Source organism: Rutidosis leptorrhynchoides, chromosome 8, assembly GCF_046630445.1.
Source record: "Rutidosis leptorrhynchoides isolate AG116_Rl617_1_P2 chromosome 8, CSIRO_AGI_Rlap_v1, whole genome shotgun sequence".
Taxonomy (NCBI): domain Eukaryota; kingdom Viridiplantae; phylum Streptophyta; class Magnoliopsida; order Asterales; family Asteraceae; genus Rutidosis; species Rutidosis leptorrhynchoides.
The window spans coordinates 258,683,578-258,739,795 of record NC_092340.1 but is presented as its reverse complement, the minus strand read 5'-3'; the positions used below and the strand labels follow the sequence as shown (position 1 = coordinate 258,739,795).

Below are 56,218 nucleotides of genomic sequence, written 5' to 3'. Positions count from 1 at the left end.
AATAATAATAATAATAATAATAATAATAATAATAATAATAATAATAATAATAATAATAATAATAATAATAATAATAATTTTAATAATTTTAATAATAATAATAATAATAATAATAACAATAATACAATAACAATAATAATTGTAATAACAATAATAATAATAATAATAATAATAATAATATTTATAATGCTTTAAAAAAAATGGAAGACTACCTTAGAAGCTTTTTATAAAAAGAATGCCCCAAACGGGACTCGAATCCGAGACCTCTCGCTTACCCATAACACCACTAACCACTCCACCCCTTTCTGTCTTTCTAGTGTAATATGAAACTTATACATATTTAACACATCATCTGTTTCGTCATCATAATATCAATCGTAGTAGTAGCCCAACAGAAATACATCGGCCCAACAGCAAGTAATCGGCCCAACATGTTTAATACTTTCATGGCCCGAAATAAACTGGTCCAATATGGAACACAGCCCAACGTTAAATTATATGGAACCCATTTAGCAAAAAATCAATTTGTGCAGCCTGTTTGAATTGCACAAGATGCTCGACCGAATGAGTTTTCTACAGCGACTGTTTATTATTTAACTTTATCTTCTTATCATGTATCACTTATCATCGTTAAACATCATTATCATCAACAAACATCGATCATCATCATCTTTCTCATCATCGAATCGACATCATCGTAATCATTTTCAACAACGAGAACCATCAATCGTAACCATCATCATTATGATATCGTCACAGAAACATATTCATCATCATCATTCACACCGCCACTGTTCATCGTCATCTTCACCCGTCATCATCAATGATCTCGCTCATCATCATCTTTTCAACTGAATCGTAAGCAGGAACAAGTGGGTTTCTAGTTACTGGGTTTGGGGTTTCTTGTATGTTAAACGTAGATAGAACAGAAACACAAGGTTGCTGTAACTTCATATTTGTCGATGGTTAGGATGGTGGGTATATATGATTCTTGTTTGTTAACAGTGAAAACAAGATATACGCGAGTTGTAAATGGAAGGGAGAGAGGAGAGAGAGAGTGATGATTATCAATGGTGATTTACGGTGGTGAGGTTGTGGCGACTTGAAATAGAAACGTCATTATAGCAGCGGCAATTGGCTACAAATTGAGTAACACAAACAATTGGTTTTTCCAAGGTGGTGATTTGAAAGATGGCATGGTAGTGATGGGAAGGAGAAGAAGAGAGGGAGAGAGTGACGGTTGTAGGGTGAGGGTGCCCGACGGTTGGTGATTGGTGGTTCAAGGTGGTGGTGAATGGTGACTTGAGGTGGTGGGTTATGGATTCACTAGTCTCATGTGTGAGGTCTTAAACAAAAGAAAGAAATAATAGCCGATGGATAAATGGGTCAAGCAACAATGAGGTAGTGAAGTGGTGGTTTCCGTGAGGTGTGATCATCAAGCAATATCAAGAAATAAATGTGGTTGGGAGATTGGAGTAAAACACCAACATCAATCACTTGCAATATGGAGAAGAAAGGAGTTGTGGGTTTGTGGGTGTTGTAGTCTCTGCATAAGTATATGTAGATATATAACATAGATGATAGAGGATAGATAGATGGTAGAATATAATACTGTAATAATAATCTTATATTAATTAAATATAACTAAAGAAAGAAAGAAAACGTGTGGATATCATACAAGCAACCACAACTTTGTAATTATATATCGACAGTTTTCACGGACTGCTATATCGTGCAAAATCAGTGGCAGATAAAAGTGTTTAGAAAAATCTCATATTTTTAAATTAACTATATTTATTTATTTTGGTCATTATGGTATAAAATTCGATCATTAACTATTAAATAAAAATTACATTAATTATTCACTCCCAACCCCAAGTAAAATATAAAAAGTTTTAAAATTCAACAAATAGTTCCTAAATACATTTTTAATAAGCCTAAAATTTATATTACTCATTTTTGGATCACCGTTTATTTTAGAATCATATAAGTTTGAATTTTTTTTACTTAATATCAATCTGAACATCAAACGAGTATTACAACCGTTTACTAATCAGGCTCGAAATCATTCATTTTCAATATACTATATATATATATATATATAAATACATTTTAGTATTAGGTTTTATTACATAAATAAATATTTTAAATATATATAAATAAATTTTAAAATATAATCTTATATATTTACGAGTAGTATATATATATATATATACATACATACATACATATATATACCTATATATATTTACATATAATAATATTTCTCATTACATCTTATATTATTTTATTTTGCATATTTATTAAATCGTATTTTATTTCAAATTATATTTAAATTTTAAAATATATATATGTATTTATATATATATATATATATATATATATATATATATATATATATATATATATATATATATATATCTATCTATTTACAAATAGTTGTTCGTGAATCATCGGGAATGGTCGAAGGTCAATTGAATATATGAAACAGTTCAAAATTTTTGAGACTCAACCTAACAGACTTTGCTTATTGTGTCGGAATTATATAAAGATTAAGTTTAAATTTGATCGGAAATTTTCGGGTCGTCACACAAACTCAGTTTTGTCATAATCTTTTATTTGTAATCAACACATTTGCTAAAGTCGTATTGGTTGGTCAACATGTCATTGATGACAATAACCCACTTGATCACAAAGCACATTAATATTCATATTTAAGCTTATTTGTGAATTAATTAAGTGTGTTTATGATGTCTTAACAATTTAAACAAGTAATATCAATTAAGCATGTTACAAGACATCAAGTTAATTAAGTCTAAATCATTCTTAAACTTGTTTCTAGACTTAAGCAAATTCTATGTGTGTTAATGATTTTTCATCCTTAGTAATTTTCATCCTTTTAAGATCACTAGATTATGACACTTTAATTGTTATCCAAGTAGCATATATTGAAGTAGTTCAAATACAAGTTTATGGTTTTCCAACTTGTAACACATAGCAAGATAAGTACATACATATATATTAGATAACTACTAGCAAGTTGGCATTTAGTACATAGTCAAATAATACTCGTGTATTAATAGCAAGTAGTCAATGTAATGACTAGCAAGAGATCAATAATTAATCTAGGATTAAACATATAGTGATGACATAGCATTGTACCAAGGCTATGTAAGTTTTACTTGCAAGGTGGCATTTGAAAGATTAATGTATAAGTATACATTAATGTCCAACACATGTACAAGGAAGGAGCAACTCTTGGTTGGAACTTGAGGACCATCCTAAGCATGTCTAAATACATTTTAGGAGTACATGTTTTCCTGTAACACTTATGTGTTATCCTTAATCAAGGTTAAATCGTCATTAAGGTGTCATTAGGTGTGATTAATCAAAATTAGCGTTCTAGTGATCAAAACCCTTTTGGATATGAATTAGGAAGCTATTCTAAGCATGTTTAAACAAGTTTCATAAATTATAGAAGCCCCGACGTGGTCAAACTAAATTTGTAGAAAATTCGGACAGAACCTTTTGTGGTCGACCCACGGTAGACCGTGGAGTCGACCGTGCACTCCTGGTTTCACAAACCAGGATGCAGGGTTCTGCGGTCTACCGTGGACCGAACCATGAAGTTTATGCTTTCATTCTAAGCTTTGTTTGGTTTTGGTATTTTGCTAGAGTAAGTATGGATTAGTGAACTTGTATATTTATGTCAAGATGTCTACCATCACCTCTAGTTATGTGCATGTGGCATCATCAAAACACTTATTGTTATGAGTTAAGATTAATATAATCGTTAAGTATAAATCCACATTCTCCCCTTATTGATGATGACAAACACATAAGTGATGGTGGATATTTATATATAAATACGTACAAGTGTTAACATCACTTATTCAACTTTCTCCCCCTTTTGTCGAAGAAAAAAAGTTAGCTCCCCTTGAAACTAAGCTTGCCTTAAGACAAATGCTCCCCCTTGAACCGTACATGATGGAAAAATAACAACCACAACACATAAACATCACACACACAAATTTTATTCATTCTTAAGATGAGTACACGATAGAAACATGCATAGTATCTCACATGAGATTAGCATGAAGATTTCATGAAAGCAAGATGATAACAAGGAATCATGATTATTCAAGCATCTTTTGATACACACAATGTGCTTCATTAGCATGATTCTAGGTTGTCAGAGATATTGCATTGTGTGGGTCACTAGGAGCAATACATGGAGAGGAAGAATAGTTGGCAAGTCAATTGAGATGCTTGAAGATGTGTGTAAGACGAGCACCATAGGGAAGTGATTGTGTCAGATCTTGATTTAGATCATTCATTCGGGAAGCCATTGGGAAGGCAATGTTGACCGGTATTGACTGCTTCAGGCACCACATTAGTCCTAGTTCAGTCACTGATAAATGGTCATCATCTTCTTGGTAGAATAAGATGTTGCAGCGAATGATTGTCTTTTAAGTCTCATATTCAATTCGAATGTCACCGTCAAGAAGGCCCTATTGACAAAGTGTACTTAGTTTGAGATTTGGATTGAGAAAGAGAGAATTAAGTGCCCTTTGTGGAATGAAGCGAGGTAGGAGTTGTGTACGATTTTGAGTAGTATAGAATTCAGCTCTTTTGGATGGCACTTTGAGAATTTTCCCGAATTGTTTGAGTGTCATGAGATATTCTTGGTCAACCATTTTTAATTTCACTTTGCGATTAGAGGTGACTTCAAAATTTGAGTAGAATTCTTTGACAAGTGAGGAAAAGACATGAGTCTCAAGCATGAGAAATGACTCCCATCCTACTTTGTCAAACTCCTTTTGAAGAGTTGGATAGTCATAGAAGAATACTTCACATTCTTCTTGTATGTGTCTTGAGTCATTATGGAATGTTTTCTTCATGTCATTTGATGTTTTGTTGAAAACTCTAGACACTTTCAGATTTGAATGATGCTTAAAGTTAGAGAATATGAATGGTTTAGAGGAGCTCATTGCTTTAGGGTGCAAGATGTTCCATAGTAACCTTTCTTTAATAAGAGTTTAAGAAGATAGAGTTTTGAATGACTTTTCATCACTTTGGGTAATTGATTCATTCAAGAATTTCCAATCATAATTGATTATGATTGATTTAGCCATTGGATGCATAGAAATGACATTAATTTGTAGTTGTTCCATATTTAATGAGAGCAACCAGTTAGTCAGATAGTCCGCGACTGACTCTACGGTCGACCGTGGATCGACCGTGCTTGGTCTATTGCAATTATTAAGTTAATGTTATGACATGCATACAAGTCAACATTCAATACAAATTACCAATAAACTAAAACATGTTTTTGACACAAATCAACCCTCTGAATCACTTTCTTAATCAACATTTCCACTTGACCCACATGAAAGTGACCTCAACACTCCCTTCAACAACTTCTTCATTTCGGACTGTTTCTTCGTGTTCTTGATCTGATTTCTGTAAATGTGATCAAGCTTTCCATCAATGTCCAAGGTGTTAATGGAGTCAGTTATACCTTCTTCATCACTATCCGAGATTTTAATCGCCTTTTTACTTGGCTCACTCGGCCCTGCTTCTTCACCGGTTTTCCTCTTTTTGGAAGATGGTGTTTTCGAGATTCCTTGCTTCTTAATGGGATCGAGAGTGAGTAATTCCAAAGTTCTGGAACAGTTTGTAGAGGTGCATTCCATAAGGAAGTGCTCGAGTCGTTTCGGTGAGAAGATTACTCATTCTTGAAGCCATGAGAAAAGCAATGTTGACGGGTTTCTTCTTTTCCAAACACCATATTAATGCAAGCTGAGTGGCATGAATGTTGGTGTGGTTTCCAGCTTTACAATAGACATTGTAACTGATCACAAGACTCCATAGATTGTACTTGGAAAGTAGATGTCTTCCCAACACACCCTTTTCAAGTATTTCTTCACATGAGCTTGACCGCGGACCGAACCGTGAAGCTTATGCTTTCATTCTAAGCTTTGTTTGGTTTTGGTATTTTGCTAGAGTAAGTGTGGATTAGTGAACTTGTATATTTATATCAAGATGTCTACCATCACCTCTAGTTATGTGCATGTGTCATCATCAAAACACGTATTGTTATGGGTTAAGATTAATATAATCGTTAAGTATAAACCCACATTCTCCCCCAACACTGAACTTACAAAAGTATCCAAGGGTTCGTGTCCCAAATATAGATTTAGTGTGAATGACAAAGTTTTGCTTCTGTAGCCTAGAAGAAAGTCGTGAATTTAATCTTTTTCACAATACTCTTGCAACACGTAAATTCTTCATTAAACAAGGCATTGTTTCTAACTAGCAATATACTTCATATCGTAGCCGGTCGATTAACCTCAAAAACCTTAACGCGTGAATTCTCAAACCCGAACTCCATTCCTCTATGAACGATGCTACCGAATAAGGGATAAACCATTAATTATGGTATTAATTATGGGACAATATACATTAAAAGTGGAACTCCCTCTTTGCACTTAGCGTTTTCAGATTGTAGAGCATTAACATTTACGATGAGCACTTTTAGATTAGTAGGAAGTACTCGTCTATGGTGGCTATCTACGCTTGTCCAAAGTACTCATCAAGCAATTTGAAAAAGTAATCATTCCATATTGATAGCAACCGGCCCAACCTACTAATAACACCAAATTGAACTCCTCGAAACACATTATGCTTTCAAACTTCGATCATTGCTTGAGCCCGAACTACAGAAACTTGCGTTTCTTGAATTGCCATTATGATGATTTCTCGTCTTGGGCTTCATGGGATCTTTCTTCCATGAAACGAATGTAAAGAATACATGTAGGCCCTGACCATCCATTGATCATTTATGTGATTTTATTCCAGAGAACACAATTTAAATTTTCCAATTGTGGAGCGTATGAAATGTCCCGTTCTTATTGATTAAAAACGTTTCATATTAATTGATTTCGTTGCGAGGTTTTGACCTCTATATGAGACGTTTTTCAAAGACAGCATTCATTTTAAAACAAACCATAACCTTTATTTCATCAATAAAGGTTTAAAAAGCTTTACATAGATTATCAAATAATGATAATCTAAAATATCCTGTTTACACACGACCATTACATAATGGTTTACAATACAAATATGTTACAACAAAATAAGTTTCTTGAATGCAGTTTTTACACAATATCATACAAGCATGGACTCCAAATCTCGTCCTTATTTAAGTATGTGACAGCGGAAGCTCTTAATAATCACCTGAGAATAAACATGCTTAAAACGTCAACAAAAATGTTGGTGAGTTATAGGTTTAACCTATATATATCAAATCGTAACAATAGACCACAAGATTTCATATTTCAATACACATCCCATACATAGAGATAAAAATTATTCATATGGTGAACACCTGGTAACCGACATTAACAAGATGCATATATAAGAATATCCCCATCATTCCGGGACACCCTTCGGATATGATATAAATTTCGAAGTACTAAAGCATCCGGTACTTTGGATGGGGTTTGTTAGGCCCAATAGATCTATCTTTAGGATTCGCGTCAATTAGGGTGTCTGTTCCCTAATTCTTAGATTACCAGACTTAATAAAAAGGGGCATATTCGATTTCGATAATTCAACCATAGAATGTAGTTTCACGTACTTATGTCTATTTTGTAAATCATTTATAAAACCTGCATGTATTCTCATCCCAAAAATATTAGATTTTAAAAGTGGGACTATAACTCACTTTCACAGATTTTTACTTCGTCGGGAAGTAAGACTTGGCCACTGGTTGATTCACGAACCTATAACAATATATACATATATATCAAAGTATGTTCAAAATATATTTACAACACTTTTAATATATTTTGATGTTTTAAGTTTATTAAGTCAGCTGTCCTCGTTAATAACCTACAACTAGTTGTCCACAGTTAGCTGTACAGAAATAAATCGATAAATATTATCTTGAATCAATCCACGACCCAGTGTATACGTATCTCAGTATTGATCACAACTCAAACTATATATATTTTGGAATCAACCTCAACCCTGTATAGCTAACTCCAACATTCACATATAGAGTGTCTATGGCTGTTCCGAAATATATATAGATGTGTCGACATGATAGGTCGAAACATTGTATACGTGTCTATGGTATCTCAAGATTACATAATATACAATACAAGTTGATTAAGTTATGGTTGGAATAGATTTGTTACCAATTTTCACGTAGCTAAAATGAGAAAAATTATCCAATCTTGTTTTACCCATAACTTCTTCATTTTAAATCCGTTTTGAGTGAATCAAATTGCTATGGTTTCATATTGAACTCTATTTTATGAATCTAAACAGAAAAAGTATAGGTTTATAGTGGGAAAAATAAGTTACAAGTCGTTTTTGTAAAGGTAGTCATTTCAGTCGAAAGAACGACGTCTAGATGACCATTTTAGAAAACATACTTCCACTTTGAGTTTAACCATAATTTTTGGATATAGTTTCATGTTCATAATAAAAATCATTTTCTCAGAATAACAACTTTTAAATCAAAGTTTATCATAGTTTTTAATTAACTAACCCAAAACAGCCCGCGGTGTTACTACGACGGCGTAAATCCGGTTTTACGGTGTTTTTCGTGTTTCCAGGTTTTAAATCATTAAGTTAGCATATCATATAGATATAGAACATGTGTTTAGTTAATTTTAAAAGTCAAGTTAGAAGGATTAACTTTTGTTTGCGAACAAGTTTAGAATTAACTAAACTATGTTCTAGTGATTACGAGTTTAAACCTTCGAATAAGATAGTTTTATATATATGAATCGAATGATGTTATGAACATCATTACTACCTCAAGTTTAGTAGGTAAACCTACTGAAAGTGATAAGAAATGATCTAGCTTCAAAGGATCTTGGATGGCTTGAAAGTTCTTGAAGTAGGATCATGACACAAAAACAAGTTCAAGTAAGATTTTTACTCGAATTAAGATAGTTTATAGTTATAGAAATTGAATCAAAGTTTGAATATGCATATTACCTTGAATAAGAAAGATAACCTACTGTATATAAAAAAAGTTTCTTGATCTTAGATTATTACTTGGAATGGATTAGAAAGCTTGGAAGTAAATTAGTAAACTTGAAGGGATTTTTGAAGTGTTCTTGAAGTGTTCTTCCTATGATGATTATAGCTTGATTCTTGAAGTGATTTTTGATGAAGATGATGATTAACTACTGGAAAAATACGTTCATAATAGTGTGTGTGTGTGTTGAGAGAGAATTAGAAAGAGAATTGGAAGTGAAATGGAGTGAATGATGAGTGGTAATTGGTGAGTGGTGAGTGGGATTAAAAGGAGTTCTAGTTAGTTGACTAGCTCATGGTAGAAGTTAAACTTGATTAGTCATACATGACATAATCAAGAGTGGAATCTCATGCTAGTTCCTATTGGTATATACCCATAGTAAGTACGTTTTGAAGCTGTGTATAATACGGGTAAGAATACGACTAGAATTCTTGATGAAAGAAAAGAATGGGAAAGTAACTGTAACCATTTTCGTTAAGTATGAGTGTTTTGATATATGTCTTGAAGTCTTCCAAAAGTATTTTAATACATCTAAATACACTACATGTATATACATTTTAACTGAGTCGTTAAGTCATCGTTAGTCGTTACATGTAAGTGTTGTTTTGAAACCTTTAAGTTAACGATCTCAATTAATGTTGTTAACCCATTGTTTATTATATCTAATGAGATGTTAAATTATTATATTATCATGATATTATGATATATTAATATATCTTAATATGATATATATACATTTAAATGTCGTTACAACGATAATCGTTAGATATATGTCTCGTTTCGAAATCCTTAAGTTAGTAGTCTTGTTTATATGTATATAACTCATTGTTAATATACTTATGGAGATACTTACTTATCATAATCTCATGTTAACCATATGTATATCCATATATATATCGTCATGTCGTTTTTACAAGTTTTAACGTTCGTGAATCGCCGGTCAACTTGGGTGGTCAATTGTCTATATGAAACATATTTCAATTAATCAAGTCTTAACAAGTTTGATTGCTTAACATGTTGGAAACATTTAATCATGTAAATATCAATCTCAATTAATATATATAAACATGGAAAAGTTCGGGTCACTACAGCGTAGACATTTATTAATAGTACTTTTACATTGGTTGGTATATATTCTACAGTGGTAGCAATCCATTGTTAGCCAAAATTGACATCGGTAAGCATGAATCTGACGCCGTTCATTACAACCGCGGCCTCTCGTATTTCATGAAGCTGACACAATCTTACTTTTTAGGAGTAGGATTGTGTGGTTCACCTTATTGCCTCATTCCATTTATGAACTCGTCATAATTTTTCATTTGAACATATTGCTTACTCGTGTTCACTAATTGGCCAATTGGCTTTGATTTCTTTCGAGAAGTTATTACATCTTTTAAACCCATTTGAATCGTCATCTTCAGACTCCACTTACGAAGAGGATTCAAAAGGCTCTTTATTAAGATTTTCATAGTTTGCTTTTAAATTCTTTTTCTTTGCACTTTTCGACAAGTTTGGTTTGGGAGCAGTTAACTTTGGACCCGCCTCATATAATTTAAGTTCTTTGACTTTTCGAAAATTGTTTAAAAATGTTGAACATGGAGCCCAACGCTGTTTAGTAGGACATGGGAGAGTTGAAGGAGAAAAGGTGACAGGAGACGGGGTGGAGGTGTTATTTTTGTTTTGAAATTGACAAAAGGTAAAGTAGAATATACATCTTGTGGGGTTTGAACATTTGTGAGAGATGTTGACTTTGTACTTGCAACATGCTTGTTTAACAGTACATCAGAAAAAAAAAGGTTTCAACTTGTCCCCTTTAGTTGAAAAAATTTGATTTGGATTATTTAGTACACTATTAGTTAGTATTTGAAGAACACTGTTATACATATCAGAGTAAAACGCTTCTTCGTCCAACGTACACCCTGGGTGCCACCCCATCCTTATCACTAATTCCAAAGTTATCTTTTTCAAAATATGAATTATCCCTACCCGACATATTATTCTCAACGACCTCATGAGTCAAATTATTTTTCGATAGGTTGCCGGAAATATCTCTATTCACATAAAATCTTTCAACCTCGGAATTATCTCCATTCAGAGTTAGGATGAAAGTTAAAATTTGGAATAAAGGATTTGAAGATTATTTTTGGCTACAATTTTTCTTGTCATTTCATTCTCGTCATTTCATTTACCGCCAACATATTTCTTTCCTTTCGTGAAAGTGGAATGTGACGATTGAATGTGGCAGTGAAATGTCAAATGTGACATATGACGGTGGAAATGCCACATAAATAGATAAATAAATATAAATATATAAATACGATGTCAAACATATAATGACTAAAACGTGACACATAAATGTCATACCCACAATACACACAATGACACAAGCCAGCCGTAAATCGATATTAACTAAATATTTAACAATAGTATAAAAATAATATACGTAAATAATAATTTAACATTAATTAATTCAACACACATTAAAACTAGGTTTTATGCACACAAATAGGTTAACTGATGAATCTGAATACTTGCGAAATTACGATCGTATGTATTGGTTTTATTACTTGAAAAGATAATTAAGTCAATTCGTAGCTTAAGAGTTGATATATTTGTTTAATCAATCACTTAATCTAATCTGAACCGTTGAATCCTGTTGAGAATTCATTTTAATGGTCAGATTTTAAAACGATGACATAATAATATTACATTTACAGTTTAAATTTTAAGTTTTTGTATAAAACGTACTCCTATTATTTTCCCCTAACCCTGTCCTCCCCAAACAAATAACTTCCACATGAACGCAGAATGAACAAGAATTAAAGTAACAGATTTGTATTATCTCTTTCTCTCTCATCACCAATTTCCCAATTCCGATCACAACCCTAACCCTAACCCTAACCCTAACTCTGCTATTCAGATCTCTCAATTTCAATTCACAATCAATTGAAAAAAATGGATACATCCGCCTGTATAAAAGAGGTAAACAGATCGGCATTGGTGGCGTTTGCTCCCGACGCGCCGTTAATTGCTTCCGGAACTATGGCCGGTGCTGTTGACATGTCGTTCAGCTCATCTGCAAATCTCGAAATCTTTCAACTTGATTTCCAATCTGACGATCGTAACCTTCCGTTAGTCGGTGCAATACCAAGCTCCGAACCGTTTAATCGGTTATCATGGGGGAAATCTCCTATATCTGGTTCTGAAGAATTTTCACTCGGTCTTGTTGCTGGTGGTCTTGTGGATGGTAATATTGGTATCTGGAATCCACGGTTACTTATTAGGTAAATTCAGTTAATTCATTCATTTTTGGATACTCTCAATTCCTATTCCTATATATTTAATTTGTATATTCGTCTGTATCTATATATTTGATCTGTTAGATTTGTTAAGTAATTATGTACTGTAATTTGCAATGTGACATCTTATGAAAAGATAATGTAGTAGCTTAACTGGATCTGTATTAAAAGAGTATTTTTTTATTTTTTTATTTCATATGAACTTTAAAGACACAGAGTTGCACAGTAGTTACTACGATGTTTGTTTTCGAATGATATTTGCATTGATTCGCTATAAGCTGCAAAAATGTACATTTCTATGCTTGAATTAAAAGACAGGAAGTAGTTTCTTTCGTTTTTTTTTAATGAAAATGGAGATAACATGTTTGGATAGTATAGCATTCCTATTTTACGTGTGAGAAGATAGCAAGTATATAGGAAATTCAATACATCGTTTTCTTTGATTAAGGTTCATGAATGATGTCTGTTAGATATTGGTAGTGTCACTAATAAGATAAGAACTTTCCTCTATAAAAAGAAAATTAAAGTGCCAAAATCTAATCTTCCTTGCCATGCAATGTATTTTCTAGTTGGTAGTTGGAAATAATTCATTTGGTGACTCTACTGGAGATATTTTTTTTTCTGTTGCTTGTGCTTTGTAGCTGTTTTTTCGTAATTAACTCACAAACAAATCATGACAGTGATACTAAGGCATGAAGCTTTTTTTGTTAATTTACGAAAGCCTTATATGCTATTAATCTTTACTGACTACAGTTCAGAAGAAAATGAGGGCGCTCTTATTCAACAATTGTCAAGACACAGAGGGCCTGTAAGTTTACAATTTCTGTTTTTTTTATTGCATGTAAGATGATCCCTCGTGTATGTACACTGCATCAGTTCTCTCTTTTTCCTTTCAGGTTCGTGGTCTTGAGTTCAGTAGTTTGTCACCCAATCATCTTGCTTCTGGTGCAGAAGAAGGGGAAATATGTATATGGGATATTTCTAATCCAGCAGAACCTACACATTTTCCTCCTCTTAAGGTATGAAAATTTTGATAAAATCGATCTGCATTCACATAACTACTTTAAAAGTTTTGGTTAATAGAACCATCCCATAGCAGTAGTTTATTGGTGTTGCCTAACCTGCACTCTTATAGTAAAGAAGAAGAATATGTGTAATATTTTTGTGTCTCTTGTAGTAAATAGGATCATCCTAACTACTACCGTCACTTTATTTATCTGACTGAACTATTTCCATGGACAACATATAATATGTGAGCCTGTTCCTTAATTTTTATATGGGTATGTATAGTCAGTGGTCAACTCCTTACGTGCTTCTTAGGTTGTTTCAGGTTCTGGGCTCAGTTATGGTGTAGTTTGTAGTCAGTTAATCTGTTGGATGGTTTATATGTCGGTTGGTCATAACTGTCAGATGTATGCGCTTTTTGTGCTCAACCCCTTCTGTAGTTATATATTTGTATACATGATCATATTTTATGAGGGTGGGACTTCTTTCCAAATGGTTCTCATCCCTATTGTATACACTGATACTAAAGTATATCGGCAGATATTACAACAAGGACTGTTCCCATTAATGACTGTTTTTGTAGCCTTAATAGTGATTTTAGTTGATACTGAATCTGTATGAAGTACAACATGATGGCAAGATAGTAGGAGCATAATTACTTTAATAATTACTTACACTTGCTCAGTTATTGTCATTTGTCAGTTTCAACTTAATTATCTTATCATGTTACGGGACTAACAACAGATATCATGAGGAAATGGGTTTTAACGTGTAGTATCTTATTTATGCAACATATTAATATTAATCCACATAATAAGTACAATCACACACATATATACATGGTTTCTTGAATCCAGAATATTTTGGTTGGCGGGCTCCTCACATACCATTAGGCCAAAGGCCTTTGTAAACACACAATCAAACATCAAAAAGGAACCTTAAAATATATAGAGGAGTTTGTCTAATGGGAGCTAATGGTTAAATGTCATTTATACTCTAAATATCGGCTGTTTGAGGCTATTTTTAGTATTATTATACGTGAGTCTACAGCTTTTCTCTCCTGTCTAGGTTGCTACTTTCACATAATTTTTTTAATGAAGTTGCGAGTTCGTGAGTACTAAATTGTGTGTTGAAGACTAATTAAGAAGTTATGTTTTTAGTGGATGCTCATTTACTGGACCTCTTATCCTTCGAGTGGTTTTGTTGATTTGCCCAAATTTATATGTTTCTTGTGTGTTTACTTATATTTACCTCACATGTTTCACATCATACTTTAATCTTTTTATAAAAACCTCTGTATGCAGGGAAGTGCATCAGCCAAACAGGGCGAAATATCATTTTTGTCGTGGAACAAGAAAGTTCAACCTATCTTGGCATCCACTTCCTTTAATGGGGCAACTGGTATGGATAAAAACCACTATGTTTTGTTAAGCCAATTTATGTTTTGGGAGATTTATGTTCTATGTTTTGTGATCTCAGTGGTCTGGGACCTTAGGAAGCAAAAACCAATTATAAGGTAAGCATATGGAATCAGATGCAACTTTGGTATAAATTAATATGCTTTTTTGGTTTTTTTTTTTTTTATGAATTCATATACAATAACACATGAACTTTCAATTTACAGTTTTTCAGATTCAGTTAGAAGACGATGCTCTGTTTTACAGTGGCACCCTGATTTTGCCACTCAGCTGGTTGTTGCTTCAGATGATGATACTTCACCTTCTTTGAGGGTACTAAATTTGGTTTATATTTTTTACTGAATCTACATGTAGAATGTGCGTTTTATATAATTTGCTATTGCTTTGGCATCCAGATATGGGATATGCGGAACACAATGTCACCATTGCGTGAGTTGGTAGGTCACAGTAAAGGTATGATGGTTCTCAAATATCAAGCATTTGACAAGGTTACATGAATACTTAACCTCTTGTCAACAATTGAATGTGTACAAATAACTTATTCCTTGTGTTCTTTTATAATAGCACGATTTAGGAAACACTACCAATCATTTATACATATGTTAAAGCCCCTTCGCGTCAAATTTGTAGACCAAAGAGTGTGATTGGCTTTATAGTACTTTTTTTTTTTACTTAGTTTTCTATGGGGCCAGATTTCTGAACTTCGAGGAATTGTAATTCCTTCTAGGATGGTATTTTGTAATAATGATGGACATGAAACTTTTACCATTTGACCATGTTTGAACTTGAGCATAATTGTCAAGATTAGTGTCTGTTTATTCGTATATGAACTATTCTACCAAGAGAACACGATTAATTACAGTTTGCAGCACTAAAAATATTACATCAAGTGAGAATGAATTTCCTAGATTACTGTTTGATTTGGGTCTACTCAGGTCTGGCATGTTTTTTAACAAAATTTTCTGTGTTTTAGTTAGATATTTCTGACCAATGTATAACATAATACAGGATCTTGTAGATGTCCAAATTTTTATATTTTGTTTTTTTTTATCATTTTTGAAGGTATGTGTTTGTATACAAAGAATCAAAGCTAATATGCACAATAAGCTATTATCAAAGCTAATATGCACAATAAGCTATTCTTTTTTATACTGACATGTTTAAACAAAAAAAATTCTGTTATGAGTTGAATCAAAATGTGATAAGTTATGATTTAGCCTGACTAAATGCCTGCTTCTCTCATATGGGAAAAGAACAAAAATCAATTACCTTACTAGCCTAAATAATGGGAAATCATCTCTTACATTCTCTATCTGCTAAGATATAGTCCTCACGTGGCTATTTTGCATTATTATTGCAGGATACGTGTGCGTGTGTGTGGAATGATTTAAGTTTGCAGTTATGTAACATTTTCTAAAAAAGTTACTTCTAACTTCTCTTACTATTTACAACTGTACCAGGTGTGGTTGCGATGTCGTGGTGTCCGAGTGATAGCTCCTATTTACTTACCTGTGCCAAAGATAACCGCACTATTTGCTGGGACACTAATTCTGGCGAGGTCTGTAAATCTTTCTTTAAGCTGTTTCAGACTGATAATTTTACATAATGAACATCTAATTGTAGCTCCTGATTCTTTGAGTATATAAGCTCTGTTTCTTATTTTTTTAATTTTTTTTCAGATTGTCTCTGAACTTCCAGCTGGAACCAATTGGAATTTTGATGTGCATTGGTATCCCAAGATACCAGGAGTCATATCAGCATCTTCATTTGATGGAAAAATCGGCATTTATAATATTGAGGTTGACACTGTTTTATCCACCTCGTTTTTTATTCAATACATTTTTACTTTCTACTCCTAATTCAAACAAACATATTAGCGTATATATACTATGGCAATAAGTTCACACTTGTTTTTTGTATAGGCATGTGCTCGACATGGTGCTGGTGAGAATTATTATGGCGCAGGTATTGCTTCTCTTCATCGTAGGATGATACTCTATATAATGTAAAATGTATTGATGCTCTTAAACTTTTATGTATTTAATTATTTCTATAGTATTACTAATTACCAATTTTAGATAATTTAGATCATAAAATAATGATTGATGAGAGCAGAAAACTCCATATATCAGTTTTTTCTTATGTATAACTCGGCACCAATGTTTACATATGGTCCTTGTTGTGCAGCACCTTTAAAAGCGCCAAAATGGTACCAACGTAAAGCTGGAGTTTCGTTTGGTTTTGGTGGCAAGCTTGTTTCGTTTCACTCAAATGGTTCATCTGGACCTTCAGAGGTATTTATAGTGTGTGCTTATGCTGTCTTTTCCTTCAAATAAGCTTATTATCTCACTTTATTTCCCTGTTTTTCAGGTTAATGTGCATGACTTGGTTACTGAGCACAACTTAGTGAGTACTTCATCTGAATTTGAAGCTGCAATGCGGAGTGGAGATAAATCTACTTTAAGGGTTCTATGTGACCAAAAATCTCAACAGTCTGAGTATGTTTTCTTAACTAGAATCACTTACATATCCTTTCCTAGCGAGGTGGCAATTTCGAACCATTTGCTTATGAATGGGTTGATTTGGACTGTGTTACATTTCACATGGGATTCAATAAAACAGATTGTGCTGAAAGAAGAACAAGTAAAATAGGTCAAAATGTCAAATAGGTTATGAGTTGACAGTGACCCAATGTTTATTGTAATGCATACGACCTCCTAAACCGTTATACTCATAATTAGGATAGTGTTGTAATAATAGTGATTGTGATCACAGTTAACACATTATCCATGTATATACAATTGACAATGGACAAAAAATGTTTCTAGGCAAATCTAGTGGCCATTTTGACCCGCATAAAAATTTGCCACGCCTTTCAAACGTTTCTTGACCCATTCAGTTTGTACTCAACCCGCCCACCTTATTCTGAATAGATATGAATTTTGTTGCAGATCTGAGGAAGAAAGAGAAACATGGGGATTCTTGAAGGTGATGTTTGAAGATGATGGAACTGCAAGGACAAAGCTATTGAACCACCTTGGCTTCAGTTTACCTGCAGAAGAAGTGAGTGATAGTGTTCAAGATCTATCTCAGAACATTAATTCCCTCAAATTTGAAGAACATGAAACAGTGAAAGAAGGATTTGTGGGTGACAACCAATTGTTTGATAATGGGGAGGATTTCTTTAACAATCTTCCAAGTCCTAAATGTGAGACACCCGTCTCAACACCTGGAAAGAACACTGAACAATCTGCTCCATTTGTTGAAGAACCAACAAAAGAAGGTGATTTACAAGGTGACGTTACGTTTAATGATGCTGTACAATGTGCTTTGGTAGTTGGAGATTACAAGGGTGCTGTTGCACAGTGCATAGCTGCAGATAAGATGGCAGATGCTTTAGTTATTGCACAAGTTGGTGGTTCATCCTTGTGGGAGACCACACGTGATCAATACCTTAAGAAGAACCGTACTCCCTATTTGAAGGTAACTGTCTTTTATCTCGCCATCTGTTTGCTATCAACTAAATTTACCTTCTTTTTTGTTAATTTCTCCCCGGTTTAATATAGTATCTATACGTTGTCTTTGAGTGAAGGTTGTTGCTGCAATGGTAAATAACGACCTTGTTAGTCTAGTGAATACTCGGCCCCTGAAATCCTGGAAGGAAACTCTTGCTCTCCTATGCACTGTAAGTTTCCTAAAGTATATAAACCTACATCTTATGAGATACAACATCAACTCAACTAATTTTGAATGTTGGAAAAGATTTTTTTCTGGTGATTATGCACTGTTGAGTATTCTAACCTCACGAATTGATTATGCGTGTTCCTTAACAGTTTGCGCAAAGGGAAGAGTGGACTTTACTTTGTGATACCCTTGCATCTAGGCTTGTAGCTGCTGGTAATACATTAGCTGCAACTCTTTGTTACATTTGCGCTGGAAACATTGATAAAACGGTTGAAATTTGGTCCAAGAATGTAACCACTGAGCACAAGGGAGAGTCCTACGTTAACCTTCTTCAGGTAAGCTACAAGTTCAGGAAATAGGACCATTTCATTTGGTTTGTTTTCTGGTTGTTGGGCAATCTTTGTTGTTGATAGGTGTTTGGTTTACAATTTTACTTCATGAAAAACGTTTTATTGCATGTTATCAGAAAATCTATAATCGAAGGTTTTTCTTGCATTAGGATTTAATGGAGAAGACTGTGGTTCTTGCTTTAGCCACTGGACAAAAGAGATTCAGTGCTTCTTTATGCAAACTTGTTGAAAGGTATGCTGAGATATTAGCAAGTCAAGGACTACTAACAACGGCTATGGAATATCTGAAGCTAATGGGCACCGAGGATTTGTCTCCTGAACTTGTCATCTTAAGAGATCGAATAGCCTTCTCATATGAACCAGGTCTGTATTGTCCTAGATTACTTGATCACTTTTATTATAATATTTACTTTGAACAATGCTCTTATGTTCTTCATGCTTCTGTAAATTCGTTGTCTGTTTGCTTATACAGAGACAGAGGCAACAGGTTCTGCAAATTTTGCTCACCCTCAACCACAGATGAGTGCTGTATATGGTGCAAACCAGCAAACAAACTCTGTTGTAGACTCTACTAGAAATTATTATCAGGTTTCTTTACTGGGCCTACTTTAATTCACACACCTTAATCAACCTATATATACAAAACGCTAGGGTATTTTTTTTTAAAAAAAATTTGTTGATGAGTTTTTGAATATGGTTTCTTTGTAGGCTGAGAGTTCTTATCAACGTGAAAGTTATCAACAACCACCTGCTCCTTTATACAATACTCAATATCAACAACAGCCACAACCTTCTATGTTTGTTCCATCTGCTGCACCTCAAATTCCACAGGTACGTACATAACTAAATTTCAAAGTTATTGATTTTTTACACTTCTTGCAATAACTATTAATGATTTTGTTTGCATTTCATGTGCTATTTTAGGCGGGATTTAATCCACCTCCAGTTACAACTCAACCTGCACCAAGAGCTTTTGTTCCATCAACCCCTCCGATCATGAGAAATGCAGACCAATATCAGCAGCCTCCCACATTGGGTTCACAGTTATATCCTGTGCGTGCATATAATTTTCTTTTATTCTTTTATTAAACTCTTAACAATCCTAACTGTTAAAAAAATCTAACGATGCATTATCAGTCTCAGGGTAATGCAAATCCTAGTTACCAACCTGGACCACCTGGACCTGTTTCGCTTGGCCCGGTTCCATCTCCAATGGTTCCAACGACTGGGCCAAGGATATCACAGGGTGTGACCCCACCAGTGAGGGGATTCATGCCATCAAACGATACAACAGGATTAATAAGAACTTCATCAGCTCAAATGCAACCGGCTACTCCTCCAGCTCCCGTTGCACCTCCTGCAGCTCCTCCAGCTGTACAAACTGCTGATGTGTCAACTGTGCCAGGTCATCTCATAATTTTGTTGAAAGTTACAAATTTTTTGACATGAAATGTGGTAAAACGAACCTAACATGATCTTTAACATTATGTATTCAGCCCAGCAAAGGCCAGTTATTGGAACCTTGACCAGACTTTATAACGAGACATCAGAAGCATTAGGAGGCTCGAATGCTCCTCCAGCAAAGAAGCGGGAAATAGATGATAATTCAAAGAAAATTGGTGCATTGTTTGCCAAATTAAATAGTGGTGATATATCTAAAAATGCTTCTGAAAAACTTGTGCAACTCTGTCAGTCTTTGGATCGTGGTGACTTTGCTACCGCCCTTAAAATCCAGGTATCATTTTACACTATCAAAACTCGAATCAACCCTTTTGTGGATAAAATAGAGGACGAATTCAATTAAAAAAAGAGATGTTAGACAATTTTGATTTTAAAATCCAGGTATCATTTTACAGACCAAGTTGAGTTATTAAAATTGGTACTATTTTTCTGTAATAGGTTGATCTTACCACAAGTGACTGGGATGAGTGCAGCTTCTGGTTAGCAACTTTGAAGAGAATGATCAAAATTAGGCAGACTGTCAGATAAACCATGGTTTTTTTGTACACAAGAAATTGGTCATACAACTGTCTTAAAGAGTTTAGTACTTGTCACTTCATTTTACAAACCTGAGGATATCGCTTGGTTTCATTATTATTTTTCGTACTTGTTTGAATTTTTTTATAAAGCAGTTAGGTCCCAAGATGTTTGATTGATTTATATGGTGTTTTGGTTATCTTGTTGGTGTATGGAGGCTAGAATTGGTTTTCCTGATTAATAGATGACATAATTTTTGTCAATACTGACTTTATTTTTATTTTTCTTTCATTGTCAGTTGCATACTTAGTACCACACCCTCCTCTGTACACTTGATTTTACAAATGTTTCATAAAGCCGATGTGAAGGTTAGATGTTAGGTTCACCTGGTTCAAACATCTGATGATAGATAATGTGCTGTTTTATTAACAAAATAAATGCATTTTTAATTGCTTTGCAAATATTAAAAAGTTCAGGACTAAACCCTCTTTTCATTAGGCATAACTTTGCCAGCTGCTGACATTTGTAAATTCATTTCACATTTAATTATGTTAGTTTCAATCAACATATCAACAATAAAAACTGTATGATCATCAACAATTTTGTATTCAAATCTCAAATGCATAAATCAATAATAATGCCTAGTCCATTTATAACTATTTTATGTAATTTTGTGTATATGTGCAGTCTCCGGAACTTCGAGTTAGACATTATCGATTAATATTTAAATTATATGCCTCGTTTGTTTTTGAACGGTGTTAAGGTCATAACCAATTGCAAAACAAATTGCATTATGAAATCCTCAATTCAGACTCGAACTCGAGACCTTCAGACACCCAAGAAAGGTCGGTAACCTCGTTTGTTTTTAATCTGATTCCCAATGGATGAACGAGAAATTGTAGAGACAGATTCACTTTAGCATTACGTTATTACTTCATCTTGAAACATTCTTATGTGATGACTGAAGAACTCAACTTTTTCTTGACACCACGCTATTAGTACATTTTTATTTATTATACACACAAAATAATAATAGAAAAAAAAACAACAAATATGATCTTAATCTCGACCAAATACCAACTAATAGTCTCCTCATTTTTTTTTTTTTTTCCCTCTGTTGATAGCATCATCAAAACAGAGAACTAAACTTTGACAGATATGGACCACATGAATCATGGACTTAAATGATGATGTTTTACATGGCGCTTGAATATGTCTTCTTAGCAAGCCACTTCTGTAATAGAACCATAGCTTCTTTCGGCTTGTACTGTGCCACTGAATGACTCGCACCCTATACAATTCCAAGTTCACTTAGCATTTATATATACATACTGTATATATAAAAGATGCTATGGCAAACATTTATATGGTAGAAACGAGCATGCAAGGGGTCGAATGTCTTTTTTATAAGAATTTATTTGCTTCGATGTTAGAATGGTGAAGTTTAATGAACCGCATTCGACTAAGAAACCCTGTCCCCAACCTGGACTCATACCCGTCGGGTCCTCATTTAGTTACTAAATATCGGGTTATCGGGTTTCCCTATGGGTAAATGGGGATCTCCATTTACTTATTAACTCTCGGGTAAAGAGTTTTTCCGCTGTTATAGAATGTCGTTATATCCCCGTTGTTAGTCATTTCATTCACCATTTACATATTTCTATTTTTGTTTCAATAATGGTATTATATATTAAATATATTAATATTAAAATGAGTACAGAATCTAAATGACTATATATAAATATCAAACACTACAATACCACATTGTAGCTTAAATTATTATTGTTATTGAATTTTATGATTTTTTTTCCAAACCAGTCCCGAGACCCAAACCCGCAAAAAATTAAAATCATCCTCATACATGGCCATATACCTGAATACCCGGACCGAAATCCAGCCAAAAAGTGTAAGGTTTCGGATGGTACGGGTCCTTTTTACCATCCCTACTTATATAACCATATAAAATAACACGATCGTGACAAAAAGTGGGATGTAACTTACCTTAATTGTAGCATAACTCATTGAGAAATTATCTTGTGCATATGTCATTTCATATCTACAAAAACAACCATGAAAATCAATCGATACTTTTAAGTTTTAATCAAGTAACACATAAAGATTGTATTCGAATATATCTCACCCTCCGACTTGATCACCAACATAGAATGGTTCCCATGGCTTATCTAATCCAAGATTTAGAGCAGCTATCCATTGCTCAACTCCAACATATGGAAATGTCATACCATGATCACCACTACAAAAAAAAAAAAAAAAAAAAAAAAAAAAAATTTAAATTGTCACGTACATTACTAAAGTTACTGGTTAAGGTAATATAACTGTTCTAGATGCCTTAAAATTAAAAGGAGTATGTTTTTTTTTTTTTTGTCCAAAAAGATTAAAATATGAAAATTTGAAATTTGGGGTAATATTGTCACATGATAGCAACATCGTCACTACCTAGACGCAGCGGCGGAACTTGAACCCGCTCACAAGTGGCGCAAAACTAATGACAGAGGTAAACATTAAAAAAAAACCTTATTTTTTGATTATATAAAAAAATTTAGTGTAAATTTTTTCCCCCCTAAATCCAGGTGGGGCGGGTACCCCTTTTGGGTTACCCTATGTTCCGCCACTGCCTAGACGCAACAACATTATGTTACCTTTTGGGCTCTTTGACCATTAAGTATTTATACATTTATAATTTCGATTAAAAGATTACCTGAAGATTAGAGCTTGACAAGTTTTACTAACAAGTTTCTTATGGTAGGCAAAACTACTAAAGATATCATATGAATATATGATTCTGTGTCATTTTTCCCTTCAAGATAATGCAACGTTGTGTTGAACAACTCCCATTTTCCTATCGTTCCCTACACGCATAGCGTTGAATACAGCTTAATAATCATCCTGAATTCGTACCTCGTTCATGGCGCATCAAATCAAGTCGACGTACCTCACGTATATTAAGAGCTTCTTGCACAGCCTTATCGTTTGCCCAATATATTATAAAATCATAATAGTACTCCTAAAAACAAACATTAAAAACACGAAAGTGTCATCGTCTTCACAACCATATTTGTTGTGTTTATGTTAACAAACTGAGATTGAGGATTACTGGGCAATACGGCTTCAAATCGTCATTATCACAAAGTGGATCTAAAATATTTTTGATGTTGATTTTGCTTGTGCACTGAAATTTAAGATAAATCTAAATGGTTACATATTTTAGGAAGCTAAGATATTTTAAAAATCATCACAATTAAATTAATTACCTCCTCGTATTTTTGAAGACTACAACAACAACAACAACAACAACAATACCCAATCCCGCGCCTGCGAGGTATGGGGGAGGTAAGATGTAGATAATCCTTCCTCTACCCTAAACTAGAAGAGAAGTCGTTTCTGTTACCACGAGTCGAGAGAATTCTCCACCCACGGGAAAGGAAATTCATCCCCCTCTCTACTCCAGGGTATTTTTGAAGACTGTTTAAGCATAACGAGTTTGCTGTAGCAGTAGTGTTCACATAATCGCCATGACAATTTTCTACTGCCGACTGGTAATTAAAATCAAAGTAACTGCAAGTAAAACTTATACCAAGTAAAATGACGATTTGTTTAACATGATTGAGTTACCTTATATATACCATCAGATATCAGAGCCATACGATGAGCATATTCAACTCGATAATTGAAATCCATAAATTTATCTGTGAGAGGGCTGCAAAGAATGTAACCCTACATTCAAGAAATCGAGATTAGTTATTAGTTATATATTTTTATATTTAAAGATGAAGTTGTGAGGTTTGCATTGTGAGTCATTTACTTGAATATTCAATGCTGGTTGATCGCCTCGTTCATTAGCTACAAACAAGAGTGTTTAGAGATCACAACTTATAAATTTATAATAATTCAATGAACCAACAAATTAAGATTATTACCATTGTACACTTCTAGAGTAATGATAGGTGTAACGATGCCCATGTAAGAAATGCCCGATATGTATAATGGATTCGATATAAACTTAGGATGGTCGATAAGAAACTGTTGTACATCAAATAAAACAATTTTCGTTATGAAAATCTTGAATTTAACACAAATAAAAAAGATTGTATGTTTAACACAATTTTCGTGCCCCGTCCTGTGTGCTTAACTTGCTCGAGAGTGTGAGACGAAAATTTTTTTGGGGCGGGGATTTATCGGGCACAAAAATTTTCTGGGTAAAATGGGACACTACTTTGTTACCTTACGGGGATGGGGGGTTAAACATTGGTTCGCTTAAAAGTAAAAATCTAGCGCTTTTAGGCAAATGGTGGTGGAGGTTTAAAACCGAGACCAACTGTTTGTGGACCAAAATTATTCAAAGCATTCATGGAATTGACGGTGGCTTACGGGCGGAAGATGGGCGTGCTCATATTCCATCCGTAGGCATTTGGCATAACATCATTCTTGCAGGCAATCATATCGAGAATTTGCAGATTTCCTTCAAAAGCTCTTTCACAAAGTCAATTGGAGATGGAAGCTCAACATCCTTTTGGAAAGACTCGTGGTGCGGCTCTGACTGTTTTAAAAACATATTCCCAAGAATTTTTAGATTGGAAAGCAACCCGGATGCTACTGTCAAAGACCGTGTGGTGGTATCAGAAAGCAATGTCGCGCAGCTTGTCGGGAATTGGGTGAGGCAGCCTACAGGGAGAACATTGGGAGAACTTGATGAGATTAGTAAGCTTCTTTCGTCAGTTAATGTAACATTCAGCCCACAAATAACTTGGAAATGGAATCTCGTGTCAAATGGTATTTTTACTGTTAAATCTTTAGCTCGTATTATTGATGCTCATTTATTAGAGAATTCTATTGTGGGGTCACACGAAACCTTGAGAAATACGCTTGTTCCTAAAAAGTTGGAAGTCTTTGTTTGGAGGGCATTAAGGAAGAGGCTACCGGTAAGGGTTGAGCTTGATAAGCGGGGTATCGACCTTCACTCTATTAGATGCCCCGTTTGTGATGGCGATATCGAATCGGTAGAACATTCTTTAATCTCGTGCAAGCTTTCGGTGGAGATTTGGTCTCGGGTTTTCAAATGGTGGGGCTTTGGTAATCTAGCAAATCCTGGCTTAAATGATATACTTCGTGGCAAAGCACCTCAAAATATGTCGAGTCTTGGTTCAAAAATATGGCAAGCCGTCGAATGGGTTTGTGCTTATACTATTTGGAAGAATCGGAATACGGCGGTGTTCAAAAATAAAAGCTCGTGTGCCCCGGTGATCCTAAACGAGATACAAGTTTTGTCATATGATTGGATCTCGGGTCGAATCAAAGGGAAAGATATTGATTGACAATCGTGGCTTACTAGTCCTTATACTTTTCTAGATTAATTTTGTCTTGTTTTTACTTCGGTTTCGTTGCTGTAACACTTCCTCTAGGCTATCTCAGTCTAATGGATGTATTTGTTGAGCTTCCTGGACATATAGTATGTTTGTAAATAAATGCCCAGTGATATTGTACATAATCTTCGTGAGTAATACATAGTTCATCTTCTTGCTTTAAAAAAAAAAAAAAGATTGTATGTTTAAGACCTTTTTAAGAAACTCGTTAGCTTGTTTTGCCACAATACTGTCACTGCTAATCGATGCTTCTTTTGTTGTTGCATAGGCAAATCCAGTGCCAGCAGGCATATCAACAAATATTATACTCCCTCCGTCCCAGATTAATTGTCCCCAGACAAAAAACACACAGTTTTAGAAAATTTCACTAACTTTATTTCTCCACCAATGAAATATCTTCTCTCTCCAGATCCACCAATGAAATATCTCCTTTCCTTTCTATTTATGAAAGTAGACAATTAATTTGGGACATCCCAAAATGGAATACTGGACAATAATTTAGGGACGGAGGTAGTACTTGCCATCTGAAAAATATAACCATAACCATTTATTATAAAGTACTTTTATATCACAGTATCATGTCAACAATGTTGCTAAATGTTTCTTTAAATAGGATAAATATAAATATAAATATAAATATAAATATAAATATAAATATAAATATATTGCCAATGTGGTGTCTTCAAAATTATTGCCAAAGTTTAAACTAAGTGGACCTAAAGCACAAATAATACATATGTGGGTCAACATGTCTCTCACAAATTTATGTATTAGGCACATGTGTATTTTACTAGCATACAAAAAAGTCAGAATAAGAAATAATTTACATCAAGGAGGTAGTTGGGATGAATTGACAACCCTTTTTTAATACAAAATTGGATTGAAACAGAGCACATATTGATAATACTTCAACATTAATGTTAAAACATGTTTCCCAAATTAAGTAGTTGAGCACTTAAAAACATATGAAATAATAACTTCAAAACATATGAAATTATACCAATTTGATTGAAAAATGTAAGAACAGCATAACAACCAGGACCACCAGTGAGATAAAATATAATCGGATCTTCTTTCGGGTTTCGCTCCGATTCGACAAAGTAGTAGAAAAACTGTGTTTCTTCCTTCTCACCAACTCCCACATAGCTTAAAATTTTCAAGCCCAAAAAATGCAACATTCAAAAATGTACATGTTTAAAGGTAAAATCATTATATCAATATAAATATTCTTTGAAAACAAATGAAGCAATGGTTAGCAGATAAGATACCCAGTTTCAAATGTGAAAGGAAATTGACCATCAAAACCAGGAAGTGTGTTGATGATGGATCTTGAATGGATCAAGTGTGCTTGAAACATCAACAGAGAAAACATAATAAATGTGGTTGATTTGCATCCCATATTTGTTGTAATGTAATGAAATGTAATGGTATCACTACACCAACAAATGAATGGATGTATAAGATAATGATCTTGAGGTCACACTACTATATAAACCTGCAAACTGTTGGTCCTACAAGTCTTGCAAGAAATAGTGTTTACCTTTTTTTTTTTTTTTTTTTTTTTGTCAAAAACTTAAATTAAAGTAAAAATGATCTTTTGCATATTCTGGAAAGGGAGGTGATCCTCGCACACCACTTTTTGATTCATCTACATCTAATTTACTATTATATCCTTAACTATACTTAAAATAATAATATAAGTTCAACTTTATAGGGGTATAACTGTGAATTTACAAGGCAAAAGTGTAGATGGATCAAAAAATAATGTGTGAGAATCACCTCCCTTCTGGAAAATAATGTGTTCAATTTATTGATTAGATTAAAAACACGTGTTTGTATTAAACTACAAGAATAAGATACTAGTAATCTCTAACCCTCTTTATAGTGCTTGTGTTTTTGTTTAGTGTATTGGTTATTGTGTTTTTGTTTTAGTGTTTGGTATGTCGTAGACTCGTAGGCCTTTTCTCGCTTGTATGTTTGAAGGAGGTTTCATTTTTGATGAAACCTTCTTTCATGTGTTATACGAAGTATACGTTTATCCCTTTTTTTTCACAAAAGAATAAAAAAAATCCGTAACCCTCTTAATTGAGGCATTAATGTAGTAACGATTTAATATTATAACACAAAAAATTTTATACAATTTGAGTGATATTTTGTAAAAAATTGTTTTTCAAAGTATGAATGTTTACATCCTTAAAACCATTAATTATCAAAATATAAGAGATTCTAAATGCTCGGTTTAGTGTTGTCATAAACGAAAAAATTACCATTTTGCAAAAAAAAAAAAAAAAAAAAAAAAGAAAAAATTAACATTTTGCAAAAAAAAAAAAAAGCTAGCTAGTGGAGTCCTTAGACTTCACACCATATAAACTAAATTTGTAATGTGAATCATGCTCGACTTGTACTTAAAAGTTAAAATACGTGCCAATCATGGCTTTAGCTTTGGTTAGACGTGGAGTTGGCTTGGATCTCGGTAGAAGATTTGGACAATTATACTCTGTGTCCATATTCTTTGCCGTAGTAACATTGGATCATTTTCATGTAAGGATGAGATCGGTACGGATATGGAACCGAAAATATCGAAATTGAAGTTGCCCAAAATCAAGAACTGAATATATATCTCAGTGATAACCTTCAAATTGATGAAATGTATGTAAGTGCTTAAAAGAACGTACTCCCTCCGTCTCATAATAAGTGTCTTGTTTGACTTTTCAAGGTCTTACTTGTAATAACCAGCATTTTTCTGTTAATTTATTTTAACGCCGTCTTTTTTTTAAAAAAAATAATATCTTTCGTTATCTAAATTTGTATCTTTTGTTGACTAGCGTTTTAATATTTCCCGTTATTTAATTATAACATCTCTCGTTACCCTAGCGTATTTAAAATATTTCGTTCGGTCAATTCACGCACCCGCTTTTAAACTCGAGGGACTAACCTTGTCACTTGGCCAAACTTGGTCAACTAGTCACCACCTCCCACCACTCACCTCTCATTCCTTCTCTTATCTCTTTCTTACTACTTCCACTTTTTCTCTCATTTCTTCAAACAAAGAATCATCATCTAATTCAAAACTAGCAAGCAAGCATCAAAACAAATTGTACTTTTGGAATCCTCTCATCATCCTCTACACATTGATACTAATTTCACTACTTGGGGTAAGGTTTCTAAAAACTCTATATTTTTGTTCTTGATGTTCTTGACTTGAAATGGTGTTAGTTAGTGTCTATGGCTCACTAGGTTGTTGTGTATGTAAATGGTTTGCTCGATTTTGTTGTTTTGAGTAACTAGCATGAATACTTGAAATGGGTTTGTTGAATCTTTGATTTTAGTTGATTAAATGTTAAAGTTCATGTATTAAATATGTTACTAGCATCATTAGCTTCGTCTTGATAGGTTGACTTAGAAAAACTTCACTAACATGATTAGTGATGTTGTGATTTTTGGTTAGAGTTTAATAGACTTAAATATGAACTTTTGATGCATTGAATGCTATGAAATGTTATTGATAAGTGTTTAGTTGCAATGTATGTTTAATTACCTTCGAAACGGCGTATCGTATGTGTAAATTGAATTCTCGAATCATGAAATGCATTTTATGAACTTGAAACTTTAAGGATGAACATTTAATGATCATTCGACACGGATTTAGTTATTGTAAATGATGTTTTTGTTTGATGAAATGTGTTTAGTTGTATTCCTCGTTAAATTACCTTTTCAACGATATAAGATACATGTTTAGAATGTATTCGATTCATAATTTGTGTTTGTTTGAAGTTTGGTTCGTGCATATAACAAAACTCAGCAACAGCACCTGGAAAGAAGGGCTTCGCGATCGCGGAGTCCTCTGTGCCTAAACCTTCGCGATCGCGGAGCAGTGATCTGAAAGAGCTGATCAAAGTCACTTTACGTTTTCACAGTTTCACCCCCGCTTACTCGCAACTCAGATTAACATGAAACTTGGCCAACATGTTTATATATGACTACTAATTGAAGAAAAATTGTCGTATACCCGAACCAACTGTAGCGACCCGACAAAATCGTCATTGACGGCGCCGTCTACTTAGGTCCCGTTACGTGGTCATAAGTCTTTAAAACAACGTTTGACCAAAAGATATGTCGCATTCATTTCAAATGTAAAGATTGTTCAAAGTTTACAAGAATAGTTCCACCACAAGTTACGTTACAAAGTTATAAGTACAAATGAAACTTATGCGACACAATTTAAAAGTAGCCAAAAGACTCTCCATGTATGCATATATACTCGACATCCAATGCAAGTATCAAAATAATGAGCGGAAGCATGTATCATGTATCGTTCAAGGACCTGAGAAAAACATAGAAATCTGTCAACGAAAACGTTGGTGAAATCATAGGTTTAAGTAAGTAAGTACAAATGAACCACAAGATTTATAACATTTCAATAATAGTTAACCATTCCAAAAATTTGTTATCACGAGCACCCAATTATCAATGCTTAACATTCCTTCCATAGAACCCCATCACCTTAGTGCTAGAACATACACCGTTTCTCGAAAATATATTTCATTCGTAAACGGTAGCGAACCGTTTGAATGAGGGTTTGTCAAACCCATATGACCATATAACATAAGTTCTCGCTTACACCCGGCAAGTGTAACTAATGATAATCGAATTGAGGATTTTTGTTCTAAACTCGTATGTAGAATGTTTGTTTTCCTGTACTTGTGTTCACTTAGTTAAAAAGGAACGTTTATGTTTTCTCATCCCAAATATAAGTTTCAAAAGTGTAAAAGTGGGACTATGATCTCACCTTGAGTGCACGAGTAGTAAAGTACTTCAACAAGTAAACGTGTGCAAAGAACAATGCTAGTCTTGACCTAAATAATAGGTTGTATCAATAACGGTAAACACGATAGGTCAAAGATGTTCAATTAGTCTTATGGCTCGTTACGACTCGAATACTACAACATGTGAGTCAAATTGTCATGTTTCATGCAAGATACGAGTATAAAAGCATGTTAGAACGATTTGCACAAACATTTGGTTAAGTTTGATTAAAAGTCAACTTGGTCGGGTCAAAGTCAACGAAAAAGTCAACACATTCGGGTCGGGTCCCGAACTATTTCTCTGAGGTTTTTAATCATATATGAGCACGTTAGAACAAGTTACATGTGAATCGGAGGTGCGTAGCATAGTAAACATTTTTCAAAAAATGACCAACGAAGACAGAAGCCTGTCAGTGTATCTGGACGGCGTCCAGATTGTTTGGACGGCATCCAGCTTTGAAGGCTGGGACGGCGTCCAAAGATCTGGACGGCGTCCAGCTTTGAAATCTGGGACGGCGTCCAAGGATCTGGACGGCGTCCAGATTGGTATTCAAGTCTGATGCAGAAACTCCTAAGTGCACGAACCAAAAACCAAACTAACACATTTTATGATCCGCAAACAACCAAGACATGTATCTTATATCATCGAAAAGCTCTTTTGACAAGGAACACAACTAGATACATTTCCTAAATCAAGTTCATCATTTAAGACAACAAAAACCTCGTCGAATGATCGTTAAACGTTCAAAATCAATGTTTCAAGTTCATCAAATGCATTTTAAGTTTCGGGAAACCAATTCACACATATGATATGCCGTTTTAAAGGTAATCAAACACACATTGCAACCAAACACTTATCAACAACATTTCATAGCATTTGATGCATCAAAAGTTCATATTAAGCCTATCAAACCCTAACCAAAATCTCAAAACCAATAATCATGTTAATGTAAGGTTTTCATGTCAATCAACACACCAAAACGAAGCTAATGAAGTAAGTAACACTTTGAACATACAAACATTAACATCTAAACACATTTCATCATCCAAAATCAAAGATTTAACAAACACTTTTTCAAGTTCATGCTAGTTATGTCAAATCACAAGATCGAGCATACAATTTACATATACGACATCACAATGAGCCATAGACACTAATTAACACACTTTTAAGTCAAGAACACTAAGATTATGAAATTTAGAGTTTTTATAAAGTTACCCAATCGAGATGAAGTTAGTATCAAAACGTAGAGAATGAAGAGAGGATTCCAAATATGTAATTTGTTTTGATGTTAGCCTCCAAAATCGGATTTAGATGATGAATTAAGGATTGAATGTTGAGAGGATTTGGAAGTAGTAAAAGATGAGGATGAGAATGAATGGGTGAAAGGGGTTTGACCCTTTGACCTAGTCAAGGGTTTGATCCCTTTTCAAGTTTAGTCCCTCAACTTTCATTCGGGTGCGTGAATTACCTAAACGAGATAATTTAAAATGCGTATTAACGGGAGATGTTATAAATATATAACGGACTTTAAAATAGTTAAACGGAAAGTAACCGGAAAAAGGCGGGATGTTACATTACCTACTCCTTAAAAGAAATTTCGTCCCGAAATTTAAGTAGGCGTAGTAGTCGTTGTTTCTTCCTCGAGATCTTGCGTTTCCGAATTCACGAATAGATGAGGATACTTCCTTTGCATTTGATCTTGTCTTTCCCAAGTAAACTCGGGTCCCCTTTTGGCATTCCAACGGACCTTGACAATTGGAATTCGGCTTTGTTTTAACGTTTTGACGGAGGTGTCCACAATTTCAACCGGTTCCTCCACAAAATGAAGTTTGTCATCGATAGTAAGCTCCTCGAGAGGGATGACGAGTTCGGGTTCGGCTAAACACTTTTTCAAGTTAGATACATGGAAAGTAGGATGAACGAAACTCAGTTGAGGCAGAAGATCTAAACGATAAGCAATGGTTCCAACACGCTCCAAGATTTCGAAAGGACCAATATACCGCGGATTTAGCTTCCCGCGTTTCCCGAAATGAATTACACCTTTCCAAGGTGCGACTTTTAACATTACGCGATCACCGACTTGGAATTCGAGGTCGTTGCGTCTAGTGTCGGTATAGCTCTTTTGACGACTACGGGCCGTCCTAAGCCTATCTCGGATTTGAACGATCTTCTCGGTTGTTTCATGAATAAGTTCGGGACCGGTGATTTGTTTGTCGCCTACTTCGGCCCAACAAAGAGGAGAACGACATTTTCGGCCATATAATGCTTCGAATGGTGCGGCGTTAATACTCGCGTGATAACTATTGTTGTAGGAGAATTCGGTGAGAGGCAAGTGCTTATCCCAAGCTTTTCCAAAGTCGACAACGTAAGCTCGTAGCATGTCTTCCAAGGTTTGAATTGTGCGTTCGCTTTGTTCGTCGGTTTGTGGATGATATGCGGTGCTCATGTCTAAACGCGTTCCCAATGCTTCTTGCAAAGTACGCCAAAATCTAGAAACAAAACGGCCATCTCGGTCGGAGATAATCGATAAGGGTACACCGTGTCGGGCTACGATTTCTTTGATGTAGAGTTGTGCGAGTTTCTCCATGTTGTCGGTTTCCTTCATGGCTAGGAAGTGCGCGGATTTGGTGAGTCGGTCAACAATGACCCAAATAGTATCATAACCGCCAACCGTCTTTGGTAGTTTGGTGATAAAATCCATCGTTATCCTTTCCCATTTCCATTGCGGGATTTCGGGTTGTTGAATTAGTCCGGACGGTCTTTGATGTTCGGCTTTGACTTTGGAGCAAGTTAGGCACTTTCCAACATAAGTAGCGACGTCCCTTTTAATGTTCGGCCACCAATATTGTTCTTTGAGGTCGTGGTACATCTTATTGGCACCGGGGTGAATCGAATATCTTGACTTATGGGCTTCGTCTAAAATAAGGCTTCGCAAGTCCCCATAACTAGGTACCCAAATTCTTCCGGCGAAATATCGGAGTCTGGTTTCTTTAACTTCGAATCGAGAGGTGAGGACGTTCAAGTGTTCGAGAGAGATGTTTTCATCCTTGAGAGCTTCGTCTTGGGCTACACGAATTTGACTATTGAGGTTGGTGTGAATCGTGATGTTTAAAGCTCGGACACGAAGAGGCACCGTTCTTTTTTTTCGACTTAAGGCATCGGCTACTACGTTTGCCTTCCCGGGATGGTAACGAAGCTCGCAATCGTAATCGTTCAAAGTTTCAATCCACCGTCGTTGTCTCATGTTTAGTTGCTTTTGATCGAAGATGTGTTGAAGGCTTTTGTGATCGGTGAAGATAGTACTCTTGGTTCCATAAAGATAGTGTCTCCACATTTTAAGTGCAAAGACAACGGCTCCGAGTTCGAGATCATGAGTCGTGTAATTCCGTTCATGAATTTTTAGTTGTCGAGAGGCATAAGCAATGACTTTCTTCCGTTGCATCAATACACACCCAAAACCATGTTTCGAGGCATCGCAATATACAACAAAATCATCATTGCCTTCGGGAAGTGACAAGATAGGAGCGGTGGTTAGCTTTGTTTTCAAGATTTGAAATGCGGATTCTTGTTCGGTCGTCCAAATGAATTTCTTTCCCTTGTGAGTTAATGCGGTTAGAGGACGTGCAACCAAAGAGAAGTTTTCGATGAATCTACGATAGTACCCGGCGAGACCCAAGAATTGACGAATGTGAGTAGGAGTAGTAGGAGTCTCCCATTTACTAATGGCTTCGATTTTCGTGGGATCGACTTTAATACCTTGATCACTTACAACATGACCAAGAAATTGAACTTCCTTCAACCAAAATTCACACTTGGAGAATTTGGCATAAAGTCGTTCTTGTCTCAAGAGTTCAAGCACAAGTCGGAGATGTTGTTCGTGCTCTTCTTCATTTTTAGAATAGATCAATATGTCATCGATGAACACAATAACGAATTTATCGAGATACGGTTTTCACACGCGGTTCATAAGATCCATGAACACCGCCGGTGCGTTAGTGAGACCAAATGGCATGACAAGGAATTCATAACTACCATAACGAGTCCGGAAAGCGGTTTTGGAGACATCTTCCCCCTTAACCCTTAATTGATGATAACCCGAGCGGAGATCGATTTTCGAATATACACAAGACCCTTGTAGTTGATCAAAGAGGTCATCGATGCGAGGAAGAGGATATCGGTTCTTAACCATCAATTTATTTAGTTCACGATAATCAATGAACATTCGTAGGGATCCGTCTTTCTTTTTAACAAACAAAATCGGAGCGCCCCATGGTGAATGGCTAGGTTGGATAAAACCACGGTCAAGTAGTTCTTGGATTTGACTTTGCAATTCTTGCATTTCGGATGGAGCAAGTCTATATGGTGCACGTGCTACGGGTGCGGCTCCCGGAATAAGATCGATTTGGAATTCTACTGGTCGATGAGGTGGAAAACCCGGCAATTCGTCGGGAAATACATCGGAAAAGTCACTAACAATTGGCACATAATCGATATGCTTCTCATCGGACTCGACTTTCTTAACGTGGGCAAGGATCGCAAAACAACCCTTACGGAGTAGTTTTCTAACTTTAAGGCACGAAACGAGGTTGAGTCTGGTGCAACTCTTATCGCCATAAACAATCAAAGGTTCACCATTCTTGATAGGAATTCGGATTGCGTTAAGATCACAAAGGATGTGAGATTTCATTTTGACTAACCAATTCATACCGATTATTACATCAAAGCTTCCTAGTTCCATGGGTATCAAGTCAATTTCAAATTCCTTACCCAAAATGTTTAACGTACACCCCCGGTAATATGTGTCGGCACTTAATAGTTTCCCGTTAGCCACTTCAATGGTATAAGTGGTATCTAATGGAAGAGGTGGAGTGCTAAAAGAATGAGTCAAAGTCTTGGATACAAAGCATTTATCGGCACCCGAATCGAATAAGCAAGAGACATAAGAATTGTTGAGAAGAAACGTACCCGTGACTAGTTCAGTGTCATCCCGGGCTTCCTCGGTGTTGATGTTGAAAGCTCGGCCGCGCGTGTTGGGGTTATCTTTCTTCTTTGGTCATGCATTTCTATAATGACCCGTTTGGCCACATTCGTAACAAGTGCCCGTCTTTGGTGCATTGGGCCACTTTCGAGCGACGGGAGTGGCACTTTTACAATCGTTGGCCTTATGACCAATTCCTTGGCACCGATGGCAAATTAGCTTACTACATTCGCCAAAGTGATGTTTGTCGCATTTGTTGCAAAGAGGTAGATTTCCGGCATAACCCTTCTTGCCGTCGGAGGTGAAAGATTTCTTGGCAAATTCGACATCATTTCATATAGTCAAGGTGGCGTGTCAATCAAATTAAACAACGTGAGATTAAGATGAACTAAGAGTAGATATGAGTAGAAGCGTTCGAGTATAAATGCACAAGTAGTCAAGTAATTCCTACTTCAAGTCTATATGCCGATTGTAGTCTAGACTCACCAATGTACCCTATGACTCGAGGTTGACACCAATGAACTCTAAATCCCTACAACCAACGCTCTGATACCATCTGTAGCGACCCGACAAAATCGTCATTAACGGCGCCGTCTACTTAGGTCCCGTTACGTGGTCATAAGTCTTTAAAACAACGTTTGACCAAAAGATATGTCGCATTCATTTCAAATGTAAAGATTGTTCAAAGTTTACAAGAATAGTTCCACCACAAGTTACGTTACAAAGTTATAAGTACAAATGAAACTTATGCGACACAATTTAAAAGTAGCCAAAAGACGCTCCATGTATGCATATATACTTGACATCCAATGCAAGTATCAAAATAATGAGCGGAAGCATGTATCATGTATCGTTCAAGGACCTGAGAAAAACATAGAAATCTGTCAACGAAAACGTTGGTGAAATCATAGGTTTAAGTAAGTAAGTACAAATGAACCACAAGATTTATAACATTTCAATAATAGTTAACCATTCCAAAAATTTGTTATCACGAGCACCCAATTATCAATGCTTAACATTCCTTCCATAGAACCCCATCACCTTAGTGCTAGAACATACACCGTTTCTCGAAAATATATTTCATTCGTAAACGGTAGCGAACCGTTTGAATGAGGGTTTGTCAAACCCATATGGCCATATAACATAAGTTCTCGCTTACACCCGGCAAGTGTAACTAATGATAATCGAATTGAGGATTTTTGTTCTAAACTCGTATGTAGAATGTTTGTTTTCCTGTACTTGTGTTCACTTAGTTAAAAAGGAACGTTTATGTTTTCTCATCCCAAATATAAGTTTCAAAAGTGTAAAAGTGGGACTATGATCTCACCTTGAGTGCACGAGTAGTAAAGTACTTCAACAAGTAAACGTGTGCAAAGAACAATGCTAGTCTTGACCTAAACAATAGGTTGTATCAATAACGGTAAACACGATAGGTCAAAGATGTTCAATTAGTCCTATGGCTCATTACGACTCGAATACTACAACATGTGAGTCAAATTGTCATGTTTCATGCAAGATACGAGTATAAAAGCATGTTAGAACGATTTGCACAAACATTTGGTTAAGTTTGATTAAAAGTCAACTTGGTCGGGTCAAAGTCAACAAAAAAGTCAACACGTTCGGGTCGGGTCCCGAACTATTTCTCTGAGGTTTTTAATCATATATAAGCACGTTAGAACAAGTTACATGTGAATCGGAGGTGCGTAGCATAGTAAACATTTTTCGAAAAATGACCAACTAAGACAGAAGCCTGTCAGTGTATCTGGACGGCGTCCAGATTGTTTGAACGGCGTCCAGCTTTGAAGGCTGGGACGGCGTCCAAAGATCTGGACGGCGTCCAGCTTTGAAATCTGGGACGGCGTCCAAGGATCTGGACGGCGTCCAGATTGGTATTCAAGTCTGATGCAGAAACTCCTAAGTGCACGAACCAAAAACCAAACTAACACATTTTATGATCCGCAAACAACCAAGACATGTATCTTATATCATCGAAAAGCTCTTTTGACAAGGAACACAACTAGATACATTTCCTAAATCAAGTTCATCATTTAAGACAACAAAAACCTCGTCGAATGATCGTTAAACGTTCAAAATCAATGTTTCAAGTTCATCAAATGCATTTTAAGTTTCGGGAAACCAATTCACACATATGATATGCCGTTTTAAAGGTAATCAAACACACATTGCAACCAAACACTTATCAACAACATTTCATAGCATTTGATGCATCAAAAGTTCATATTAAGCCTATCAAACCCTAACCAAAATCTCAAAACCAATAATCATGTTAATGTAAGGTTTTCATGTCAATCAACACACCAAAACGAAGCTAATGAAGTAAGTAACACTTTGAACATACAAACATTAACATCTAAACACATTTCATCATCCAAAATCAAAGATTTAACAAACACTTTTTCAAGTTCATGCTAGTTATGTCAAATCACAAGATCGAGCATACAATTTACATATACGACATCATAATGAGCCATAGACACTAATTAACACACTTTTAAGTCAAGAACACTAAGATTATGAAATTTAGAGTTTTTAGAAAGTTACCCAATTGAGATGAAGTTAGTATCAAAACGTAGAGAATGAAGAGAGGATTTCAAATATGTAATTTGTTTTGATGTTAGCCTCCAAAATCGGATTTAGATGATGAATTAAGGATTGAATGTTGAGAGGATTTGGAAGTAGTAAAAGATGAGGATGAGAATGAATGGGTGAAAGGGGTTTGACCCTTTGACCTAGTCAAGGGTTTGATCCCTTTTCAACTTTAGTCCCTCAACTTTCGTTCGGGTGCGTGAATTACCTAAACGAGATAATTTAAAACGCGTATTAACGGGAGATGTTATAAATATATAACGGACTTTAAAATAGTTAAACGGAAAGTAACCAGAAAAAGGCGGGATGTTACACCAACCCCGTTGACTTTGACTTTGACCAAGTTTGACTTTTAGTCAAACTTAACCAAAAACTTATGCAATCGTTCTAATCTTCTTTTATACTTGATTCTTGCATGAAACTTGACAACGTGACTCACATGCTATATATTCGAGTCGTAACGAGCCATAGGAGTAATTGAACACATTTTGACCGACCTTGTGTCTTACCCGGTATTGATACAACTTACTTGTTTAGGTCAAGACTAAACAACTTTCATGCACACGTTTACTTTGTGAAGTACCTTTATACTCGTGCACTCAAGGTGAGATCATAGTCCCATCTTTTCAACAACTTTTACTCTTTTAAATCATGGGATGAGAAACATATACGGTTTATACTTTTATACTTTGAACACAAGTACGAAAACAAACATTCCACGTGCGAGTTAGAACAAAATGCCTCAATTCAATTATTCTTAGTTACACTTGTATGGTGTAAGCGCGAACTTATGTTGTGTGGATCCATACGGGCTTGACGAGCCCTCATACGGACGGTTCACTACCGTTAGCGGATGAAATATATTTTCGGGTATAGTGTAGGTTCTAACACTATGATAACGGGGTTCGTATACAGTTAAGTCTTGATAATTGGGTGCTCCACAAACAAACAACATCTTTGGAATGCAAACGATTTGGATAATAAACTTATACTAAATCTTGTGGTTCAAAAACAACATTTACAAATACACCTATGATTTCACTAACGTTTTTCGTTGACAGTTTTCTATATGTTTATCAGGTTTATGATTGGCTACTTAATACATGCTTCCTGATACTTTGATTTCTTTCTTGGAGTCAAGCATACATGCATACGCTAGTGATAGTACATTTGGATTCAAACTTAAGTGTATATGCATACGCTATTGATAGCATTCGTGATTTTCAACTTATATTATGTCGCAAGTTATTTCATTTACACTTTGTAACTTTTGTAAACTTAAACTTGTTGTCGAACCGTTTGGTAACTTAAAATATTGCAAGTCATACACATTTCAAATGAATGCGACATAATTTTGGTCAAACGTGTCTCATTTAGGGACTATGACCACGTAACGGGACCTAAGTTGACGGTGCCGTTAATGGGGATTTTGTCGGGTCGTCACATGTGGTATCAGAGCGTTGGTTGTAGGGATCTTGGATATGCATTAATGTGTCTGACAGAGTCGTTAGGACGCATTAGTGAGTCTAGACTACAACCCGATAGTTAGCCATTGCATTCTGACATACATTTGCTATAGATAGCACTTACCTTGACTACTTGTGCATTAATACTTGAAACTTTCTACGGTGAACTCCTTAATTGTACCTAACTCTCGTCATGCGAACCCGTACCCTGCCACTTTCTGGTAACACACGTAAATTTAAGATTCATACGCGTAAGGATGACGCAACTTCATTCGTTAAACTAGTTTGGAAATTCCGTCTTCCCATGTTTTTCGCCGCCGTCCCGGCTTACTATCTACCAGTGTGGTAAATCGTTCACAACTATTATGGTCACTACTCACTACAGATATTACACTAGTGCTCCTCATTATATATCACCATTCGTTACTACTACCACTACTATTGATGAGTATAATCATCACTACCTATCACTACTGTTGTGTACTACTCGTTACCATGATTCATTACTCTCTTTATACTTAAGGATGCCACTAATCGACTTTGAACGTTTTGACATGAACAATCAGTTATACATTTCCCGCGAGAAACACATTTTAAGAGATTGCACTAACTCTTTCGATTAAATACGAGTCTTGTTAAAGATGTCGTTGCACCTTGTTCATTTGCAATCTTCACGATTACACAAACTTAACCATGTGGAGAGGTGTTGGAATGGAGGTATGAACTAGCGAAATATAACGACACTTTATCGACGTGGTTATATTATGGTAGGTCATACCAAAGTTCTAATGGCTCAAAATGATGGTGGGTAAAGAATTCAAAATATATTTAATACCTCTAGACCTAGAAAACTCCAATGTAATTTGGTATGGATTGGTAACAAGACAAAATCCAACATTCCTTGTGATCTCAAAACCATTTGTATCCCTATCGAGAACGGTGAACCCTTGATCGTTTATAAAAAAAGAGTTGCACCGAGCTCAACCTCATTTCGTGCCTCAACGTTGAAAAATATCTTCGTAAAGGTTGGTTTACAATTCTAGCTAACGTTAAGAAAGTCGAAACCGATGAAAAGCGTATCGAAGATGTACCGATGGTTAGTGACTTTTCCGATATTTTTCCCGAGGAACTACCTGGACTTCCACCTCATAGGCCATTGAATTCCAAATCAATCTTATACTAGGAGCCGCACCCGTAGCACGTGCACTGTATAGAATCACTCCATCCAAAATGCAAGAATTACAAAGTCAACTCCAAGAACTACTTGACCGTGGTTTTATCCGACCTAGCCATCCACCATAGGGAGCTCCAATCCTATTCGTTAAGAAGAAAAATGGTTCCCTAAGAATGTGAATCGATTATCGTGAACTAAATAAATTACCGGGTGAGAATCGATATCCTCTTCCCCGTACCTATGACTTCTTGATTAATTACAAGGCACTCGTGTGTATTTCAAAATCGACCTCCATTCCGGTTATCATCAATTGAGGGTTAAGGGAGAAGATGTCTCCAAAACCGTTTTTCGAACTCGCTATGTGTAATACCCTTCAGAATCCACTAACGGAATATTAACTCCTGGTCCCACAGTTAGCGGTCACGCCCTCTATATGAGACGTTTCCGAAAAGTATTCGCATTAATTATCAAATCAAGCCATTTATTAAAAATAATGTAACTGAAAAACATTTGACATAAATGACTAAGGTCTATGAACCCAAAACATCTTGAAATAAAGTAGTTTAAATGCGAATGTTTGTTCTTGAATCGAAAACGATAAATATGCTGGACGCCGTCCAGTTCTAACAGCAAACAGCATAATAACTTCAGATAAGCGGAAGCACTACCTCTAAGTACCTGAGATGAAACATGAAAAATGTCAACGAAAAACTTTGAGTGAAACTACAGGTTTAGGAAATCATTTCGTAAGTTAGCCCATAAGATTTTCTTAGAAAACATCATAGGAAAAGAATACATTATCATGAGCACTTGATTATAAAGCTTTAACCTTTGCGTAGGCCGAGCCCACGTCTTCAGTTTACCCTATCTTGGCGATACACAGATCAAGTGTACGAGTTACAACAAAATAAGCACCAGTTATGTTGCGGTGAGGTTTGTCAAACCTAACGGTACCGTCCCTATAAGTCGAGCTTACAAAGTAACTAATATAATCAAGCTAAGGAATTTTTGATCTGAACTCATATGTATAGTCATTTAAGTACTTGTGCCTAATATGTAAAATATTTGTAAAAAGCATGCATCTCATCCCTGTAAAAACGTAGTAGGGACTGTAGACTCACCTTAGCAAAAGCACTTGTAATTTCTTAGCAACACGTACGATTGTCAAACAATCTCGACTGAACAACGTAACCTAAATAAGTAAATCATCTTAAGTACACACTTATAGGTCAAAACATGTCAACCCATAGTGTACGCAAAGTCCTAGTGCTCAGACTGACTCAACGAACAAGTAAAAGTCAACTAATCCATGCAAGTCAACAAAAGTCAACCAAAGTCAACCCTAAAGTCAACTTGGTCAAAGTGGTCAACTAAAGTCAAACATCTCAGTAGGTCATACAAACATGATCAATAAGTCAAACCTAGGTCAAGTATTACTTTACAAGTCATAGTTAAGCATATTGCACTTTTGCACTTTAAAGCATGCCTTAGAAATTCGTACGTCGTAGAAAGATCCAACTATAGCTCATAGCACATAAATCATTAAATCATTAACAACTCCAGATCTTAACTACACTTAAAATTGATTCCAAAAAGTCTAGCTAAAGCCACATATGATAAATAAAAGTCCAATATCAGAAAGGGTCTATTCATAGTTCATTACAGAAATTTTTGCCCGCGCGTCAGTTTTTAAACATTTTTCATAAAATATATAAAATAGATTTTGATGAACGGCTAATTGGAGTAATCTCAAAACATCTCAATATTTTATTAATAAAATAATCAAAAACATTTCTTTAGCCAATTTGTACAGTTTCGCAAATCTTTACAGACTCATCAGTTTTTGATCATCAACCGGACACATCGCAAAGACGAGCATATATCTCATGGAAAATCACATTCTTTCAAGTTCGTATACAAATGAAACATGTCAAGGAACACTTAAAATAACATATTCCAGAATATAAAAGTCTCAAACAATTCCTAGTTCACTCTAGCAATTTTTATGTAACTTTGAAAAACGATTTAGCTCACTTTAAAAACCAAATCTTCGTTTTGACATAATAAGAGCATTACATAACCTTTTGATGCAAATCTTTAGTCTAAATTGCATAAATTTTCACAAAGAATATAGTAGTATACTTTATATAAACTAAAACACAAAGCATATAACTCAGAAAATTCGTATATCATGCAAACCCTAACGAAAACTTCGATTAAGCACATCTTGAGCATACGATAACGAAATCACGCAAAATCGGAGTCTAAAATTAATTACTTTTCGATATCTTTCTATTTAAACATATTAAAAGGTCAGATCTCATATCAATTAAATCAGATCAACAAGAAACAAATTCGTTCTTCGTAAATACAACGTTAATTACGCAATCAAACGATAAATAACAACACTAGACACCATTAATTGAGCACTAGACTTGATTACACTATGTAATTGCATAAAATTCAGATAAAATTAGGGTTACTAGTTATACCTTAAAAACAAAATTTATTGATGCTAGGGTGCGTAGAACGATCTAGGGAACAACTTTGATCTTCAAAACTTGATCTAATTTTGAGTGGTGATGGTGTTTGTGGGGTGATGGTGGCCGACGGCTTCCAAGGGGGGAGGGAGAGAGCAAAATTGACTAGCTCAAGAAAATAATGAGGGTTTGTGATCTAATTTTCTATTTATAGTCTAGATTAGGGCCTCAAATTAATTAACTAATGACCCACTAACCAAAATAAGTCCACTAAGGGGAGTTTGGGTGTGGGTTTGGCCGAATGGCCCTATAGGGGTGTTCCTGGGCTCGTTTTGCTTATTTACTTGTACGCGCGTGGTCCGTTTCGAATGCCGTTAACCGTACCGGATCTCCGGAACATTAACTAGCCGTTGAAACAAAATCACCGGATTTAATTCATTAAATAAATAATAAATTAAATTAGTTTTTCTTAAAGTTAGTAATTATTGAAAATAATTATTTCGTCGTTGTTCTGAGTTCCGTAAACTAAAAAGCATTCTAGGCGATTAACTTAATCGTAACATTTTCTAGTTATTTCACTTTCTGAAATAAATTCCTAAATTAATATAATCCATTGATTCAAGAATCTCTCTATAAGCATGTATTTAATTCTATTAAACACACAAGTCTAAGTAACCACCGTTAAATACTTAACGGACAATTAACGATAGTAAACGGAAAAAGTCGGGTTGTTACATTACCCACCTGTTATGAAAAATTTCCTCCCGAAATTTTAGTGCTCATCCGCCGCAGTCGTCTCCTCGGGAAACAGTTACAGATACTTAAGCCTCATCTGATCTTCACATTCCCACATGAATTCCGGTCTTCTACGGGCATTTCATCTAACCTTAACAAGCGGAATTCTGCTTTGCTTTAGTTGCTTAATCTCGCGATCCATAATCTCAGCAGGTTCTTCAATGAAATTAAGCTTAGGATCAACTTGCACTTCGTCTAAAGGAATTATCAAACTCCCGTCTGATAAACATTTCTTCAAATTGGAAACATAAAACGTATCGTGAATCTCACTGAGTTCTTGCGGCAACTTCAGTCTATACGCTACTGGACCAATTCTTTCAGTGATCTCAAATGGTCCAATATACCTCGGACTTAACTTCCCTCTTTTGCCAAAACGCACTACACCCTTCCAAGGTGATACCTTGAGCATAACTTTGTCTCCAACCTGAAATTCCAAGTCTTTCCTTCTAATGTCGGCATAACTCTTTTAACTATCTCGCGCTATTTTCATTCTCTCTCGTATCTGCGCGATCTTCTCAGTCATTTCGTGTACAATCTCAGGACCAGTTAACTGACTATCTCCTAACTCTGTCCAACATATCGGTGATCTGCACTTTCTGCCATACAGTGCCTCAAAAGGCGTTGCCGTTATACTTGCGTGATAACTGTTGTTGTAAGAAAATTCTACTAACAGTAGATGTCTATCCCATCCAATTCCAAAGTCAATCACACACGCTCTTAACATGTCTTCTAATGTCTGAATGGTTCTCTCACTTTGACTGTAGTGACCCAAACTTTTCCATGTTATATATTAAATGAAAACTATATTTATATGATTAAATGTTTCCAACATGTTAAGCAATCAAACTTGTTATGACTTGATTATTTGAAATGTGCTTCATATAGACAATTGACCACCCAAGTTGACTGGCGATTCACGAACGTTAAAAATTTGTAAAAACTACATGATGATATATATATATGGATATATATATGGTTAACATGAGATTATGATAAGTAAGTATCTCACTAACTATATTAACAATGAGTGATATACATAAAAATGAGTTTATTGAATTAAGAAAATCGCAAACGATATATATAACGATTATCGTTATAACAACGTCTTACTAAATACATATGAATCATATTAAGATATTGATACACTATGTTTAACATGATAAAATAATAATTAAGTATATCATTAAGTGTGTTAACAATGAACTACATATGTACAACAAGACTACTAACTTTAGAATTTCGAAACGAGGCATATATGTAACGATTATCGTTATAACGACATTTTAATGTATATATATCATATTAAGATATATTCATACATTATAATATCATGATAATGTAATAATTTAACATCTCATTTAAGTATAATAACAATGGATTAATTACATTTAACAAGATCGTTAACTTAAAGGTCTTAAAACAAAACTTACATGTAATTACTAATGGTGACTTAACGACTCAGTTAAAATGTATATATATGTAGTCTATTAAGATGTATTAATACACTTTTGAAAGACTTCAAGACATATATCAAAGTATTTCTACTTAGCAAAAATGTTCAAAATTACATTCTCATTCGTTTCCATCAACAATTTTACTCGTGTACACCCGTATTTGTACTCGTACAATACACAGCTTCTAGATGTATTTACTATTGGTATATACACCTTTAATCATTCATTCTTAGCAGCCATATTAGAGTAAAAAACATGTGGAACCATTATTTAACAACTTGTATGACTAATGAGATAAAAACAAACTTAAGGATTTTTTTTCTTCTTTATAACAAGTAATTTCGTTTTTATGATTTCACCCCATTTTTCCATTCCATTTTCTCATACTTACACTCCAAATTCTCTCTCAAAATACTCCTAACATCATACTTGATCATCTCCAAGCATTTCACAATCTTTTAGCTTCAATTACAAGCTTTAATCATCATAAAAACAACCATTCAAGAACACTTCAAGAAATCTTGCTAGCTTACTTCCAATCTTGCAAATCCATTTCAAGTGATCATCCAATCTCAAGAAATCTTTTTTATTTACAGTAAGATATCTTTCTAATTCAAGGTAATACTTATATTCAAACTTTGATTCAATTTCTATAATTATAACAATCTTATTTAGAGTGGAAACCTTACTTGAACTTGTTTTCGTGTCATGATTCTGCTTCAAGAACTTTCAAGCCATCCAAGGATCCTTTGAAGCTAGATCCATTTTTCTCTTTTTCAGTAGGTTTATCCACAAAACTTGAGGTAGTAATGATGTTCATAACATCATTCGACTCATACATATAAAGATATCTTATTCGAAGGTTTAAACTTGTAATCACTAGAACATAGTTTAGTTAATTCTAAACTTGTTCACAAACAGAAGTTAATCCTTCTAACTTGATTTTTAAAATCAACTAAACACATGTTCTATATCTATATGATATGCTAACTTAATGATTTAAAACCTGGAAATACGATGAACACCGTAAAACCGGACATACGCCGTCGTAGTAACACCGCGGGCTGTTTTGGGTTAGTTAATTAAAAACTATGATAAACTTTGACTTAAAAGTTATTCTTCTGGGAAAATTATTTTTCTTATGAACATGAAACTATATTCAAAAATCATGGTTAAACTCAAAGTGGAAGTATGTTTTTCAAAATAGTCATCCAGATGTCGTTCTTTCGACGGAAATGACTACCTCTTTAGTAAATGACAAGTAACCTATATTTCTGACTATAAACTTATACTTTTTCTTCTTAGATTCATAAACTTAAGTTCAATATGAAACCATAGCAATTTGATTCACTCAAAACGGATTTAAAACGAAGAAGTTATGGGTAAAACAAGATTGGATAATTTTGCTTGTTGTAGCTACGTGAAAATTGGTAACAAATCTATATCAATCATATCCTAGCTAAATTATATTATATTATACATGTATTCCAATATATTATGTAATCTTGGGATACCATAGACACGTATGCAAATGTTTTGACATATCATATCGACCCATGTATATATATTATTTGGAACAACCATAGACACTCTATATGCAGTAATGTTGGAGTTAGCTATACAGGGTTGAGGTTGATTCCAAAAATATATATACTTTGAGTTGTGATCTAGCCTGATACGTGTATACACTGGGTCGTGGTTTGATTCAAGATAACGTATATCAATTTATTTCTGTACATCAAACTATGGAAAACTAGTTGTAGGTTACTAACGAGGACATCTGACTTAATACACTTAATTCATTAAAACGTAATAAAAAGTGTTGTGAATATATTTCGATCATACTTTGATATATACGTACATATTTGTTATAGGTTCGTGAATCGACCAGTGGCCAAGTCTTACATCCCGACGAAGTAAAAATCTGTGAATGTGAGTTATAGTCCCATTTTTTAAAATCTAATATTTTTGGGATGAGAATACATGCAGTTTTATAAATGTTTTACAAAATAGACACAAGTATGCGAAACTACATTCTATGGTTGGATTATTAAACCGAATATAGCCCTTCAAGTCTGGTAGCCTAAGAATTAGGGAAATGGCCCCTAATTGACGCGAATCCTAAAGATAGATCTAATGGGCTTAACAACCCCCATTCAAGTTATGGATGGTTTAGTACTTCGAGATTAATATACAGACGAGAGGTTCTGTTTTGGGGATATTCTATGCATTAAGTTAACGTCGGTTACCAGGTGTTCAACATATGAATGATTTTTATGCACTTGCGAGTGTAATGATATTTATGAAAAATGAGAAATCTTGTGGTATATTATTATGATTTGATAATATATAGGTTAAACCTATAACTCACCAACATTTTTGTTAACGTTTTAAGCGTGTTTATTCTCAGGTGATTATTAAGAGCTTTCGCTGTTGCATACTAAAATAAGGACAAGATTTGAAGTCCATGCTTGTATGATATTGTATAAAAACTGCATTCAAGAAACTTACTTTGATGTAATATATTTTTATTGTAAACCATTATGTAATGGTCGTGTGTAAACGGTATATTTTAGATTATCATTATTTGATAATCTACGTAATGCTTTTTAAACCTTTATTGACAAAATAAAGGTTATGGTTGTTATAAAAATGAATGCAGTCTTTGAAAAATGTCTCATATAGAGGTCAAAACCTCGGACGAAATCAATTAATATGGAACGTTTATAATCTATATGAACGGGACATTTCAGATAGTATCCGAGCGTTGGTCTTAGAGAACCAGAAAATTTGCATTAGTGTGTCTTATCGAGTTTGTTAGGATGCATTAGTTAGTCTTGGACTTCGATCGTGTTTTCTTTAAAAATAATTTCTTAACATTTTTGTTGGAAACTATATATTATTAACATGTAAATATTATGTGATATATTAATATCTTAACGTGTTTGATATTGTGTGATAGATGTCTACCTTTAGTACGAATCCCATTGACTCACCTAATAATATTGAAGAGTCGAATATATATTGGGAAGATTCACAAATTCCCGAAGAACCGGAAGAAGAAGAACCGGAAGAAGAAGAACCGGAAGAAGAAGAACCGGAAGAAGAGGAACCGGAAGAAAAAGAAGAGGTTCTGGAGGGGGGAATATTAGGAACTGCAGAAAAACGGTCAAATAAAAGAAATCCTCAACCAATGGACCAAAGTTAATAATGGTCAATGGTGTTTTCGCTAAGGAAGCAAAATATTGGGAAGATTACCAATTCTCCGATGAATCGGATCTCGATGAGGATTCCGATGATGTTATAGAAATTACCCCGACCCAATTTAAAGAGGCAAAAGAAAATAATAAGGGAAAAGGTATAAAAATAGAGAAACCTGATTCTAACCCCGATGAACTTTATATGTATCAGCAACATCCGTATTTCCTAAATTGTAACAATAACCTGGGAACCTCTAAACCACCAGGTTTTTCTAAACCATTGTGGAAAACGACAGCTCGTATTAGGGGAGCACCATATATCCCTAGAAAATTAGCGAAACGAACTAAGTCCGAAGAAGAAGAAACAAGCGAGTCGGAATAAAGGGTTGTAATCATGCGGTGTAATATATGTAATATAAGTGTGCTTGTACTTTTATGTTGTATGTAAAAAAAAAATAGCTTGAATTATTTGATAATTATCTTTTACAAATCTAATCCTCGTCTGTTTTACAGTATAAAAACACAATGGACGTTAAGGATAGACAACCAAAAATTTTAGAAGACCTACCCGGGGACATGATTGATGAAATCTTGTCTAAAGTTGGTCAGATTTCGTCGACACAATTATTTATGGCAAAATTAGTTTGTAGAACATTTGATGAAAGTTCCAAGAATGCCTTAGTTTATAAAAGGGTTTCCTTTGAAAGTTGGGGTATATCACATTGGGGAGACCCTAAGCTACGCCGTGTTTTCTTTAAAGCATTAAATGCGGAGAACCCAAGTGCAATTTTATGCTACGGATTAAGAACCTATTTTGACTCAACTTATCCCAACATAGGACTTCGTGAATTAGAAAGAGCTTCTAACATGCAACATAAAGAAGCATGTTATGCTTATGGGTTAGTGATGTTCGCTTCTCACCAAAGTGAGAAAAAGAACATCGGATTACAACTATTAAACAAAACATTCCCAGAAGTAACGGACTCAGTAGTTGGGGTGAGAAACAAGGTTTTTAGATTGTTACGGGGCTGTTGGGCATTACGAAACCCTCGTCCCTTTGACGATGTTATAACATGCTGTCTTATCAACGGCCATAATGGTTATGTTCCACAAAACCAAGAATGGGAAGTAGTCTTAGTAAAACCAGAATGCATGATTTGTTTCTGGACTTATGAACTACGTGTCTTTATTGCCTTTGTTGAACGACTTGTGTATTAACTAGGATTGTCATCGAAACTGCTTTGTATCAATGTTATTGTGTGCTATATTTTATGCTATATAGCGGTATTGTAAGTTTGTAAAATATTGTGTAATAGTTTGAACGTGAAATATTATTATAATCAGTTTTTCATATAGAATTGTAGTAGTTGAATTGTATAGTAGCTACTAAGTATGAACCTAACGGGTAGGTACTACACGAATGAAAAAAAAAAAAAACTATAAAACGCTAATATGAAAAAAAGCTTTTATAAATAAGTTCATATTATGCTACGAAATACTATTGACTACTCTTGATATTCTATATGATTAACTAAATTCTTTTGGCTATTTTTGAAGAAAATGGCACCAACTACTCGACACACCCTGAATATGAGCGAGGAAGAATTCTGTGCTTTCCTTGCAACAAACATAGCTGCAGTACAGGCTGCGATGCAAAATAACAATAACTCTGAATCCAGCAATGGAACTAATGCCACAAGAACTCGTGTAGCTTGCTCCTACAAAGAATTCACTGCCTGTAAACCTTTGAAATTCGATGGAACCGAGGGTCCAATCGGATTAAAACGGTGGACTGAGAAGGTTGAATCGGTGTTTGCCATAAGTAAGTGCACTGAAGAAGACAAAGTAAAGTACGCTATGCATACCTTCACGGGTACTGCGTTAACATGGTGGAACACTTATCTAGAACATGTGGGACAAGATGCTGCTTACGCACTACCGTGGTCAGCATTCAAACACTTAATGAACGAGCAGTACCGTCCCAGAAACGAGGTCAATAAGCTCAAGGTAGAGCTTAGAGGGTTACGAACACAAGGGTTTGATATTACCACGTACGAACGAAGATTCACAGAGTTATGCCTATTGTGTCCGGGAGCGTTCGAAGATGAAGAAGAGAAAATCGACGCATTTGTAAAAGGGTTACCGGAAAGGATCCAAGAGGATATAAGTTCACACGAGCCCGCCTCCATACAAAAGGCAAGTTGAATGGCTCATAAACTTATAAATCAAATTGAAGAAAGGATTAAAGAACAGACGGCCGAAGAAGCCAATACGAAACAAGTCAAGAGGAAATGGGAAGAAACCAGTGACAAGGGTCACAATTTCAATATTCAACCGAACAATCACAACTACAATCGCACCAATTTTCGCAACAACAAACGCAACAACAACCACCACCCCAGCAACAACTACAACAAACGTTTCAACAACAATAACAACCGCAACAACAACAATCCCAACAATAACAACAAGAGTCAGAAATTCTGCCAGAGATGTGAAGGATACCATCCAACTGGGCTCTGTACAGCAGTGTGTACTAAGTGTAATAGAAAGGGCCATGGTGCGACAAAGTGCGAAATCTACGGATCAATGGCTAAGGGAACAAATAATGCCGGAACAAGTTATGCTGACATTACCTGTTTCGGATGCGGGAAAAAGGGCCATTACAAAAATATGTGCCCAAATCAGGGGGATAATAATGGGCAAGGCCGAGGAAGAGTCTTCAACATTAATGCGGTTGAAGCGCAGGAAGACCCGGAGCTTGTTACGGGTACGTTTCTTATTAACAATACATCTGCTTATGTTTTATTTGATTCGAGTGCGGATAGAAGCTATATGAGTAAGGATTTCCGTGCTAAATTAAGTTGTCCATTGATGCCTTTGGATAATAAGTTTATACTAGAACTAGCAAACGGTAAATTAATTGCAGCAGATAATATATGTCGGAATCGAGAAATTAAACTGGGTAGCGAAACATTTAAGATTGATTTGATACCAGTAGAGTTAGGGAGTTTTGATGTGATAATCGGCATGAAATGGTTGAAAGAGGTGAATGCAGAGATCGTATGTTATAAAAATGCAATTCGCATTGTACGAGATGAAGGAAAACCCTTAATGGTGTACGGAGAAAAGAGCAACGCGAAGCTAAATCTTATTAGTAATTTGAAGGCGCAAAAGCTAATAAGAAAGGGTTGCTATGCTGTTCTAGCACACGTCGAGAAAGTACAAACTGAAGAAAAGAGCATCAATGATGTTCCCGTCACAAAAGAATTTCCCGATGTATTTCCGAAAGAATTACCGGGATTACCTCCACACCGATCCGTTGAATTTCAAATAGATCTTGTACCAGGAGCTGCACCAATAGCTCGTGCTCCATACAGACTCGCACCCAGCGAAATGAAGGAATTTCAAAGCCAATTACAAGAACTTCTAGAGCGTGGTTTCATACGACCAAGTACATCACCATGGGGAGCTCCTGTTTTGTTTGTCAAAAAGAAGGATGATACATTCAGGTTGTGTATCGACTACCGAGAGTTGAACAAACTTACCATCAAGAACCGTTACCCACTACCGAGAATCGACGACTTATTTGATCAACTACAAGGCTTGTCGGTTTATTCGAAGATAGATTTACGTTCCGGATATCATCAAATGCAGGTAAAGGAGGATGATATTCCGAAGACTGCTTTCAGGACGCGATACGGTCATTACGAGTTTATGGTTATGCCGTTTGGTTTGACTAATGAACCAGCTGTGTTCATGGACCTCATGAACAGAGTGCGTGGACCATATCTCGAGAAGTTTGTCATTGTCTTCATCGATGACATAATTATTTACTCAAAGAATGATCAAGAGCATGAAGAACATTTGAGGAAAGTACTGGAATTGTTAAGGAAAGAAAAATTGTAAGCTAAGTTTTCAAAGTGTGTATTTTGATTGAAAGAAGTTCAATTCCTCGGACATGTTGTGAGCAAAGAAGGTATTCAGGTTGATCCGGCAAAGATTGAAACTGTTGTAAACTGGGAAACCCCAAAAACTCCAAAGCATATACATCAATTTTTAGGATTGGCTGGTTATTACAGAAGATTCATCCAAGATTTTTACAAAATAGCAAAACCCTTGACTGCATTAATGCATAAAGGAAAGAAATTTGAATGAAGGATGAACAGGAGGAAGCGTTCCAATTGTTGAAGAAAAAGCTAACTACGGCACCTATATTGTCATTGCCTGAAGGGAATGATGATTTTGTGATATATTGTGACGCCTCAAAGCAAGGTCTCGGTTGTGTATTAATGCAATGAACGAAAGTAATTGCTTATGCGTATAGAAAATTGAAGATTCACGAGCAAAATTATACGACTCACGATTTGGAATTGGGCGCTGTTGTTTTTGCATTAAAGACTTGGAGACATTACTTATATGGGGTCAAAAGTATTATATATACCGACCACAAAAGTCTCCAACATATATTTGATCAGAAACAACTAAACATGAGGCAGCGTAGGTGGATTGAATTGTTAAATGACTACGACTTTGAGATTCGTTACCACCCAGGGAAGGCGAATGTAGTACCCGAAGCTTTGAGTAGAAAGGACAGAGAACCTATACGGGTAAAAGCTACGAACATAATTATTCGTACTAACCTTACTACTCAAATAAAGGAGGCACAACAGGGGGTTGTAAAAGAAGGAAAGTTGAAGAATGAGATACCCAAAGGATCGGAGAAACATCTTAAAATTTGGGAAGACGGAACCCGATATAGGGATGATAGAATTTGGGTACCAAAGTTTGGAGATGTGAGAGAAATGGTACTTAAGGAAGCACATAAAACCAGATACTCAATACATCCTGGAGCAGGAAAAATGTACAAAGATCTCAAGAAGCACTTTTGGTGGCCGGGTATGAAAGCCGATATTGCTAAATATGTAGGAGAATGTTTGACGTGTTCAAAGGTCAAAGCTGAACATCAGAAACCATCAGGTCTACTCCAACAACCTGAAATCCCAGAATGGAAATGGGAAAACATTACTATGGATTTCATTATTAAATTGCTAAGGACTGCAAGTGGTTATGATACTATTTAGGTAATAGTCGATCGTCTCACCAAGTCAGCACACTTCCTGCCAATGAGAGAAGATGACAAAATTGAGAAGTTAGCATGTCTATACTTGAAGGAAGTTGTCTCCAGACATGGAATACCAGTCTCTATAATCTCTGATAGGGATGGCAGATTTGTTTCAAGGTTTTAGCAGACACTGCAACAAGCATTGGGGACTCGTCTAGACATGAGTACTGCTTATCATCCAAAAACTGATGGGCAGAGTGAAAGGACAATACAGACCCATGAAGACATGCTACGAGCATGTGTTATTGATTTTGAAAACGGTTGGGATCGACATCTACCATTAGCAGAATTTTCCTACAACAACAGTTACCACTCGAGTATTGAGATGGCGCCGTTTGAAGAACTTTATGGTAGAAAGTGCAAGTCTCCAATTTGTTGGAGTGAAGTGGGGGATAGACAGATTACGGGTCCAGAGATAATACAAGAAACTACCGAGAAAATCATCCAAATTCAACAACGATTGAAAACCACCCAGAGTTGACAAAAGAGCTATGCGGATAGTAAAAGAAAAGATATAGAATTTGAGATTGGAGAGATGGTCATGCTTAAGGTTTCACCTTGGAAAGGCATTGTTTGATTTGGTAAACGGGGGAAAATAAATCCAAGGTACATTGGACCATTCAAGATTATAGATCGTGTCGGACCAGTAGCTTATCAACTGGAGTTACCTCAACAACTTGTGGCTGTACATAACACGTTTCATGTCTTGAATCTGAAGAAGTGTTTTGCTAAAGAAGATCTCACTATTCCATTAGACGAAATCCAAATCAACGAAAAACTTCAATTTATTGAAGAACCCGTCGAAATAATGGATCGTGAGGCTAAAAGACTTAAGCAAAACAAGACACCAATTGTTAAGGTTCGATGGAATACCCGTAGAGGACCCGAGTTTACCTGGGAGTGTGAAGATCAGATGAAGAAGAAATACCCGCACCTATTTCCAGAAGATGCGTCAACACCTCCAACTGCTTAAAATTTAGGGACGAAATTTAATTAACGGGTAGGTATTGTAGTAACCCGAACATTTCCATGTTATATATTAAATGAAAACTATATTTGTATGATTAAATGTTTCCAACATGTTAAGTAATCAAGCTTGTTAAGACTTGATTATTTGAAATGTGCTTCATATAGACAATTGACCACCCAAGTTGACCGGCGATTCACGAACATTAAAAATTTGTAAAAACTACATGATGATATATATATATATATATATATATATATATATATATATATATATATATATATATATATGGATATATATATATGGTAAACATGAGATTATGATAACTAAGTATCTCACTAAGTATATTAACAATGAGTGATATACATAAAAATGAGTTTATTGAATTAAGAAACTCGCAAAAGATATATATAACGATTATCGTTATAACAACGTCTTACTAAATACATATGAATCATATTAAGATATTGATATACTATGTTTAACATGATAAAATGATAATTAAGTATATCATTAAGTGTGTTAACAATGAACTACATATGTAAAACGAGACTACTAACTTTAGAATTTCGAAACGAGGCATATATGTAACGATTATCGTTGTAACGATATTTTAATGTATATATATCATATTAAGATATATTCATACATTATAATATCATGATAATGTAATAATTTAACATCTCATTTAAGTATAATAACAATGGATTAATTACATTTAACAAGATCGTTAACTTAAAGGTCTTAAAACAAAACTTACATGTAATGACTAACGGTGACTTAACGACTCAGTTAAAATGTATATACATGTAGTCTATTAAGATGTACTAATACACTTTTGAAAGACTTTAAGACATATATCAAAGTATTTCTACTTAGCAAAAATGTTCAAAATTACATTCTCATTCGTTTCCATCAACAATTTTACTCGTGTACACCCGTATTTGTACTCGTACAGTACACAGCTTCTAGATGTATTTACTATTGGTAT

At 35.1% G+C, this 56,218-nt stretch overlaps 2 protein-coding genes and 1 pseudogene across 3 annotated transcripts; 2 read left to right on the top strand and 1 right to left on the bottom strand.

Annotated features, from left to right (window-relative positions):
• The first annotated feature begins 11,821 nt into the window (after positions 1–11,821).
• On the top strand, positions 11,822–21,054 carry LOC139864833 (protein transport protein SEC31 homolog B-like). Of its 2 annotated transcripts, none has more exons than XM_071853403.1 (22): positions 11,822–12,342; positions 13,111–13,165; positions 13,254–13,376; positions 14,667–14,763; positions 14,842–14,878; positions 14,987–15,092; positions 15,176–15,233; positions 16,241–16,338; positions 16,460–16,579; positions 16,703–16,745; positions 16,968–17,074; positions 17,151–17,278; positions 17,732–18,263; positions 18,373–18,465; positions 18,614–18,799; positions 18,964–19,177; positions 19,287–19,402; positions 19,523–19,645; positions 19,739–19,867; positions 19,958–20,219; positions 20,311–20,549; positions 20,714–21,054. In XM_071853403.1, exons 1-22 carry the CDS (start codon positions 12,014–12,016, stop codon positions 20,801–20,803), a joined length of 3,285 nt encoding a protein of 1,094 aa, XP_071709504.1. In that variant the 5' UTR covers positions 11,822–12,013; the 3' UTR covers positions 20,804–21,054. The 2 variants fall into 2 exon arrangements, with proteins under 2 accessions (XP_071709504.1, XP_071709503.1); XM_071853402.1 differs by having other exon boundaries at positions 11,823–12,342; positions 19,952–20,219.
• Positions 21,055–21,782: 728 nt separating this feature from the next.
• LOC139864145 (serine carboxypeptidase-like 7) lies at positions 21,783–24,772 on the bottom strand (annotated as a pseudogene).
• A 7-nt stretch (positions 24,773–24,779) lies between these two features.
• On the top strand, positions 24,780–26,124 carry LOC139864144 (uncharacterized). The gene is made up of 2 exons (XM_071852732.1): positions 24,780–24,837; positions 25,094–26,124. The coding sequence occupies exons 1-2, from the start codon at positions 24,780–24,782 to the stop codon at positions 26,122–26,124; spliced, it is 1,089 nt and encodes a 362-aa protein (XP_071708833.1).
• Positions 26,125–56,218: the final 30,094 nt, after the last annotated feature.

Bases quoted from the DNA above. Each gene is read 5' to 3' on its own strand.
- LOC139864833 (XM_071853402.1), top strand. From the start codon at position 12,014: ATGGATACATCCGCCTGTATAAAAGAGGTAAACAGATCGGCATTGGTG. The intron at 13,166-13,253 runs GTAAGTTTACAA...TTTTCCTTTCAG, and splicing joins TGTCAAGACACAGAGGGCCT to GTTCGTGGTCTTGAGTTCAG. The intron at 19,646-19,738 runs GTACGTACATAA...GTGCTATTTTAG, and splicing joins CTGCACCTCAAATTCCACAG to GCGGGATTTAATCCACCTCC.
- LOC139864144 (XM_071852732.1), top strand. From the start codon at position 24,780: ATGCCCGATATGTATAATGGATTCGATATAAACTTAGGATGGTCGATA. The intron at 24,838-25,093 runs GTACATCAAATA...TAGCGCTTTTAG, and splicing joins ATGGTCGATAAGAAACTGTT to GCAAATGGTGGTGGAGGTTT.